Source organism: Dufourea novaeangliae, unplaced genomic scaffold (assembly GCF_001272555.1).
Source record: "Dufourea novaeangliae isolate 0120121106 unplaced genomic scaffold, ASM127255v1 scaffold7, whole genome shotgun sequence".
NCBI classification, from domain to species: Eukaryota; Metazoa; Arthropoda; class Insecta; order Hymenoptera; family Halictidae; genus Dufourea; species Dufourea novaeangliae.
Genome location: NW_015373896.1, coordinates 4,929,399 through 5,001,487, shown reverse-complemented (window position 1 = coordinate 5,001,487; position 72,089 = coordinate 4,929,399). Strand labels below are relative to the sequence as shown.

Below are 72,089 nucleotides of genomic sequence, written 5' to 3'. Positions count from 1 at the left end.
ATGAAACTACCAGCGCTTAAATGGTAGCAATATAATATATTTCACTAAATCTCCCTTCTTATCTTCGGTAAAATTGTTCGTGAATCAAGCAAAATCGACGAATCTGGTCATACATATGTAACCAGGACTATTACGTTTGGTGAATACTTCCAACATGGCTGCCTACGTCGGGAGTTATGTAATTCTTCTTACACAAGGTTCATCCTCATTTTGAACCAACGCGGATAACGGTACGGAATTGAATCGTTCGAAATTATTAAAAAAAAAAAAAAAAAAAAAAAAAAAAAAAAAAAAAACTCGCGCCTGTTCCGCCAATCGTTTTTACCTGTTCGAAAAAGGTAACCGCGATAAATCATTGATCCCAAGACAGCGTTTTTTTGTTTCTCTAGTTTTTTTTTTCAATTTTTTTTTTTGTTCCTTTCGGGTTTTCTCGTCCGATGTGGCCGCGTCGTCCCAGCGTTTCTACAAAACTATATACGACTTTATCGGGTAAATATTTATACGTTCCGAAATTTTTACCGTTAAACTTAGCACGCTAACTCACTAATCAAATATATCATACAATCACTAAATTATTGCTTTGTCGTACCTTGTATCACACTAATCTAAACCCTATTTTCTTTTCTTCTTATCTTTTTTTTTGTGTGTTTTCTTTTAACTCGCGTTTTCTCGTTTTCTCCGTGTTACCTCTCTCTCTCGGTCTTCTTCATCGTTTTCTCTTTTCCTTTTTGTCTACCGTACGCTCCTCTGGGAGCCAGGTCTCTGTGCGATGATCGTGTGGCCTGCTACTTTCTCGCGGACTTAACGTTCTGCTCCTGACGGATGCGGACAGGGCGGTCGAAACCGAAATTGAGACGTTTTAAAAGCCGTTTCTACGTGTAAATATTTTCTAGGTATATAGAGTTTATTGGATATATCGAGCAGTAACGCAAAACGCGACTGATTTGTTCTACATCGATATCCAGATGGCACATGACGTATAATGACGTCTTGAAGACGGCTTAAAGACGTCTTAGACCTAAAATAGCTGTAAAATAGGCGTCTTAAAGGCGTCATGTGCTATCTGGGTATCTGTGATACTTCGAGACAATACAAGTACTTGTAATATTCAAAAAACTAATGGCGATGTACAATGTCGATACATTGACTAGAATTAGGAATAAAAAAAAAAAAATGATTATATTATATACATATGATTGTACCACTTTTTAAACACGTGCATAAAGTCGAAGAATAACCAAAAATGTACTGATTTTCTAGTATCACAAAAGTATTGATATAAAATAGTCAACGTGTTTCCTCATTACAACTCGATAAGTTAATAAACAATATACACTCGAGAGTACTATTACTCATTTCCTTGCGTCAAATGACTACACTTCTTTACTATAACTTCAGCCTATTATCATCGAATAATAACTAGACTTGCATCGATTAAGACCACTAAAGTGATAAATGAATTAATACCAACAATATCGATATATTAACAAGTACTCACGAAAATTTTCCTACTTTCCGTGCAATTATTCGACGTATTTGTATATCGTTCCAATGGTCTAATTAATGTATTTCAAGAGTGTGAATAGTAACGATTTCGGTTTCGATTGCCTGCTGTTCTTCCATGTGTGTCTTTACCTCCTTCCACTCTGTTTTTCACTTCGGTCGGTTGACACGCTCGATCGTTCTCACGCGGCCGTGTAATACCTTGGGCGTGCACCTGTGTGTTGTGTATACAGGGTGTCCCAAAATAGTTGTAAGTCCTTGAAAGGGATGATTCTTGGGATGATTTGAAACAACTTTTTTCTTAGCGAAAATCTTATCCGAGGATTTCTTAACGAGATATTAACGAAAAACCCCGACCAATCAGAGCTCGGATGGCAGACTCGCGTTCTGATTGGTCGGGATTTTTGTTAGTATCTCGTTAACAAAGCCTCAAATAACATTTTTGCTAAGGAAAAACTTGTTTCACGTCACCTCACGAGTGACCAATTTCAGGGACGTCCAACACTTTTGTTACACCCTGTATATGTACCTGTGTGTGTGAAACGAGTCACGACGGGCCGGTAATGTAAGTTAAGCGTGGTCTCCGTATTTATCGACTCCTGCGTGGTGACTCGAGGAGCCCGGGGATCCAAATTATCGCGCCGTTGCCGAGCCCGTGGACCGCGCTCTAATTAATTTCGTAATTGGATTCATTAATGGATAACCTATTTCTTATCCTGACGCCTACGAGCCCATCCCCTACCACCCAGTCAGCTTAATTATGCGACGGATAATTCATTTTTCACGCCCCGTTTCGCTGTCCGTGAATAATTCCGTCGCGGGCCCAAGTATTTGGATAACCTTGAAAAAATTCTGCACATGATCGAACGACGACCATTGCAAAACTGTATATACAAAAAACCAAAAGCTATTGATCAGAATGATTTCAAATTATTTTGAAATAATATATTGACAGAAAGCTTCGGCAGAAAATTGACTTAACTTTGTTTCGACGAGTATACTCGTCACACGTAAAAGGCAATTTTGTTTCGTACGACGAGTATACTTGTATCTCATTTGCTTGTTTTTCAAAAGTGAAATATTTTTTCATATTTGTATCTTTCTGTTTTGCTTCGAAAACAGGATGAACTTCGTTCCGTTTTCTCTTAAATCTACCGTAAGAATATTCAGAGAAGCGTGCATTCGGTTACGAGACGAAACACGATATTCGACGGAAATGAACAATTTTGAAATTAATCAGAGGCGGTCACACCGTCGGTTTAAAGTGTCTCCTGTATGTGTGTGTGTGTGTGTGTGTGTGTGCACATTCGACTAAAACATACACGTACATATACATATATAATATCTCGGGTGTCTGTCCTAAATAATTAAACTAATTACATTTACGCGAACAAAATTCTTTGTCGCGTTGTTTTCGTTGTTCTTTTTTACCGTGTTTTCTCAAATCTACAGTTCCATTCTCACGCCTTAACCTCACTTTCTCTCTCTCTCCTCGTTCCTTCATCAACCCCCTTATTGACAATGTGTTATCACCAATGAAAGCGATAATTAATCATTACGTTATATTTACCGTTGCTTCGGCGTTAGTAACGTTTAAGTACTTTTGGTCCTCTTTAGAGTCTTTTCTTTCTTTTGTTTAATACTTAATTACGCGGACGCGCGCGTCTCGAAAATGGCGATCGGTCCCCAGCGTTTGGGGACGCGGAGAACCACGGTAGCGCCTCTCTAGATGTCGTGGGTGAATTGCTTTGGAACGACACGAATTCGAACAATGAAATAACGATAACAAACGTTAAAATTATTTTGGTTCTCGATTAAATGTCAAATAATATATAACTCGTCTGAATATTGATTAAATTTGGCAGTCATTGTATTAAATGTGCTCTGTTCCACTTTTTTCCATTATTCGAACCGACCAGACGACAAACCGATCATTTTCTTTACTCCTCAGCCCCTAACCATGTCTGACGCATCTATATTCGTGTATTTTACATCTTTCATTATGGAACGTGTATTGTAAATAATTGACTACGTGACCGTTATTCTTGTTATACATTTAAATCTACATTCTAGACAATGTTTAACAAACGTTATCTAATTTTCTTCACTTTTCATTTCAAACGATCGATCAGTTTGCCGCCTGAGGGGTTTGATTTTTCATTCTAAAATCTTGGTGTAAGGAAATGCTAGTCGATTCCAGATGAATAATAAGACATTCGTGGAACAGCTTACCACCCTCTCTACTTGTCGCTTCGCGGTCCCGATCCAGCGTCATCTAGAGAGGCAACACCACGCTCCTCGTTGCGCACTCTGTCTTACGGTGTGTGGCTTCGGTCACGCTTATCCTTTAGTATAACTATACAGCTAGGGGAAATGTCTTTCCGTCGACGTTTAGTTTAATCGTGCTCGTGCATCGGTGAGGGGTCGATTTTATCTAATAGAAACAGAAAAAAAAAAGAAAAAGAAAGAAAGAATTTCGTTCAAGCAGCGGCGTTACGTGACGGTCTAACCGAGTACGACGCGAATCCGAGCGATCAGCCTGCGAAAATACGATGTTATTCTGGTGGCCAGGTTACAATTAACACGGACGATAACATAATTGCAATTACAAACTTCTCCTCCGTTAATCACACGAAGCTTTCGTCCGGATTACACGACAGAACAGATTCAGATAATGCACTTATCGCCGCGAAACGGAATGCACTTCGTGACCTCTAGTCGGCGTTCTTCAGATATACAGGGTGTCTGCATACTTTTCGAAACATCGTGTATATAAAACTTCATGTGTTACGTTAAGTTTATCGTAAGAATTTCATCTTTTTGATTCTCTTTAGTTTTTTTTTTTCGGTATCTCTGATTAACACACTTTGACTGCCACGTCACCTAAATATGGATGACACGCTGTACGTAAGGGGGCTAGATTATTTAAGTATTGTTAATATCGCAGTATAATTTGAAACAAAATTATTTGTCTTTATGAATTAAACGAATATATTTTCGACGATTCTTGACGGAAAAAACGAAATAAACTGTGTCTGGATAGGTATGGCTGTTTTCACTGTGGCAGTCAACGTGTTAACCCTCTAATGGTAAGGTCCGGGTCGTATCCGACCCAAGTTATAATTCCTCTTGCGCTGTCCACAGTCTATGTCTTTAATTATTATATGAAATTATCTATACGTTTTATCCCAACGAACAATTGAAATGTTCCGTTTCGTAAAAATTATTCCGTTCTGGACTATATGGCGATCCACACTTCGAGAATCGATATCGTTTCGAAAGATTTCTAATTGACAGAGTTCCAGAGTATCGCTTGTCAGACTGGCGTCGTACCCGTCAAGTTACATCTACGCTCGACTCGAAAATTCGAGCACACGACCAATTCGAATGATCCAAGAACATCATTGGAATGATCCAAGGACATCATTGGAACGATCCTCCGGGGCGTGTCTGGCTTTCGATCTTTTTGCGTATCTAAAAAATAGTGCGTCGACTGCCCAGTTCGTCGTTAATACTAAAAGTACCATTTTTTTTTCTCCATCATTTTCCCTCTTTTCCCTCAAGTACACTACGGCGAACCTATTATAAATTAGTATTTACGGGTACTCAGTTCTGCGGCTTGGCGTTACCTACACGTCTCCTCGTCGAATCGATTCCAACGCTGCTCGTTTCGACTTCGTTTCGCGCGTTTCTTCTGTCCCGCCCCGTTTGGGGACAGAAAGCACCGAGGGAATCGCGCCGTCGAGCCCCGAAGCTGCGACACAATTCCAGGAGTTGTTTAAATTCCGCGGTGAAACGTTCTTCGGCAAGATGGCGGCCGGAAGTCGACCCGGTGTGTTTTCGCGAAAATGGGCCCGAGTCGACTTCCTGCGATTTGAAAGAAAACCAAGTGTCGACATAAATTTATCGAACTTTTCTCGTTACGATTATTGTACTATCAAGTTTAATTATTTAAATGATTCCGGTCTTCGACGACTGTTAATAAAAACAGTCTCGAGTGACTCGTATTAAATGTTCTTCCAACTTCGATATTGACTTCAGTTTCTTTTTCCGATAAATTATTCACTATAATCGGTTCTTTTCAATTGTTAATAGTAGCACTATCGTTAATGTATATGTACTTTTCTAACGGATTGAAAAATATAACAAACTTTTGAAAATATACTAATTCATACAGGTAACGCATTTCTTCATTTAGATATTGCAATTAAAGTTGTGAAAGATCTGAAGAAATGCATTGTTGCAACGTTTTAATTATTATTATGAGGGTGTACTAACCATTTTGACTGTTTTGGTAGTTCTGGCATTAATGTATTGGGTCAGAAGCGGAATCTTTGAGGTTAAGATCGACAGCGTCGAAGAACGATTCATCGGGCCTAGACTCTTCTTTCGTTTGTTCTGCGTTATATTGACTACCGTTACGAGGTTGAACTCTATTTTTGTAATTATAATTTCGATTGACTGTCGAGTATTGGTAATACAGCACGAGACTGATAGCTAAATTTTCGTATCGTTCGAACGTGCGCGATGAAAACTTGCGCGTAAATGACCGTTACGAAGTACTCGCGGTGGCGGCCATCTTTGACGACATAGGCTTCCGGTGGTTCTTCCCCTTTTGTCACGTGACGGAACCAAGCAGAATTTCTTCGCCCCCTTAAAGGGAAACGGAACGCGTGAAACGATTATCCAGGTTAACGTTGGTTCCCGTTCACGGTCAGAATCAGACTCGCTTAACGAATTGAACGAACGAAGAACGATTTACCGCCTAGGGACCGCTACTTACAATCACAAAACATCTTATTGCTCGCTTAATCGCTCCGCGGTGAAAAACCATGGAAAAATAATCGAATTTATTTACACGTCATCAATCCTCTTTCTTCTTCTTCTTTTTTTTTTTAATCTAGCTTCCGAAGCGAACGCAGGGGCGTGTTAGGCAAGTCTACTTCTGACGTTTGCATCCCGCATTCGATTACGTTATCGACGTGTCAAACAAACGCGTGCGAACGTCGAAATTTTCCGATCTACAAACACGTTGCTCGAAGCAATTAGAGAATCACACATTTTACCGTTTCTGGAATGTTTGTTTTCACGGAAAATAGGTTGTAAGTGCGTTCAACGAGTCGAGTAAACAGATGCACACGTGGTCACTAAACAATGGGTCGTGTAATCTACGATCGTAGTCTTTAAATACGATCATTCAGCGTACAGCGACTCGCGTATTCGTTCACAGACTTTCTGAACTAACAATTACGTGTAAAAGCTTTTACATAATTTCTATTTATATATTCTTATAGTCATGTTTATCATCTTCTCGTGATACATTTTTCGTAGTCTCGAAACGAAATTCCGTATTTTGCTGAATAATTTGGTCGACTAGAAGTGACAGTCCTTTGTTGACCAAACATGCGAGTCACTGTAACTGTTACACATTAATTGCACTAATTTTCACAATTCGGAGCGTTTCCTCGTGTCTCGAACCACTGGATTTTATCGATTGTCCAATCACTAAAGTCTCCGTATCCGTTATCGAACCACGTGGTCATCTTATCTCAACCAACTCGACTCGTTGACTGAACTGTAGAATCGCTGTTGGTATCGGTTTGTATCAGGCGTCGATTTGCCCAGCCAATAGAATTTCTTCTTTGTCGCCATGACAGGGACCGCCCACCAACAGCGATCCTCTAATTGCTATCGAGCAACCGGCCAGGTAAACAACGAAGCGAGGAGAAGGACAGACGTTTGTCTTTTGTACAACAGAAGAGGTCACTTAAAGCTAAAAAGGACACCGTAGACTCGGCCCCGTCGACTACGGATTCAACTAACCGATTTAACAACCGCGCAGAATTCGCCCCACTGTCCGTACATACAATAGCCATGAAAATTTCTCGTACCAAAATATCTTCTACGTGTCGTGTATAAAAAAACCTATATAGTCGCGGGTGGTTCCCCGCGCGAAAGCAAGAGGAACGGACAGGACGACGAGAAAAACTTAAGATCGCCTGATCTACGCGTGCAACCCCCGTGGCACGGGGTAACCTAAAGATAAAGAGGTTAAGAATTTCGAGTATACATATATATAGCCCTCAATTGGCATTCCTTTCATCGCTTCTACTCGGGGCGTGCTTTTCCGTCGTTTTATAGTTGGGATTCTAAATTAATATCACATTGGCCAATTTGGTGCAGTCTGAACGTCATAAGCGTTTCAAGTTCCTTCTGGATAATCCTGTGTACACCGGTGTGTCACGAACGATTGGTGTAAGTCCAATTTTCTTTTTATCTCGGGACAAAACGTTCAACAGCGTTCAGAAGAACCTTATAATGTCTTGACTTCGATATTACTACAAATAATAATAAAAAGACATCGATCCGTAGATGAATCGAGTTTAAACTGCATTTCCATTCGAAACTGGACTTACACAACCTCAACTTTGACTGGTCACGTGCCTGAGAATCACATGATCGACCATGTGGGGTTTGTCAGACCCCATACGAAGAACTTCTACAATCTACACTACTATTATTATTGCGAACGTCCGTTATGTACAAAGTAATGTTTTTCAAATTAAAACTAAAACATAATATATTATTTTTATTCGTAAATTCTGAAAACACAACAGAACATAAAAGACTACTTCCTAATTAACAAAAAATAAAATCATCTCAATTCTTATGATTGAATAACAAACTCATATGAAAGGAAAAAAAAATCGTACAATTGATTAGGAATATTATGAACGTTTAAAGCTGGTTGGAGTCTATTAAACCCCACATGCTCAGTCAAAGGTTAAGAAATACTGTCTTAGTTGTCATTTGTATCTTCATTTGCTGACTACAGTAAAGTCACGTTTTTTGCGCGCAGTTAACGCGACTTCACTAAATCCAGCATTTCCGTGGATTATTGCATTCAAGTTCTCGTTTCTGCATCAAGAAACATGATCTACCGATCGATTAAACGTCATGTCACCCAGTCAGTTCGTATAATCGAGGCTCCACTACACGATAAATGCTCGAATATCGTTTTTTCGATACCATGTGTACACAGACTCAGACGCCTCTTCGCGGGAAGGCGTCAAAATTATTCAAATCAAATCACCTGTCAGCGACTATGCGGACGAAACAAGTATACAACGATCTAAGCGTGCCTAAAAATATATGTATATATACGCATCTATCTTACTAGCTAATGATAAATTAAGAGAATATAACCTCTACGACTAGATGATCGAAACCCGTGTATCGTTTCTTCGACAAATGGTTAATCGACGCGATCGAAAGAACGCGGCAACTTTTATGCAGGTGCGTGCGAATTCCTAGCGCGGATCGCGTTTAACAACGAGGAAATTACAAGAGGATGTTCTATAATTCAGGGGGACGCAGAACGAGCGACCCTTTCGCCACCGAATGGTCATTCCGGCGTTCAACAGGTGGTCCGGTTTACGTGAAATGTTGATGAAAACCCTTGAACGTGTGCCCGCGGTGTCTCGGATTGTATCGCGAACGTCGGTGGGAGAAAAAAGGACGCACATGCGGAACGTCGTCTAGGAAATTCGTGCGTGATCGGTAAAATTTTTCCTCAAGGTGGATGAAGAAAGATCTGGGGAACGAATCCTCTTTTGTTTTTCTCCATTACTCTCTTCGTAATGAATTTGAATGGTAAGTTGATGGTCCCTCGATAGTATGTGTATGTATCGATCCGATCGAGGCTCGCCCGTCGCTAATCACGATCGTCATCTGACGCCCTTAAAAGCGGGTAATATCGATTTTGCCCCAGCGACATCGAGGCGTAGAGGGATGAAAAGAATGTGGGATGAAAAGAATGCCGAGCGATCGATACGAAGGAACACTGTGTGTGTATATTCGTGACGTTCGGACACGATTTCGAAGCCGACCGCTAGATCCTACCCTCGTACGCGCCCGATACTAAAGGTACGTTTCCACGTGACAGTAAAAGTCATGGTTTTTGTCGTTGTCGTGGACAGTGTATGTGAATCAATGTCACGACGGGGCACATCTAGTTTTCACGATGACAAAAGTCATAACATTTAGTGTTACGACAGTAAAAGTCACGCTTTACCGTTATGTGAACACGTACCTTAACGTCCGCTCGTGAACGTTCGCGAACATTGGATTTCGACGTTGTGCTCTAACGTGTCTAGAATCGATAACGGAGAAAATCTCACGGAGACTGTAAAAGCAGCCGAAACTGAATAATTTTAAAGGGAATTGGTCTGTTGGTTGGTACACGGTGTGAAATCGTGACTCGTTCAGAAGTTCGATGGAAACTTGTGAACTTGACCTAATGTCGTTGCGAGTCGTTGTTGGTATCGTGGCTTCGAGGGATTGTTTGAGCCAGAGTATGTATTGCGAAAGCACTAAATATGAATTTTCAGATGAACTGGTCTATTGGTTTTTTTAATGTGCAATTGTTTATAATTATTCAAATACAGAGGAAATATTTTATTTAGGAAATCACAGGGATTCGTGACATAAAAATGCTGTCAAATCGATGTTGCGACTGAGTTACGGTTCCCCAAATTACTGTTGGTAGTAATTGAAATGAGAAACAAGTACACTGTTCAGAAAAAAGGTGATCGAAGTAACCTTGGGTGTGTTCATTCGTGTAATTCTTTTGTCTCTTGGTGCTTTTACAGTCTCCAGTAGTTTCTCCGTTAAAAGCACAAAACCCGTGTTCGATAGCAATCGCCCAAGCACCGATATCTCTTCGTAAACTTTATTGCGGTTCATAAACAGTCGATAGAGGAACCACGAAATTGTTCGCTTACCCCATAAACCGGTTGTCGAGGTAAAATGGCGGACGTTGATAGTCTTCGTTCGCGTACGGTTACACCGACGACGCCATCTTCGATGTGTGTCCCTTACCCTTCAGACTATTCCCGATTCTTCCTTTACGATTATTCCCTGATCCAATTTCAACTAACAGGAACTCTGTTGCGTTTAGATTACATTTAAGCACGGTGTCGTCGATGGTATTTCGCGTGTGTCTGAAAGAACGAAAAGAAAGAAGGGAAAAAGGGAAACGAACACACACGACGTTCACCGTTTTGAAGCTGTCGAAGTTCCAACCGAATCGATTCGGGGTTCGAATCGATCCATTCCCGTCGACACGGATCCAACATCCCCGAACACGTTCGCTTTCCACTCCCTGGCCGATGAGAACGTGGAATTGCTCACCTAACCGTGAACTTGCACGGTGCCTTTTCTCCTCTTTCGTGAAATGCGACATGGTCTCAGGTTCGATTGGTTGCTAGCTAGAAAGCAGAATTTTTGCAAGACTGGTTAAAAGTAATTGTTTTAATCCTTAGGTGGTACAATAGGGTCAGAGAGGGAAATCCTGTATGGGATGTCTGCAGTATTTAACAAGTAGTAATCTACAGTAACCGAGCACAGCTGATGGCTGAAGGAGACACCAGCCAGACCCATTCAGCTCTATCCTAATGGTTAAAGTTTAGTTAACCCCTTGCCCTATAACATCGAGTCAGACTCGTGTTGATGATTTAAAAATCGATTCAACAAAGAAGAATATTACTCTAAATCCATCGGCTCTGCTCGAACAGAGATTAAATCTTCTCCACGAAACGCTTCTAATTTCTAACCTCCAAATCTAAAAAGTACCGCGAAAATTTAAACCAACGTAGAGGGCGGTAGAGGTAGAGCACCAGAAAGACGAGTATGTTCATCCGCCATTTTGGATCCAGTGGATGGATAAGTCTACAGAGAGTCCAGGTTAAGGCATTTAGAGGTGAGTCTGTCCATCCGCTATTTTAGGTCCTCTGTAGACAGAAAGGAATGGAAAGCCTTAACCTAGACCCTCTGTACACTCACCCATCCACAGGACCCAAAATGGCGGATGAACATACTCATCTGTCTAGCGCTCTACTAGAGGGCGGCAGCCATCTTTGTTTGGGTTATACAAATCGATAAAAAAATCATCGATAAAAAAATCATCGACAACCCTTGAAAAAAAAAAAAAAAAGAAGAGTTAGACTTCCGGTCCCAGCGCAATATTTCGCCTTTTTCACTACACGTGTAACATTTTTACCTGTCTCACGTGATCCTTAAACCGGCGTGTCGACGTCATTGCTGCTGTCGTCGTTCTCCCTCTGGCAGGCGGACTCCAGGTGTTTGTTAAGGTAGGACTTGAGCGCGAACGATTTGTGACACTTGTGGCACTCATAGTTCTTGTCCGCGGAATGGGTCTGCATGTGGGCGCGAAGGTTCGACCTGTCGGCGAACGCTTTGCCGCAGTGCGCGCAACCGTAAGGTTTCTCACCGGTGTGACTTCTCAGATGGCCTTGGAGCAGCCACGGTCTGGAGAACATTTTCCCGCACACGCCGCAGCTGTGGGTCAACTTGTGCGTCAGCACGTGCATCGCCAGAGCGGGCATGCTCACGTACGCTTTCCCACAATGGATGCACTTTTTCGCCGATTGGGAATCGATGCTGCGGTGTGTCTGCTTGTGCCGCGACAGGTTCGACGATGTCGCGTACTGCTTACCTGGAGAACGTACAAGGGTTCCCTTCAGTAGTGTCATAGTAGTTTGGTTTAGTTTGGGAATTTCGATATCCTCCTTTAAGGCCCAGCTCTGCGTCGTTAGCTTAGTCTTATAGTAATAAAAATGTTGGAGGACCCGGAAATGGGAGAATCGTGAAGTGACGTGAAACAAGTTTTTCCTTAGCAAAAATGTTATCCGAGGCTTTGTTAACGAGATATTAATGAAAAACCCCGACCCAATCAGAGCGCGAGTCTGCCGGACGAGTTCCCGCGGTAACGTTGACTACGCGCTGCGATTGGTAGCCAACTTTACCGCGGGAACTCTGGCATAATTAAACTTTTTCAGAACTTGGTTTACTATTATGCTGGGGTGAGCATCGAGGTCGTCTTTGAGGCGTACAGGTGGGGCACGATCCAAAAACGTTTGGGAAGCACTGATCTAACGTATCATAGTGGGGGTTTGAGACGTCCAAAAACGTACCGCACTCGCAGCACACATATCGTCCGATCTTCGAAGTCTCAGGCGCCTCGACTGGTTCAGCCTCTGGTGGGGTCTTCTGGTTAGTTGTCGTCTTTTTATTCTTCGATCTTCCATCGGCTACCAATAATGTATCGTAAGTATAGCTCGCGGGTTTTGCTTCCGTCTGTTCGATCACGGTCTGCACCTCCTTGTCCTTCTGGCTGGGCTGCGAGTTCGGATTATTGTTCTCTATGTCGCTGCTACACTCGGACGTGGGCGGGGTTAGCGGGGGCGCTGACTCGATCGCTTGGTGGTGTTGTTGTTGCTGTTGCTGGGGCGGCGGTTGCAGTGGTTGCTGAGCGACGATAGGCGTGCACGGGATGGACGGCGTGCTGTAGGTCAGGAGGATCTCCTGGACAGGCGAGAGTGGAATGAAAACGCTACCCGTTTGCTGGACTATCGCCGCGCTTGGCTCGTAGATGATGCTGGCTGTGGATGGCTGTTGTTGCTGGTGGTGCGCGTAAACGGTCGAGCTCGCCAGATCGATGGTGTTCACTTGGTAGACGGGCTGGTCCGGCTGATAGACCGTCATCTCTTGGATGTCGGTCGCTGGCGTCTCTATGACGCTTTGTGGGCCAATCGCGACGCTGGGAGGCGGTAACGGCGGCAGAGACCTTGAGAGCTCGAGGAGATCGTGTGCTGCTTCCGTTTCCGCGGGTGAACGATCCTTGAACATCGAGGACACGTGACCGGTGATCACGTTGCAATTGGACCCTCCTATCCTCGAGTCTGATGTTGTACGGCTGCTGGTGTCCTCCAGGTGATACGGTGTGGCCGTGCTCGACGGTGGAGAAGGTTCACCGGGTGGGGGATGATGAAGAGTGGACGTCGCGTGGTGGTCCACGGTGGTTCGGGACGGTGACCTGGGAATCGTGAAGGGGATGATCGCGGTGGTAGTCGTTGTTGCGTTCTCGACGATCGACACGATCGACTCTGATGGCAGTGGAACTGTCGTGACGGGTGTTGTTTCCATCCGCGCGGCTGGTGGAAACTCTGTCGCGGTGGTTGGCGCGATGCTGATGGGGGATGAGGTCGCGTCGACATCGCTTGGATCGGTCGTTCGCTCTTTGGACACCTCCTGCTCGGGCGTTTTTGTTCCCGTTGGCGTTGTCTCCTGGGACTGGGTGCTCAGGTATTCTGCGGCAGAGGAAAGACACTTCAAGTTGGGTTAGGATAGTTCGGAAATTCTTTGGATGGTAGTACCACGATGTATCCACGAAACATTAATCTATTTATACATAAAAGAAGATGATCTCTGATTGACCGACTGACTAATCAACGGTCAGCTCTTAACGTAGGAACATGATATTTTAGGGATAGCTTCCCCTTGGGACTGACGCATCCACTAAATAGGATTCTTCGAAATTCAATCCATTAAGAAGTGAAAAAGGGGAAATGTATTTTCTGGGAATCTTTACTATCTCTTGGTACCGATGAGATATCCCACTGGGGTTTTTAGTTTAAAATGCTACTTATTCAAATGCATGGGAAGTAATTTCAGGATTTCCGGAAATTCCATCGACAGGGGGTGGAAAGGGGTAAACTGTGTTTCAAATCACACGAAAACTTCATCGAACTTTTTCCCATACTGAACTGCGATTAGGTATTCTGTAACTCTGGCCGCTCTCTGGTCCCCGATCGATCAACTTCGATCATTCCGGAACACCAATTACAAGTCACCTGTCGTTGAAAGTTTTCCCTCGCGAGCACAAACATGCAGCAGCGAGCCGAACGCTGTTAACTTCGAGTTCCCCGTCGAAAGAAGAAGAAGAAAAAGCGGTACATCGATCCCGGTTCACTTTATGCGTAGCAATTAAACTTTCCCGCGGAGAGTGCGGTCTCCGGAAGGAAAACGAGAAGCCTCGTGAAATTTAATAAACCCATTGGGGAGGGGATTGGAATTCCGTTTGTAATAGAAAAACTTTATCCCCCAGCAGATGCATGTCTGTTTGCATCCAATCGCGGCGAACGGAATGGGAAAAGCTTGGAACCGAAATGAAAGGAAGCGAGACAACAGGGATGAAAAGGAAAAAAATATGTTAGACCCAGGAAAGAGCATTATCATCCTAGATTTTTCGCTTCTGGGAGACATTCACAGATATACGGTCATTGATGTGACATTAAGTCTTTTGATGTACTATAGTTAGATATAAATGACGTTATAAAAAATAGGTTCTAATAAATACATAACCTAAAAAATCGGTCATTCCGTTACAAAGAATCAAGGTGACCTTGAAATGCTACTTGATGCCATTTAAGTTCCACGCTTACAAATTTTCATAAACTGTACCGTCAAGTCATTATTATTCGAGGTGATCAAGTTAGCTGAGAGACCCTATATACAGTGAGACTCAAAACTAAGTGTACACGTCACAATACGTGGGTTCGTGGTAATACTTCAAATTACTCTCAATCAGAAAAAGTGCTTGCCGGAAAACACTTTCAATCAGTCAGGTCCTACCTTCACAATCACCAGATCCGAATGTAATAGAGCATCTATGTGATATGTTAGATTCTAAAGTGGGACAAAAAAATATGAACGAATCCCATACTTTCAAAATGTATGCAGTAATGTCTCGATGAGTGCGACGTACTCGAGCCCACTTCGGAGGATTCGAGGCAAGGCGGAAAGATTTTCAGCCTCTCATAAATTTCTTTTTTACTCGAAGCCGAGCCTTTGCTTAGCTTCTGTTTATTCTGTTCTGTTCGGTTCTACAGAGGGACACACCTCCAGTGGTGGGAATAAAGCCGTTGCTGTTGTCGCATTCATCGAAGAATCACTGCTCACTTTTGACGCTCTCATTGCATGTAGGTACACAGTGCGTAACTCGGGGGGTATCTTGATTTGACATTTTAATCGCGATTTAACGGGGACCACGATGAGAACCGGGTTGTTGGAGGATCTAGAGGCGTTTCGTGTTGTCGGCGTGCCAGCGGAAGAGTGTCGAACCTCGTCCGTGAAGTGGCGGTTGTGGTGTTCGGGTGGGACGTTGGGGCTGCTCGGAGAGGGGGGATTATGACGGCAAGTATGTTGAAAACGGGGTCAAAGGGGATGAGTGGATGGCTAAGGAAAGTGTACGAGAGCCCGAGCGGATATAAAATTTCACGATAACTCGGTTATGAAACTGCGCGCGGCGCGGTTTCATTTCAACGCCCCGGCCCGCCGTCTTTTCGAATCGTTCCTGGCTGCTGTTGTTTTCCCTTCATTTCCACGACGATCATCCCCGCCCCTAGGGTGGTGAGGAAAACCTCGATTAGCGCGAAGCGGTTACCAATGACCCTCTGGCCCCTCTGATTCCGTTATTACGGCTGCTTCGAGAGTCGATTTGGTGTTCTTTGCTTCGCGGGGAAATGGAGGTAATCCGACCTAGAGGAACAATTTCACAGTAGTTTCTTTTACACTGCGTCCATTGTAAGGAGCACTGTTCCTTGATAGGAGAGACAGTTGAGCCTTTCCGACCGTAGGATTAGAATTTAGAATTATTTAATTTAGTTATTATTTGTAAGTGATATTAAAAGGTTTTTAACCACTCATTACTTTGTTTTTCACCCGAAGCTGAGCGTATACTTGACTTCTGTTTACTCTGTTTTATTTTAAGAATATAGGGAACTCCTTTCTACCTAGGAGACTCTTCCTTCCTAAATATTTTACACCCTAACTGATTAAACCCACCGAAACATTCAATTTGAACAAAAATTCACATCAATATCTGCCGTGGTTTCGGAGAAAACAACTTGTAACACCTCACGCGATACACCCCTGTATAAACAGACAAATTTCGTGGCCTATATAGATGAACATTACACACAGACCATAAATAAAAGAACATTTCACGTTATAAAACCTTATTTTTATCGGATAATAGCTTCCGAGAGTAATCTGTCATAGATATCAGATTGAAATGCCTGAACCGAATTTGAGGTTAGTCGAGTCAGCGAATTACAGTAAATGTTTTTCTCCAGAAGGAATCGGAATATTTGTATGACGTATAAATCGATGCAATTAGCTACAGTTTTTACACTAATAAAAATTCTTCAACCAAACTCACATCAAATAAACATTTCACAGAATTAATATACTCTGAAAAAGATTTACAAGTTCTTTCGGTCCGCCATCTTGGCACGACCCCTCCTAAACGTCAAAGGCCCCGATAATCGTTCTCGTAATTCTTAAAAATAACAGAAAAATGCAAATTAATAACGTGCACAGCGGATCCAGTTCCCGTCCACAAGCCACGAAATTCGACGTCTAGATATACAGAGTCTCGTATATGATTGTCCCGGTTTCGCGGGCGGCGATAGAAGCGTGCCTCGGCATTGTAACGAGACTTAAGTGCGCGGCCGTTGCAGCTCCATTAACGTCTCCGGCAAGTTTCGCATGACACTTTCTCATTCACTCGATTATGAACACGAACCGTAAACCGAGGCCCTCGCGCGAAACGGGGCCGTTCGTTGAAATGCTGCCTGACGTTGGATATACACGACAATTCAGAGACAATTAATGCAGCTTTCTTACCGAGGAGCAACACATTATATCGCGAATTATACGAAACCGCCTCTTGGAATTACCACCTCGACGAATATCACGAATGTTTCGTGTTTTTATCCTTTCTTTTTTTTTTTTTTCGCAAACGTTGTTCCATGGAAACACCAGGTCGTTTCTGACATCTGCCTTTTTTTGGCACGAGCGAAGTTTGTTCGTAAGTATCTATAAATGTCAGGACACTTCGGATGGGAAGTACGTATGTATGTATAGTACTGCTCATAAGTAGACTGCGGATTTTATGCATTTATAGTTGGTTTTAGGAGATATTAAGGGTGTATAGATTTTTTTATGGTAATAGCAGATGATAAAAGTGAGAATTCCTTAAAGTATTAAGGACCATTTTTGTTCGGGCAATATTAAAGCACTATAGTAGCTTGTGGTAATACAGGTTGATAAATGTGGCGCAGAATCTGTGACATGTATGAAAGATCGTTTTCCCTTCCGGTCAGAATAATATCAGATCGTTATTAGATAATGTCCTGATATTATATCGTTCTACATATTTATGAGGTAAATTGCGAATGGTAATTAAATTGTAAAATGTAAATCTGTAATTCCTCGGTATCTCTAAAGAATTTTGTCTTTTCGTAATATTTAAGAAGATGACCATCAACAAAATGAAATAGGGGCACAAAACCATATTATATCTATAACCATTGTTCCTTTGTTCACCTAATAAACCGAATAACACAAACAATAAATGAAAATAAAAACGTATTCTCCAGAACTTTCCTCCAATCAAAGTAAGAGGAACATAGAATCAATTCTTCTGACATAATATAAGAGTTCCTACCGAAATTTTTTAAAAACTGGAGGTATTCGAATACTTTTCTGTTATTCACACTGAAGAATTTTGCTCTTCGATCGTCAGCACAACCACAAAAAATAACTGTGTACAATAACATTCGACAGAACGACAATGGACAAACATAAGTAAAGTGACAAGACTACTTTAAACCTGTAACCACTGTTCCTCTATTGACCTAATACACCGAATAAAACGAACAATTCACGAAAATAAGAACAGATTGTCCTAAAGCTTCCTCCAATCGAAGACAATATCAACATTCCCGACATAATCCAACGATTCGTAAGGGAATTTTTCTGTTATCCTCGGTATATGTTCGCCACTATACGAGACAATTCGAACGTTTGTATTCGACGGGAACGTTTCGATGTTCTTTCGTTCGTGGGGCACATATTCGTATGCAGAAGATTTTTCTTGGCTGCGACGGAAACACGCGGCCCGTGGTGGCCGACGCGAATATACGAGCGGAGGAGGGTGGAATCAATACCCGCGGCGGGCCTTCGGAACAAACAGCAACATTCACATTAATTGGACGTAATAGCCGCGGCCGGAATATTGATTACCATTCTCCTTTTCGCGTTCTCGGTGACGGATGTACCCGGGGGCGCCCTATGTTCCCCGATTTCCCTCTGTGTGTGTGTGTGTGTTTCACTCGAGATTCTCTGTCGATTATTCCGTGCGAGGAATGGCGTTCTGTTTCGCCTTCGCCAAAGCACGCCCGTCAATACACGCGTTTCGCTCTGTCAGCGAGACAAATGGCACAGCTTTTCGGAAATGGTATCCGTAGGAATGTCGTGTGGAACGAGGGAAACGGTTGCTCCACTGGCGAGAAAATGTCCCATATGTTTCGTTTATCGAACTCGTCGATACGAAAATAATTTCAATTGTTGACGATATCGTAATGGTAATTGTTGTGAAATTTTTGTGAATGTTCGCTGAATTTGTTTCTGAATCTTTATTCAATTTTTTGTTTTTTTTGTACTGCGTAATTGACCTCATTGATTCCAGCTCAGATAGAAACATGGCGTCCAATGACGCCTTGAAGACGGATTAACCCTTTATAGGCAATCGGGTACACGGGTATCCAGGTACTAATTTCTAAATTTTCTTTCACAATTTTTTTATGTTCTTGTGTAAAATAGCACTTAGTATATTATAGGGAGGGAATAGTAAGAGTTTTGGAAAACTATGAAAGTAAAATAATTATCTATCTTTATCTAATTTGTTAGAATGGAGTATTTCGATTGTTCAGTAACCGTGAATATTTCGGTTGCCTACATAAGAATTATCGAATTATGTATTTGTAAACATTTGTGGATGTTAAATTGGATTATCACCCCTTGCAAACTTTCCTTTCCTAGCGCGCCATTTCTCTGTATAAGGTTAGAAGCCCTTACTATGGCTCGGATGAACAACTACATGATCAAAATAAAACAACGAAAACCTAGATATTCTCAACTTTTATAAATATTCTTTTCTGTTTAAAAGATTGAAAAACTCACCAATTTAGTTGTGAATTTACATAATATATATGGGTTTCAGTGGGTATTGAGTAACATGGGGAAAAAGACGTAGAAACAGAATAAAGTTGTGGAACCGTGTGTACACAACTGCGTCATCTGCGAGGAAATTAATACCAGCAAAAAACCAATAATATCTCTGAGAATTCACGCTCATGTTGGAAATTGTGGGTCTGCGATACGAGCAATCCCAAACATTTTCATGAGTCGATAGGAAATACGCAGTACGTACGATCGAAGGCAAGGGGACTTTGAATATTAGATAATGTTGCGCCATCCGTAGAAATATCGAACTTGCAACGATCGAATCGTTGTTACGATGTCGTTCGAACTTGTTTCGTGTTCTTTGCACTTTATTTATACCCTTTTGGATCCCAAAAGTGAAACTTTTAAATTTCACTGGTAAGAGAAAAAATGATCAAAACGTGATTCTTAACAATGTAAAATTTTACAGTACAGTGATTTTTCGAGATTGTTCAGTTATACTAGTCTTGGCCATGTTCTAGAACCTTCTATTTTATTATATGATAGACTGCGGGGCATTACTATAAAACCACCCCAAAATTTTCAATCCTTATGCAGTGTGGTTAAAATAAAAACGAACCACTTTTTTTTGCGGAATATAAGCCGTATATACTACTGCAGAACATTATTCTTCAACACGATTTCAGATATGGCATACATGGTTTGTTTTTCTTTTAACCACAATACACAAGAACTAAAAATTAAAGGGTGGTTTTATAGTTATGACACGAAGTGTATTTGAAAACCGACAGGACTGTTAAATCTTTTTCTAAATACTGTCCACTTGCATCAAATTTCCCCAGACGTTCAACAAGTTACCAGGCCCAAAACATTCCACGACAAGCACGTTATCGACTCTACATTCGCTTCAACAATCCGTCCGAATAAAATAATTCCACATTCCACTAAATTCCCTAAAACCCAGAAATTCTCCAGAAAAAAATTCGCCCATCCACAATCGAGAAAGGAATCACGCGGTTACAAAGGGATAAAATCAAAGCCAATAACCACGAGCCACTTCAAAGCTCCTCGGTTAATCCGTGAGGAGCCCCCTGCGATCATCATTTCGAGGGTCTCAATCGCTGGTAGCTAAGCCCGGGTAGTAATGCGCTCGTAAGTCAGAGACTCGTGATCATCAAAGGGAGAGACTGGGCTAATAGTTTGACCTGGGTCATACCTTGAGCAACAGGGGGTGCAACGCTCCCTTCGATGGGCGAGACCGGTATCTGCATGGTGGTCGGCGATGGCGTGCTCCTGCTGCGACCCCAGCTCTCGAATCCTCTGGCAACGCTGCTCACGTACTTGTTGCACAACGCCTTCTTCACCATGTAACACCGCGGCATCTTGGCTGTCTTCGACTGTCCCACGAGTAAAAATCCACCGACTACTACCCCCCAAATGGCGTGACTCCTCCCTCAGCGTCTTCGAGTCACTTGGACCATCAGTTTAGCTCCTGGACACGAAGCTTGATTGCTTTCCCAATTTTCGAAGGAACAGAACCTTCGTCCTCCTTACTCGAGGGACACCAAGTATTTATCTTCAGAGAATTTTCTTCGTTCACCTCGTTCGAGGAACACTAGGTATCTATCTTTAGAGGAACAGAATCTTCAGAGCCTTGGTCCCCTTTACTCGAGGGACACTTGGTACCTATCTTCAGAGGACCAGAATCTTCAAAACCTCTTCTTGGTCCTCTTTACTCGAGGTACACTAGGTGTATATTTTCAGAGGACCAGAATCTCCAGACCCTCTTCTCGGTCCTCCTCACTCAAGGGACACCAGGTATGCACACGGTGGACAGCTTCAGGACGATCGTTTTTTCTTTCGGTTCGCAAAACTGTTCAGCGAGGAAAAATGTCGTCCTGGTGGTCTCCGTGGAGGCCACCAGGATCGCGACTACTTTCTCGATCCTTCCTCGATCGCCTCAACCGATCCTCTCCACGTGGCGCTGCATCCCTTTCGTTGGTCCTCTTCGAGGCTAATCCAGTACTTTCGACGGGTATTTCCCTCGATTCACCGAATTCTGTAGCTTCGTCGGTGAAATTAGATCCTCCCTGGAATTGTTCGAAGTGGTTGCCTGTCACGGAAAGATCTCGAGATGAATAACCGTGGTCAGAGGTCCCAGCATCGATGCTTTTTCTGGCGGTGTGTCGCGTGGCCGTAAACGTCGAATTTCGGAGGTTATCTCGACCCGCGTTCCCCCTTGGTGCTTTTTAATTCTAGATGTCGTTGCACGATCGCTTCTAGTGTGCGGCTAACCGCCTACATACGTTCCTCCGTGGTCACGCGCGCGTCCTTCGTGTGTGTATAGATAGACTTCTCTCTATGTAACGCGTGTATACAGTATATATGTATACACACATGTATATCGAGAATTTGGTGGTGTATACGTTTCGTATTAAAATATCTTTCGGCGAAGCGAGTCAGTCCGTTATTATTATTTTTTTTTTTTTTTGGAGAGATTCGTGTTTTAGCGTGTCCCAAACAAATCGGTAGCTTTGATAATACTTGCGAACGAGAGATACAGAGAGAGCTGTAGGATTTAGGGTGCGAAGGGTTCAGCTTGCCTTTTTTATTATTTTCTTTTGCTTTCTTCTTCTTCTTCTTTAAGCTTCTTTTACCTTGTCTGTAGTATTGCTTTCGTTGTATTCACGGGTGGAAGGATTACGTCATAACGATCCTACGAGTGCTGGCTACACCTAACCAGAGGGCTACACGCTTCTTCGCTGGTGTTAAAAACCCTCTGTGTTAAGAGTTACTTAGTCATTTACTTCTGCCCTGTTCACCGTTCCCTGTGCGTCATTTCACGATCGATCAGGCGGACTTTCGTTCGGCAGAAGCACACTTATCATCTACCGGTGTCTTACCCTAAACCTTCGATGCTTCCATCTAAACGCCTCTGTTTACATCGTCATTGCTCAAACATCCTGATTCTTTTTTTATACGTGTATCTATATATATATGTACAAATATCATTCAGTTGTGGTTTTGCGATTATTTACACGCGTTCATCAGCCTTACAGGGTCGCCGCCTTTCGATATCCCAGGGTGATAGATGAGTTTTTGGTTACAGAGTCCCTCTGGTTCTCCGCGTCGAGTCTACTCGCCTGGCTTTATTCCACCGGCTACGCCGTCCTCCGGTACCGTGGTGGTCGGGCGTGTCCGTTTTCGTGTTACCCTCATCTCGGCGATTCTCCGAGCTGGATCGTTCGAAAATGCTACCCAACTGATCCCACACACTTGCTACCACCTGGGACGCAGGTGGCTCTTCAAACGAACCCTCTGAAACACGTTCACCAAATCTGACGTAAATCCTGATATGGGAACTGATTAGACACTTGTCAGAACTGTAGCTAAGCCTTGTAGCTAATAATCGTCGTTCCGAAGATTCCCCCGAAATTCAACCGAATATCCCAGCCAAGAATCTCGGTTCGACTCGATGAACCGGGTTTCGATGATAGAATTGCCAGTGTTTGCGCGCGTATCGTCTCATCGAATCCTTCCCCAGCTTTCACACAGGCACGATCGCATGGTTCACCCAGGAAAAATCGAAGAAATCCACTCGACACAACACGCTTCTTCCACGTCAGGGGTCCGATGACCTCTCCAAGTCGCTTTGTACCTGAGACCTATCGGTTGCTCGTTTCGCGGCTTCTGGCACGTCCTTCCAGCTTCTTTTTTTTCGAAAACCTTGTGTTATCTATAGTCGAGGGATGGGCAGGTGTGTGTGGTATGTGTGTGTGTGTGCCTTTTGCAGGGACGAGCAACAAGTTGGACAACAGGTCCCGCGATGTTTGTGTGTACCCCTGGTGTACGTGTGCGCTGTCGCCTTACGCGTGTAGTCGATAACTCCCTCCGCTAGGTTCCCTCCTGGCAACCACCCCTCTCGCCGTTCTGTCTTCCGGCGTTCGCCAGTTTTTCCCCAGGTTTTCCAACGGGCTAGGAGGGAAACCGGGGAGAGCGGGTGGTGGCGTGAAGGATCGCGGATACCGCGTGAAGCTACAACTCTGCCCTCGTGCGGCTGTTCGACGGTCTCTCGGACACAGAGTTTCTCGGGGTTGGCCACGTACTGTACGCAATTTCACTTCCCACACCCCTCTGTGCGTATGTCCCTCTCTATATTTCGATCGTTGTTTCACTGGATCTTACCGTGGACCACTGAATTCGTTTTATCCGTTTCACTGAATCCTTCGGGAAGCAACACACCGTCGAGATCGGAACGTCGAGAAATTAAAACCACTTGTACAACACAGGAACACGTAACCACGGACAACGACGATTCCAAACCACCGTGATGACGTCGAGTAGTATATCCAGGAGAAGAAGAGCGTACGCGAGAGAGCACCAGCGCGACCGGCTACCGTTAGCCAGTTCTCGTCGACGGTCACTGGTGTGTTAACGGACCGAGGGGACAGGACACGTCTAACCAGGACGAAGATCGAAGATGAAGATGTACCACCTGTGGGCGCAGAAGCAACAATTGTCCGCCGTGTATCGCGGTGGAGGGTAGCCCGACTACATGGCTCGTACCGGGTGTGGCTGGGGTGCAACTGCCAATGCAGCGTCGTCGCGACCAGCGTCGCCCAGCGTCCTGGGCGCCTGCGTCCTTTCCTCCCTCGGTTCGTGCAGAGAGCTCCTTCCCTATTTTCCCTCCCCAACACCACTCCTCATCGCTGGTATACACTGGTAGTGGTGTGTTGCCCTCTCTGTTTCTCTATCCTCCCGCTAGATCCTCTTCCACCCTCGACCCCTACCGTCTAGTTCCTCTGACTCTGTCCAACTAGTATGTCTCTGTATACTCCTTCTAGGTTCCCTCCACAACCCCCTTCGTCGTATCGTTTCTCCTTTTCTCTTTTGCTCCGTGGTTCTGCATCCCTTCTATGCCAGGCCTTTCACCCCTACCTCTCTCCCACCCGCCCCTGTGATCCGAGGGGTTGAAACGAGCGTAGGAACGAGGAAGCCGAGCAAGAGGGTGAATCGCCAGGGGAAAACCCTCGCCGCGACGCCGATGTGGCTCTTGCCCATCGATTTTGTACGAGTTCGGGGCCGGAGCAACACCTGTTACCGCGTCGGATGGAGTCAGATATACAGGTTGGTGGGGGAGGGGGAGGGGGGGTTGGCAAGAGGGTGAACGAAGGAGAGAGGTATGAACGACCAGGGGGAAAAGGTGGATGGAGAAAGAGACCTGTGTTATCCGAGGGTGGTTGAGAGGTTTCTCTGGGTGGAACAGAGACACCTGCCGGAGGGAAGAGAACTTTGTGGATGAAGGACGACGATATACCTGGACAGAGATACACTTACGTGCGCGTAACGAGAGGGTACGAGACACACCGTTCAGGAAAAAGGAGACAGAGGGTTGTGAGGTTGAGTGGTGGTCGAGGGTGGCGAAGCAGGATGAACGAAACGGAGGTGAGAACGCGCGAGTGAAAGAGAGGGAGAAAGTAGAAGAGTGGTGATAGAGGGGGATGGGGATATATATATATAGAGAGAGAAAGGAGAGACGGCGGCGGGCAAATAGCGACGTCGAGGAAACGCCGACGCCAATCGATAGCGCCGACCCCGGCGTCGTGCCGTGTTCGCTGGCAGGGCTCTGCGATAGCGCATCGCTCACGTTACCTTTTCCCTCTCTCTCTCTCTCTCTCTCTCTCTGGTACCACAATCTGTCTTTCTCCTACGATTCTGTTGCAAGTATACTGACTCTTTCTCAACCAGATCTTCTCTTCTTTCTCAGCCAGCTCAATTCCTCTTTCCTAGCCAGCTCTTTTCCTCTATCCTAGCCAGTTCAGTTCCTCTTCCTCCTTCACCTCTTCTCTTCTTCCTCAGTCTCTTTTCCCCTTTCTGAATCAGCTCAGTTCCTCTTTCTGATCCTCAATCAGGGCTTCTTCCTTTCTGCCTTCGAATTCAACCCTCTTTCCCGCTGCTTCTCGCTCTGTTCGCTTCCCTTAACTCTCTGGTTATCTTTCTCTATCCTACTCACACATGCATACATTGTTTTTGTCTCAGTTTCCCCTCGTCTAGGTGTCCATCCCTTTTACTCATCCTTAATGTCGTTTTTGTTCCATCCCCGCCGTTCTAGATCCCTACGTCGTCGATCTTTCTCTCTCTGTTTCTCTTTTCTCGTGTCCACGTGCTCGCTCTCGTACGAGCGCGAACAATCCGCCTGGACGGTCACCCTTCGCGAACGACGACGGTATGTATGCGTACCTTATAATCTCGACGCTTATTCTCGGACGTCGTCTAACCGCCCTCGGTTTCGTCTGCGTCGTTCGTCGCGGCGCATCGTTCAATCTTTTTCCCCTTTTTACGTTTTTTTCCCCCTTTCTCCTGAGAACTCTCCCGCCACCATCGTCCAACCTCCCCCCCCCCTTTTTTTTTTCTCCCTCTCTTTCTACTTCGTCTCCTCCCTTGCGTTTTCGCCGCTGCTCGGAGGATGACCGTAAGGCAGCTTTTTGTCGACGATTTAACGAGGAGGTTGGAAATCGTTCTTGAAATCCTCGCGGAGGGGTCTTAACGGTGTTATTCGTTTTAAGGATTTTTCGGATTATACTCGAGAGATCCGTGATTATGGGTTTTACAGATTTTCTCGTTGGGTCCTTCTTTGATCGTGTTTTCTATTAGAATTGTGTAATTTTATGTTCTTTATCGGAATCGTGTCGTATAGATAAAGTATTAACATTAGAACTACGAGCGTTGACACTAAATTAAATTGTACAATGCAATAATATGTGTAAAATATAGTACAATATAGTATGGTAAATTAACGTAATTAAAATACGCAATCTGCAATCTGTCCTTATGACGTATCTCGTAGTTTTAGTGTTCATACATAATATTAGATGAAATCTCCCAAGGTAATATTATTCTTCAAATTAATTTTGGGGTTCGAAGAATCCCATGAATATTTTTAGAATATTTTCGTTTTATTCAATAGCTACTGAAAGAGAGACGCTTGTTCATTTGGATATTTTCTTTTACGAGAATGCGGAAGAACTAGTTCTATTTTAAGTACGAGGGTACATCAAATAATTCCCGGAGAACTTTTGTATAAACAAAACTACTGTATTATCATAGGTTATGTTTTGTATTTCTCTCTAGTATATCAAAGAATTCAAAACTACTGTATTATTATAGGTTACGTTTTGTATTTCTCTCCACTATATCAAATAATTCAAACTTTTGTGAAGTCAGAACTATTGTATTATTATAGGTTACATTTTCTATTTCTCTCCAGTGGCGTAGTAAAAAGATCTTTTCAGAAGCTATTTGACACACCCTCGTAATAAGGTTTGTGCATAGTGATGTTTATGTAATAAATAAAATAATAATACAATTTCCCCCTCACCAGTTAAGGGTTAATTTTCCCTGTAGAAAAGTGACTATTTATGGCAACCTTCAATTATCAATTCTTCGTTAATACTTCCTGTAGCCATATTTTATGACTTCGATAATTCTGACGCTTTTCCGTCAAAAAAGTGAAAAAGAATGTTCTTTTATTAACAGACAAATGTAAATCGAGTATTAGTATAAATAGTTCATTGAAGAACGATTTTGATTGACAATTCACAGACACTGCAGTTATTCTTGACGGTCCATCACCGTGGAATTAATACGCTGGCAGTACGAGAATGTTCTCGGGGTCGTCGTAACAGACAAGGAAATTTAAAGTCCCAGCCCGTAAAAGGTTAACGCGATCGAACCCTTCGCGGTCCGATATATTTTCCAGGCCATCCCCCTCCCGTGGTTCGGTCAACTTAATTGCGCGAACGTAGTTACGTGGCGGAAGAGAAACGACGTTACAAATCTGGTTGCTTTATTCTTTTTTTTTTTTATTTTTCTACACTCGCGACAATCGGTACAAATGCTCTTATTAATATTTATCGAGCGCGCGAAACGTTCGACGAAATGATTTAAACGGTTAATCGCGACACGTCGCGAATAAGCTGATAGGATTAAAACACGTCTGATCAGCGAATCGTATTTAATATTGTGTGTCTCTTATACATTCTCCGTTTAATATGTTTTCACGTCGACGATATAAATCGTATCACTGTTTGCGTCGAATTTCAGACCGAATTTTCATGAAAAATAATAACTGCGTGTTTTTACATCGAGAATGTTTGTACGACGGAAACCCGATGAGGCTGTGGAAATATTTGACCGAAAACAGGTTCGAAAATTGCCCCGCAAACGCTTTTCTAACAAGTTGCTGGTATGTGTACTATATATAGGGAGGAACGACACGAAGTGGCCTCCTTTCTTGGTCCTACGGATCTCAACTTCTCGGATGTTTTCGTTCGGGGACATCTCGGAGGGCTTGTTTATGGAAGACCACTTGCTGGTCTACCGGATACCCATGTTGAGGGTGGTCGTGTCATTCCGCACGAGTCGCGAAAACTTTGAAATTTGATTCAGCTTTCGTTCGCAGGAACCGATTTTCTATCGTTTTTTATATAACACAGTATTCAATGGAAATTTAAACTGTGATAATATCAAAATAGTGAGAGGCAGAAACCCAATATAAAAGGACGGAAATACCAAAAACAGTTAACTTTTACCATTTTAGGTATAAAAAGCTAGAAGCAGGTCATTTTTGAAGAAATAATTTTTGAAATTCTAAGATTACTGCAAGATTACCTAAAATTACCCCCCAAAGCTGCGTCTACACTACACAGTAAAACACATTACACAGCAAAGTCATAAAACTAGTTAGACAAACAGAAAGAAAAATGTTATATGTGATAAAATGTTGTTACGAGATGCCAAATCTTATACAAATTTCTTACAAACTTGTCCAAGAAGTATAACCTTGTAACAAGTTACGAAAACATGTTCTGCAACAAGGTTACACAACAATATGTTATACAACGCTCTTCTGCTATACAATGTATACGCAGCTTAAGACTTAACACATACAGGTACATCGAGATCTAATCACAACTGACCCAGTTAGACCATAAGACCATGCTAGCACTCAGACCCTTCTGTCAGAAATCTTTACAAATAGCGTCATCCAGAGGTGTCGGACAACCCCTATGCAATCAATTCAAAGCAATTCCACGACTAATCACAACTGGCCCAGTTAGACCCTAAGACCATGCCAGCACCCAGACCCTTCTGTCAGAAATCTTTACAAATACCGTGATCCAAAGGTGTCGACAACCCCTATGCAATCAATTCAAAGGAAATTCCACGACTTCTCTACACCCCTATGTACCAGCAACTCTGCGAACGGCACGTCCGCTAAACGGCGATGCAATCGACCCTGAACGGTGTTAACACCTCCATCAGCGGACAAGTTGTCGTCACCATCCAAGAATCCCTCTCCGTACTCGATCGCATTAGCCCGGGGTAATTGGAGGATACACACATTCTATTTTGGAATCTCCTCGGGTGACTCCCGGTTCGTCGTACGTTCGCTCGTTCTCGCCCGGTCCGGGGCACGGTAATTGCGCATATTCACCGGTTGCTCGGCAACCTCGGACGCACGGGCGCCGGGTGGTCTCGACTGGTGTGTATCCCGGGACCAGAATGACGCTGCGAGCCCCGGACCACGCAAGGGGATACATGGCCTGCCAAGGCCGAAGACTAATTAAACAGGTCGAATCCCGTTGCTCGATCTGCATACGAACGAGCCGAGGAAGTGATAGATAGGGAGGTGATCGTCTACGTGAAATAAGCGATTCGATTCGGATCGAGACTTAGGGGACAAACGAATCCAGCTTTGTGTATCCTTGATGGATTCCCTAAATTTGAATGGTTATAACGTTTCATGTCCTTTCACCTGTTTCCATATAGCAGGACTTAATTAACTTTTCGCTGTCATAGTAAATCATCGATGAGTGTTCCAAGACTCCTCGGCACTGAACATTAAATATTTCATAAATTAATGGTTATATGAAGCTGAAAGTAATATCATTGGCTTCGGAATTTCAAGGTTTATCACTGTGCTGACCGTTATTAAAAAGTCCGTGTTACACCTGAGGACCTCTTCTTGTCAGTGTCTAGGAGCCTTTGGACACTCATCGGTGATTTACTGTATACATATTACTAAGTTTCGCTTTACACCGTTTCGACACAACAGGAAACAAATTCACCGTGTTATAGGAGGGTTCAGTGTATCCCCTATAGCAGAAGAAAATTTCAGATCGATCCCGAAAAGAAGCCTGATAACCCGTCAAACCAGAGAATCCTCGTGCGTGTGGAGAGAGATCAATTACAACTTTCACTGGGCAACAGGGTTCGATCAACGGAAACGGCTGTCTGGGGTCGACGAAACTAAAATTGCTGATCGATTAAGGTTACACGACTGATTCACTGGCTTTACCAGCGGATGATAATGGCGGAGGGGTGTGGTAGAAGTGAAACGTGGGTCTTCATAAATCAAAGGATTACTCCGGGATTACTTGTGAAGGAGACACACGCGTGCCCAGACGGAGGCCATGATATCGTGTCTGTTATAACAGGAACTGTTGAATCGGATTCTTGATCTCGGGAATCTTTTCCCGGGCTGGTGTAACGTCGACGCACCGTGGAACTGGTAAAATTGCTTACGTAAGTCGCGAAACGGCCAATAAGTTTCTAGGGGGCCGTTTTGGAAGTCACACCGATATGCAGCCGTGTGTTGCCATAGAGATAGGATTCTCTTTGAAATCGGAGCACGTTTGAGCGCACCTTTACGCGGATACCGAGAGAGACAGAGAAAAAGTCCCTTCTACGTGATTTAATCTGCATGGGAAAAATTGCGACCAGGGGGATGTGTATGAATAACGCGATGTCTGTTTTCTAAGGGAGCACGCTTTGTACTGGCTGGCATTCGGTCTCGGTGAATATTATATGACGTACACTCCCGCTTGGAAGTATCACGACACTTATCGAATATATTTTGTAAATGTCAGAAGACATTACGAAACCAATGAAAGTCTGAAGTAACGGTTAAAGGGGATATTAAAGCTCGATGGATGATATTTATGCTGGTATGAAGTAATAAACGTGACTAAAAATATGTATGTTTTGGAATTGAAATTTGGACCATCGCCTAGGTTGGCCTACTATCGCAACTTGTCATGTGTAAGGAATTTCAGATACCGATGTCATCACCAGATTATCAAATTTACCTAATAAATTCTCTAACACCATCAATTTCTTTGACAACTCTACATCATCTTTTAAATCAAATGTACAGATATCTCTCCGAGACGGTTCAGACATTTAAGCAACTTGCAACAATTATAGAACATATATATTTGTAAACAATTTATAGAAAAAACGAGGTCAACCCGTTTATAAATAAATAAATAAATAATATTAATCGGCAAGTGATCCCAAAAATATTAGTCAATATTCTAGATCTCATCCCCTTTCGTGGCCACTGGACAGCACTTGTTGGTCATCCCTTTTACGCGATTAGGGGCCGTATTCGTATTCCACTCGTGCCCCCTCCCCAATATTAATTCCGGTTTCCATTACGGCGACTAATTTCGGCTGGTCGACGCTTATCAGTCGTGCGTTCCCCACATTGCCTCCATGGGCCACAGGATCGGGACCGATAATCGAGCGTTCGAATCAAAGGAATCGTGCGCGCACGGCGAATGCCCGATGAGCTTACGTGATCGCACAGGAGCTGGTACTAGGATAATGGAACGATATTCGTGGGACCAGGGCGAACGTCCATTTCGGTGATCCCACAGGACGTCCCGCCGTTGAACGTATGGGAGAGATTACCGGTCGCTTCTGCGCCATTTGTCTTACGTGTGTCATCCGTTCTGGCCCGGTGACTACAATTTTGCGCTATAAATTATTCCAGGTAATGCGCCGCCGCGACACTTTGCGTTCACGTGGCGGCGTACGTGCTGTTTGTTCCGTGGAAATCGCGAATTTACTGCTTCTGCGACGTCATGGCAACCGTTTTTTTTTTCTCTCGCGGTTGGTACAGACGCTTAGGAGAATTCTATTCAATTCTTCTGTACGACCTGGTCGATAGCGGTTTGTTACGGTGAATTCTATGATCATCGGTGGTTGCTGTAACACGAACGGCACTAATGGGATTATGGAGCCGTTAGACTAAATGGGGAAGGGATTAAATTGGGTCCAATGGAACAGACTCTGGATTTATCGTGTAAAAGATTTCGAAAGTGTGTGAGTATCGAGGCAAACTAACCAGATAGTTTGGGAGTGGATCGTATGAGTCTAGGTTGGAGTTGTTAGGCCCTTTTTACTTGGTCTAATAAATTCGGGGTCTTTTCTACTTCGTCTGATAAATTCAGAGCCTTTTTCACTTGGCCTGATAGAGTAGTGGCTTTTTCTACTTCGTCTGACACATTCAGAACCTTTTCTAAGTAGAACCAAGTGGTCTGATAAATTTAAGACATTTTCTACTTGGTCTGACAGATTAGGGACCTTTTCCACTTGGTCTGATATATTCAGGACCATTTCTACTTGGTCTGATATATTTGGGGCCTTTTCTACTTGGTTTAACAGATTCGGGCCAGGTTCCACTTTGGTCTGACAGATTACGGACCTTTTCCACTTGGTCTGATATATTCAGGGCTTTTTCTACTTGGTGGGATAGATTCGGTGCCTTTTCTACTCCGCCTGATCGATTTTATATTTTCTCCGTTTGACCTCATGGACCTCAGTTCGTCTCTAACGTGCTTCTATGGGTCCATGATATTTTCTAGGTATCATCACGCATTATCCAGAGCTGATATCTTGTGTCTAAAGAATCCAAAGACTTCCTTACTAAATCTTGCGAATCAAAACTGTTTGCCCACTATTTCTTTTTTGTCTTTTCCTCCAGTACTCACCACTAGAGGGCTTCCGAAACAATGCCTTTCTCGCAGTCAGTCGGTTCCCCACTCATTTCCAACACATCTCTATGTCCGAAGTCTGCCAGGTAGCCTTTCCTCTTTTTTCCCTCCGCAATCTACCTCTCACTTTATTTTCCCCACCGAAACACGCCTTCCAAACCCTACAGTCTATAAGACCATCTCTGCCAGTTTTATGTCTTTCTATCAATCTTCACCAATCCTAAATCCCTCTTATCCAGTTACACGGTTCCGCCACAATTCTTCACCTAATTCTACGTTACTCTTTCAACGTCCAACATCACGGCAACTCAGCCAAAACAAGTCTTTCATCACTGGGCTCGATCCAGGTCGTCCAAGTCAGGAAGCTGAACGATCGTTATGTCCAGACGGGCTCGTTCGAAACGATCCTCCCTGTTATCGATTCCCACGGGTCCTCACCACCCCTACTTCTCTCCTTGACACTAGTGAAAACCATCCTCGCCGCGTATTAACGGGATCCTACGTTTTAATTTGCCGGAACACACCGAATGTACATTGCGCGAATTGTTTTCGACGTTGTCCGGGTAACTATATGCCGCGAGTGGCATCCTTGTTAGACCAGCTTGACATTTCTATCTCGTCTCCTCTGCGCGTTCAGTAATGTTGCTGACACCGGAGTTGCCGCAGCAACACGTCCAATTGATAGAGGGAGAAACGGAGACGGATCGAACCGGGAGAAAGGGGACGAGAGAGAGAATCGATTCTCTCGTTTGAGGCTGTAAAGTGCCTACGTTACCGTGTCGGCTCGAGTGTCAATGCACGAGGGGATGACTCATCCTGTGCCCGCGGAGCTCTGCTGAATCAGGAATGACTGCGCATACATTAAATACATCGAAGAAGAAAAGTACCGCACACAATCGAGGAGAATATACAGGGTGTCTCATCTAACGGGAGAACCTCCGATATCTCAATTGTTTTTGAAGATAGAAAATCATGCGAGAGGTAAGTATTATATCTGTTTAGAAGGAGCAAACAGTACGATAAGAAAAAAATATTTCTCAACCTTATCCCAATGGTAAAAAAAATTAATATAATGAAGAGATGAAAAGTTAAAATTTGCAAATTGTACAAAATAACAGTCACCGGAGCCTCAGCTAAATTTACCTACACAGGACTGAAGTAACATCATTTTTTAGGAAAATAATATGTTAAATTGACACAAGGAACGGATGAGGGTTAATAAATGTTTCTTATTGTTATACAGAGTGGCTCAACTAACGTGAGCACCTTCAATATTTCACTTGTTTTTGAAGGCACAAAATATGCGAGGGGGAAGTATTATTCGGTCAGAAGAGGCACATACTATGAAAAGAAAATTTTTTTCTCAAAGTCATAGTTTTTTAAAATTTCAAGGTCATCATTCAAGTACTGAATTAATATAATAATTGGTAAGAAACGTAAAACGAATGTTAAAACTGCGTTAAATAAAAAGAAAACTGATGTACTAAAGGTGTTCACGTTAGGTGGGACACCCTGTACATGTGCCTGCGTTCGCCCTTGTGAACCAGACACATCGAGCACCTCTGGTCCCCGATTATTTCGTCGAGTCATTCTATAATTAATCACACGGGCCACTTTCGTCGTTATGGAATCCATTTGCGGGATGAAATTCTGATCCGTCCGCCACGAATTTATCATATCGTGAATTTTTGCTTCCTGCATTTTGTACCACGTTTTTTTCTGCAATTACACGGAGCGTTGCGCGGCTGTTGTGCAAGGTTGACGTGAAAGGTTCGGTGTGTGATTGAAAAGGTAGTGAAAAGTAAAGTTTGTTGCGTGGGATAATATTCAGCCTGTGAATGCGTGGTACTTGAAAATTGAACGATCGACCTTTTTATTTTTGACGATCGGTGGGGGGTTACGATTATCGGGGTAGCGATTATCTGTATAACAAATAGTCACATGAATTCATGTGCTATAGATTGATTTATTTAACGTTTATGGATATATAATATCATTCGATGGTGATTCATAGCATTGAAACGATTAATCGAGGTTATCGTCAGTGGATTGTATACGCATTTTTTAAAAAGAAATTTCGAAATTGAACCACTCGGTTACGACACTACTACAAATTTTCCCGAGCTTGTACGCAAAAACGATCTGTTACATTAAGTCGCAAAAAATTTTCGAGCACTCATCGAGGATTCACCGTACATGTCGCCAATAGTACCATTTTCAATAATGCCTCAAAGATATTTCACTCCAAATTGTGGGCCAATTTGACCCAGCACGACAACCAAGGGTTAAGTAGAAGTTTCGTGGACCTTCAGGAAAAGGAATAGTTACAAATTCTTATTCAATTACGTGCATTCAACAAATTACTCCGAGAACAATCATGAATCAGTATAAACATCCAGAGGTCTATTTATAACGTTTTCACTCGACCTCGATACGTTTCCCGTATCACGAATCAGCCCCTCCCCTCGCCTCCCAGCCATCGATCGTTTCTTTCTTTCACGAAGTTTCTTGCTTAAGCACGTTCTCCTAACCCCGCGTACATACACGTAGATCTCGCGGTCAATTAGCAGAGAAAGGGACACGTCGTCTCCAACCCGGTCCTTTCGGTCCGTGGCGAAGAGCTTTACGTTACCATGGCGCCTCTCGAGTGGTTTCGCGTACAGGGGATAATTCAACCGCGGAAACCCAGGTATATCGCGTCTGTAAGACACTGGAAAACGGTTCCTACGTCACCACCGTTCCATCACGTTTTACAACCTTCTTCTTATTACCGTCAGGTAGAGAAATCACCTCGGTACAAATTGAGCAATAACGTCCATACTCGGCGGGATGTTAAAGGGGAAACGGATATTTTTCACGATTCTCCCGATTCGACGAAAGGACATTTTGCGTGCTCGATTGTGGAAATTGTGAACGGCTAGAGGAACGGAGATATTTTTAACGTATTGTTCTCGGTCGACAGTGGTACTGGTGTTCCTGGAATTATCGACGAATTGTTGCCTGTTTTGTTGTTTCTGTATATGTATATACGTGTGTGGGCAGAGATCGATGCGTGATTTTTCGCTTTGCAACCACCGGTGGAACGTTGTATTGTCCCTTTTTTGCGGACGGTAGTGCTGGGCGGAGTTTGCCACTTTCTATGCTTTTGTCGCGCAACGTAGTTTTGGTTTTTCTGTTTCGACGATTTTATAGATATTGTATGATTTTCGTACGTTTTTTGCAGTTTAATCGAGTGATACGCAGTGTTTTGTATTTATTTAGTGATTGCAGAGTTGGAAGCAAATGTACTATGTGTTGGTGACGTCTGTATTGAATTGCAATGAAATTGATTTTTGAACCTTTGCCTCGATGTAGGACCCCAGAAGGTTAATATTGACGACAATATGGAAGTTAAAGAAAGTATAAAAATATTAATTCTGATAAAGACAGTAATCGAATGTGATGTGAACTTGGAAGTGCGTAAAAATGATTGAAGATCTTGAGTATTGTTATTATTAGATTGTGGATTTTATGGATTTATAGTCTACAGGGCTCTGTGAAATGCAATAAACGACAAAAGTCTTCATCACAACTATCGATTCGCTTAAATGTCGTAATGACTGCAGCAATTAATTCTTAAAAAGAATGAACACGGAAATCTGGACCGCGTATTGTCGCACGCATTCAACAGAGAAACGGGGCAAGCAAACTTTAACTAAAGTTCCGATTCCTCGACCGGAATAAATTCTGTGCTTCCGCCCCTATTGTCATTTTTCGTCGTCTTGAAACATCTTTACGTTCCGTTGTCTGGGAGTTTCATCCCTTCGCGCAACTTCCCGACCTTTTCTTTATAAATACGTCTACGCCGTGTTACGGGTCAACCCGGCCGCAGCGGCACACCGAGGACAACCCTTTCGGTGTAAGGCCTGCAAGTATTTATGTTGCTTTGTGGGGAAACGATTTACCATGAAAAGATCCACGGAGCGAGAAACGGCGAGACCGTCTTCTAAGATTAGCATAACGGGACACAGAGCGGGTTTAGTGTTCCAGTCGTTACGTGTGACTTGCTTGGGGAACCGAGCAAGTCATGATATGTCCCAGCAACCAAAGTGGAGTTATAGAGAGGGTGGCTGGAGGAAATGAAAGCAGTTTCTTACGGAAAACAGAGTTACCCTTTTGAGCATCTGATTTGGAACAGTAATCGAATGTGAGAAACTAAACCATTAAATTTTATAAAATTATTTTAGACCTTTCTCTTTATTACATTAAATCGTACTCAGGGTCCCTTTCTGACTTAAAGTTCCAAGACACGTTACATTTCATTGTTAGTCTCACTGGCAATCATTGAATGGGGGCGTGTCGTATTATACTGGTCCGACGATTACGTTCCCGCGGAGAAATAAAATGGTGTTACGTTTATTAAGAGACGAGATTCATAGGCACCATACCTTTGTATTATCGGCCTGTTCTTTAATCCAATTCTCCCGGTTAAACGATCGAAAATTATCTCGGCTTAAATGTTCGCCTTAACCAGGGGCTCGATTAACGGGTGATTTAAATTAACAGGCATTACGGTTTAAAAGGGGAAAATCCACGGAGTCGCTTGCTTCTCGGTGGATATCGAAACTGTAATATCCCTCACGTGAAACGAAGGAAATCCTATGAATCATCGAATAATTATAATCCAATCGATATGGCTTGGAACAACTGAAAACGTAATTCTACGTTCAAATGTAGACTAAAACTCTATTATATGAAGCTTGATTTCGAGAGAAAAATCAAGTTTGAGAACTACTTTGCAACGTGTCTGCTTGGGATTCACTTTCCTGTTGTCTGACCATTACTGGTTACTTCTACTCGCAGTAGTGTAGATCATTAAAAAAAAAAACCCTTTTAACATTCAACATTAAAAACTATTCGATCACGTAGTAGAGACCCTAGGAAGTATCTCTGAATATTCTCAGATTTTCTGGAAGTCGATACAATAAAGAAAGAATTAGGTCTGGACATAAAATCACAGAGGGCTAATATCAAATAGTTCAATCTGCCTTACACAAATATTATAACCTTACTACTTCAAAAAAAAAAAAAAAAACTACCGAAATCTTCCGGAAATTAATTTTTCATAATGACATTTTAATCTTCAATCATTTCGAAGCACGTCCCATTTCCATGGACCAACACTTTCTCGCAGAGCTACGGATAAAGCACTCGTTGGGCTAGAAGAACGTTCTTTTCAGCAGAATTCTTTAATAAATGATAATCAGAACGGGACACGGCGTGGAAGAGGATCGCCACGAGTGGCGAACACTCGGCTAAATTGCAGGCTCGTTTCGCCAATCATTAGATTGCATCGTTGATACAAGAGGATACAAATGGATGCGCGTCGAAGCATCGCGACGACGCGGCGGACCGCTCACGTGGTCGGCACACGGACGGCTCGATTCTATCGCGGTGATGATTCACCGTGGAATTGCGGCAGGGTGCAGCACGAGCACCCTTCTCTCCACCGATTAGATCTCGCCGGATACATCCCCGACGCACGGCCTGTGCTGCCCTCGGATCCGGGGACTTTCGACTTGGAGACACTTCGAGTATTTCGAGAATGTCCTAGAATAGATGTCCCAATTATTGTCATCTTAATCCCTTGCCTTATAACATCGAGTCAGACACCTGATGACGATTTCAAAGTGGATTTAATAAACATGTATACTATTCATTTTCTTCGAGTCGAAGTGAAATTCTGTTACATTGGTATTAATATTTAAGATTTAGAGTAAATGTTACACTTGCGCTAAAGATAAAATTTACTTTTGTATCTGGGAAATTATTAACGATACAATCGTCAAGAAAATCGTAAGGGGTTATGGTATTTCGTACCTGACTCTCTAGTCAATAAGGCATTATATTAATAATTGGTATTAACACTAAAACTACCAAGCAAATCAAAACGACTTGTCAATACACTCTTACAACGACGATTAAAATGTTATGACAATACATTTCCTCAGATCTTTTGCACCTTTTATTACGATATGAAAGTGGAGATATTAGTCAATTTTTAAATTTCTAAAGTTCGTAGGTTACACCAAAGAAACTCGATTAACAGAAACATTGTCCTCCCAGAATCCACCCCGTTGAATTGTCGCAGGTTCCTCAGACCATCATCCAATTTAAAAAGAAAAACAGAGAAACAATCTTCCGGTAGCCGGCTCTCGAGGACTGCGCTCGATTTAAAAGGAGAAAAACCAAATCTCCTCTACGGGACGGTACTCGTTTTAATAAAATCTCCTCTCCGCGGGGTGCATTCGATTAAACCGGGAGAAGAAGAAGGGGGAAAGGGGCTGGGATGGGGAAGAAGTGAGAGGGAGAGGGAAAATCAGCACTTTGGGGGTGACACGGTAAGCTTGCTTAGCCCCACTCGACCGACGTTATCCACGTTCCAGCGTTGAGTCGCGTTCCTTTTCCTCGCCAGCGAGCGGATTCCGAGGGTTGGCCAGTGGGAATCGGTTTCGAGACGAGGACCAATGGGGTGTAAGTTTTCGTAGCAAGGGACGGAGAAAGAGAGAGAAGATGGTGAACCTCTTAGCCTGTGAATGACGAGTATACTCGTCACGAAGAAATGGCAATCTTTTATGTAACAACAAGTATACTCGACACGCGAGAAAAGTAATTACCATTTGTTATTTAAATTAAAATTTTTGTGAAAACCAAAACGTACTTGTAAATTATAGACATTTTAGAATATTTTGAGACTACCTGACTAGACTAATTACATCATTTTTCTAAATAATTTTTTTTTTTAACAAGAAAATTATGAATGTTTAACCACTTGCACTGGCAGCCAGGTCACAAATGCGTGTAACTTCGACGTGTGTGGCACGTCTTTCCAGTGCAAGAGGTTAACACTACACTTACCAAATCCTTTAAAGAGGTAGGAATTAGTACAGCAAAATCGGTCATTCAACTGGTCGTGGTGGGTTTAGTGTTAAGTTTTGTAAATAATATAAATAAATTTCAACAATAAAATTATCGATTTAAAAGAAAAACAAGTACTGTTCCCTTATAATTTAATTCAATGCTACAGCAGTTGCATGTATTCTATGTTTGACGAGTATACTCGTCATCGCGACAGAATGTAGATACACACTATTAAAAAGTAGCACACCATTGCTAAGAGGTTAAGGGAGAGGGAACCACGGCACGCTTCGATGTCGAGGACGGAGAAATTGAGCCTTTCAAGCCGGACCCGTGTCGTATACGCCCGCAATTTTCTTTTTTTCCAGCCCCTGGTGGTTCTCTGTGTCGCTCTGAGGGGGATAGAGTTTGAAGCGAGCCAGTGGACGGACATATTCGACTGTGACGTCGAGCACGGTGAAAATATCGACCTGACACACGGAATTTACTGCTTCGGCCTGGAATTTCGTGTACATCGAACCCCACCCCTTCTGCTCGTTTTAGTTTTTCATCCCCTTTCCCTTCGACAGGCTGCTGCCAACCGATTCCCAGTTTGACGAATTATGGGTGGCGCAATCCTGGCTTGAAGTCTTTTGTTATACGTCTTTCTTTTGCCTCGTGTCGTGGAGAGGAAGATCGGTGGCGGGTACGTGGGTACGATAGAGTGATGATACATCGATTTATCGTGACGAAGGTACATATCGTGGAGCTTGGAATTTTTATCCCTTGCTTGGGGGCGCGTCTAGGGGGATGAATGAAGGGAAAATCGGGTTATCGGAATCGTTGGCACTTCTCGAAGGGGGTTTTGCGTTCAAAGGTAGTGATGGGACGTTCTGGTACGAGGAATATCCTGGTTTAGTCGAAAAATTAGAAAATGCTAGAGTACTACTCCACATTAAACCACTGATTCTCGCTGACAAAAATTAGATACTAACCAGCAATAGAATCTGACTGGTACTGTAAAATGAGTATTGCACCGAAGCAACTTTCGGAATTAAAGGGTCACGTGGAGAAACCCGTGCTAATCTTTCATCTCCATTCCTGTAAAAAAAGCTCCGTAATAATCAAAATTTACACAAAAATGTTCACTGATAAATGACCATCGAGAATCCGGGTACCCCGCAACTTAATTACACAACCGATGGAGCTCGACGGTGTTCGCGATCGATGAATAAGGTAAAAGAAACTTTCCAAGAGGAGTTCGATTAATTGGCCTGGGTAACAGTCGAGGCCGCGGCGGGAATGAAATTTCGCGTTATTGAAAGTTTATCGCGCATAATTGCCAACGGTGGGTGTGGTAGTCGGTGGTGGTTGGTGGCGACCGGTGGCGCGGAGTCACTTAAGTGGCATCCACAGGTAGTTGATTTCGCTGGTGGCCGCGTTTCGCAGGCTCCGGGGGCCGTCGCCGCCTGCACAGATGGCAACTAGTGGCTGAATACGACACCACGCCGCGAAGAGATCTCAAAAAATTTCAGCTCTCGACTTCTGTGCGCGCGCGCAGAGCTCCCGTCCGCCTGGGTAGCTGAGCGAGCGCTTTAATTAAATTCTTAGGGGGGAATGGGGGTACTCCTTTTCCCTGGATTTAAAAAAAAAAAAAAAAAGAAAAACATTCGGTCCCGTTCGTCGAGCACCGTACAAATACTGGGGACCCTCGTTGTCGTGCGATTGCATCTCACGCCAGACGTTGCGCGACCCGACGTTTCGCTGGATCCCAGAGGAAAGTTTTTTTTTTTTTTTTTGTCTAAAGCCCGGGCTGCTCTCTCAATTATTCGCATCGAGGGGTTCATTCTCTCTGTTCGATCCCTCGCCCGGTCCGACGATTCGGAATAAGTGCTCGAATTTATGCTTGGTTCGTTATCCTCGGGGAACGTTTTTCTTTGGGGTTCCTCTTATAATGTTATTGGACACTGGACGATTGACTTTTAACGGATTACAGACTCCTTTCGACTATAGTCTAGTTTGTCCTACACGATTATTGTCCAGGCGTTATCCCCACCACTAGGAAGGGAGGAGGCTTGGAACCTGTCAGGCACATATTTTGTTGTTCCTCCGCTTTTGTTGCAGAGGCTCGGGCAAAAAACGAATTTATGAGGGTCTGAAGCATTTCTCCCTATAAGATTATTGTCCCGGCGTCGGGACGATAATCGAGAAGAGTCTGTACATACCTACTGGCCGCTATTTAATAGGTTTAGTAGATCGAACGATCGATAGTTAAGGAACTTCAGTGATTCCTCGATAAATGCCACATTAGCAACGACGTTATATAATAATTTTATGTATTTATCGTGAACGTGAGTATACGAGAAATAGTACGGTAAAAACTTTCGTGACAATTAGTATGAAATTTACTCTACTTTGGACCCAATGAACCTTTTATAAAGGAACGAAATCATTGACAATTTCAATTTCGAAAATTGATCTAGAAAAAGTTGAATTTCTCAAGTCAATCGGTCATTAAAGTGTTAATAACATTTCGTAATATTTCTATTGCGCTATTATAACTGTGTTTGTGCATTCATATCGCGGGGTTGGGGGAACTAGGACTCTGTAATATCGTTCCCCTGATGCCAGAACCATGAATTCGCAAATTTTCACTTTTTTAGTAAAAAAACTGGACTGGAATATCTTTCTTTTGGTCGTAGCTTTATGCCAAAACGATGAATTAGTATACGTGGTATAAAAACGGTGGTTCCGAGCTTGATTCATGAATGGGGGTTAGGTTAGATTACATTTTATATTCAGCTGTGAATTTCCACGATTTATCGATTCGCACATTCATAGTATTGGCATAAGGGGGATGATATACAAATTCTTACTAACTCTTCTGTTAAAACACATTCAGTAATGGAAACGAATTTCTGTATAATTTTTGTCTTCATTTATGTTTCCATAAATGTCGAATGTTATCTATCCAATTTTGAAAATGTTTCAACATTTGCAATCTAATGGTAACATGTTAAGAGGAAAGCATACAGAGCACATCTTTGAAGTTAAGAAGATACACATAGTGTCCCGATTCCTATAACTCTGTATGGCTACACAAGATGGCCGCTCACGATAGCCATTTTCGACAACATCGTCATTACCCTTTCACCCTAATTTACACACATTCTGATTAGTTGAAAACGGTAATGACCTTTCTTACCTTCAACAGCAATCCAAATTACACAAATAAATTCTGATTATTTACAAAATGGTAACTTTTCCTATTTCTTTTACTACAGAACATGTTCATAGTACCAACAATACATTTAACTATCTATGTATATATTGTGCGAATCAATAAAAAAAAGTCTACAATAATTATATCAATCTACCCGCAATACCTACACACGCAAGATCAATAAAAAGTCTAGGATTAGAAAAGCTCATCGTGCTTCGATCGTGGAAGGGGATTCTCAGCAGGGGCACAAAACGGAACGTATTAAATCGACGAGACCCCGCGAAATTTATTAATCTCGGATACGTTATTCTTGCATTGACCTTTCTCCACGGAAGGGTACTGGGGGATCCCGTTTGAATCGCTGCAAGCGATAAATCTAACCGGGAAATCCGTTTAAGCGTGGACACATTAGTTGCGCTCAAACGACATATTTATGTTTCGGTTTACTTGAATTATTTTCACGAACGCCTGCACCCGTTCATATCGTAACGCTAGAACGTTTACATGCTGGGCTTCCGTCTGTTTTTATTGTCAAATTGTCGAATGATACCTCAACCACATTATGTTTAACGTTAATTTCCTCTTTAATGATGTTATACAGGGTGTAACAAAAGTGTTGTAGGTCCCTGAAATGAGTCAGTTATCAGGTGATTTGGATCAGGTTTTTCCTTGACCAAAAAACCCCGACCAATCAGAGCGCGAGTCTACCAGTCGTTATAATTGTTATCTGGCAATCCAGTCAAATTTTCAAGATCTATGAGCCTTTTTTTACCCTTTGAAAAGCTAATAGAATATTCGTAGGAATCTACGATTACCTAATTAATTAACAAAGAATAGGTATACACTTCTCAAATAATTTATCAAATAATTTACAGACGTTCAAGTACTTCACAGAAAAACTTCAACAACAAAAGATTGAACAATTTTCGTAAATCGAACAACTGTCTGTTGTTTATACAACAGAAAAAAAACCACAGGTTTATTTACGAGTTAATAAATATTTCCCATCAACCTGCAGTGACTCTATCGCGTTTTATGTTCTCTTATTGTTGCAATTTTTCCATACGGTAGTATATTACCAGCAGAAATGAGTCGACATTCGCGCACAGAATTTTCCACTAACCTCTTTTCCATAATGAAATCCGAATCGGAAATCTCCGTGCGGATTTCGAGCCAAAGCGCAATCTCCAGGCTCCCTTTGAGCATCCGGTTCTTTCGCGGGAACGCAGCAATACCGACCACCGACGACCGATGAAAGAACGGGCTGCTCGAGTTCAGAAACTTGCGGCGTAGAAGGGGAAGGAAAAACGGAGAACAGGGCGGGGAAATTCAGTGTTTTCTATCCTCGACAACCGCAAGCCAAGATACGCGGAGCCAGCAACAAGGAACGCGCGGTGGTTCTCCTGGAACAAAAAGGCGTAAACCAAGTTTCAGAAGTTCAATTTCGAACATGGTATTTGAGGTGCAGAGGGATTGTTGGGGTGTCGAGAATTTGCATTAACAGTCACACTGTGATTATCGATAATAAAATAATAAAGAGGCCTTTGTTCCCGCCATAAAAAAAATAATTATGCAGGTGCACCTGAAAAATAATCGAGATAAAAAAATATATATCTGGATCTCAGAGCCAAAGTGTATTAACACTAGAACTACCAAGCAAGTTGAAATAACTTGTCAATACACTCTTACAACGACGATTAAAATGTTATGACAATACATTTTCTCAAATTTTTTGCACTTTTTATGACGATGTGAAAGTGAAAAAATTAGTCAATTTATAAATTTTGAAAAGTTTTTCACGTTTATCCACCGATCGAAGCAAATATGCGTATATCGTCAGTAGTTCTAGTATTAAGTCCACTTTTTAACAAAAATGGCGGTGTATATGTTTCCTGTATCAAATACAGGGTGGCCACTGAAAGACTGAAGAATTTGAAAAAGTCATAGCTTGTTTGTTTTTTTTTACAGGTTATAAAGCATCCCTAAAAAATCCATTAATTATATTGCCAAATAAAATAATAAAAAATTAAAAAAACATATTGCTAAATTATTATCAGTGGGAGTAACTATTGTAACGAGTGAAGGTTTCTTTGAATTTTGGAGGAGGGAGCGGGAAAAAAAACCGGAAAATCGTTCGTCTTGCTGTTTCACACGGCACAAAGGTTCCATTTCAATAGCAAATCCCGACGTCTCTTTGGGCGACGAGAGAAGGATCAAAGGGGAACGCGATGGAAAGCACGTGGCTCTCTCGTAATTGACTCTCACCCGGTTCGTGGCCCGATCCCCCCCCCCCCCCCTAAAAACGAAAACTCTTCAACGAGTGCTTTCGAACCCATTCCTTTGTAGTGTACTTTTATCCATCGAAAAGGCGGCTTCTTGCTGTTTTTATCCGGTCCCATTGCTGCGCGTCATTGCGACGCCCGACGAGTTACGGTTCGTATGAAACGTGAGTGGAGATTAAATGAAAAACTGTACTTTCATCTCCATTGTTACTCCATAATTACGAACACAGAAATGTGTAAATACGTATAATTTATTGGAAGATAATGTGGTGAATTGGATAGACTGCATATTTTATAAGTATTGTCTAATGAGCTCAATGAGGTTGCCTAATGATGTAGGGAAATTTCATGTTATATAATTACTTACACGTATGGACATATATGTATTATGTAATTACTATAAGAATTAATAAATACTGCAGCAATTAATTGGTAAGGTAATTAACACTAGAAAGATCGAACAGGTGAAACTGGCTCATTAGAATTCGGTAAGCATTCCATTCTTTTTACTGTATTCAAGGATTTAAAAATTTAGAATTTATACGGAGACAAATTATAGTGACAGACAATAGAAAGTTTTTGAAGGTTCTAAAAGAAAGCTACCAAAATAAGTACAAATCATCGGGGCAGTCCTTTAATTGTTGTCCCTTATTAACAATTAATATGTATTTACTAACAAATTGTCCTATACTTCTCGGATACATCTCTATAGATTTCTAAATGTTCCATGAAATTCAGAGAAGACGTTATAGATGTAGCAATAGTAGTACACTTTATATGTGCCATCGTAAACTGTTGTTAGAGGAGGAACGAGATCCAAAAATTTAATCCACTTTTCGATAATTTTAATGTCTGTCTTGCGAAAGTTTTCGCTAGGGAGAGACTCCGATGGGGAAAGAAAATGCAAGCGAAGAGGGAAACGTGGGAGGATGGGAGGCGGTGGAAGGAAGGAAATAACCCAGAAGTACTTTCGACGTACGATAGAAGCACTTTGATCTCCCTTTTTGATGCAAGTAAATTGTGTGTCCGTAAAAGGGCTCGTGATTGAAGTCACACGAACCGTGCAACGATCCTCCCCCCCACAATTTGCCTTGTTTTATTTCTTTATTTAAGGAGTTGCCTTCGGGAGAGTCTCCTCTGTAAATAATTGTTTGCTCGTACCACAGTCGATTCGAATATTATCGATCATCAAACATCGTTCTCGAGTGTTTGTTCTACACTTTTCACTTAACGTTTGTTCAACATTATATCATTATATAACGCATATACAGAGTGTCCCATTTAAATCGATCCCCTCGAATATCTCTGAAATTACTTGTGATAACGCAAAGTATTTTATATCAATAGTTTTTTGGCATGTGGTGGCGTAGAGAACATATGAAGGTGAATCTTATTTTTTTTAACGGAAGCATATATTTTTTAATATCGGGAGACCATTAGTTTAGGAAATATTTTAATTCAAAAATTGGCGCAGTGGTAACAATAGTTTGATGACTTCAATGAAATCATAAAGCAAAGGGTTAATTTCTTTCGCCATATCTCAAGTACGTAATTTGAAAAGGGAAAGTTCCATCCCCCAAAATCATTATTAATATTGATTACGAACTTTTATGGTCATTCTCAAATATAACAGTAGTGGTGCTGATTTCACAATAATTTCGTACGATCCCAGGGAAAAAAAAGGGCAGAACAGTTGCAACCAAAAACGATTTAAAAAATAAAGGAAGTCGAAAATGGGCTTACGACACGGATGTATTCGCAACGGCGGTATTTTCCCGTTTGTTTCCTTCCGCCTCGTTCCGTTTCGGGTCTCCTGATTGCTTTTGTTCCAAATTCAATTACCCGCCAGCCGACAAAGGAACGAGGTCCCGAGGTTCCGCGAACGATCGATTAGGAGGGGTTATGCAATTTTCAGAACGAGATCACGGAGTTCCTCGAGCGAGCCGAAACGAGGCGACAGCCGAACGCCAGGGGTCACACATTCTCCCCTCTAGTTTCCTTTTCTTTCGCCACCATTTCGCGATTCTCCTTTTCCTTCCTTAACCCTAGAGTTCCTACGGCCGGGTCACTGGTGACCCGTGGGAAAACAATCTCTGAATTCAACGACGAATCGAATATCGCGTCTGAGTTCTTGTCACGGGTCACTGTTGACCCTGGCATAATATTCTGTAACGTAATTTTTGCTCGACTATTATAATATTAACACTAGAATTACAAAACAAGTTAAAATTACTTGTCAATATATTCTTATAAACGACGAAAAAAATATTTCTTTCTTCAATTTTTTTTCTCGAAGCGTTCAAGGTTATCGACGTTTGTTTTTCCAAATACAATACATCATCGATGAGTGTTCGAAGGCTCCTCGGCGCTCAATATTAAATATTTCATAAACTAATGACCGTATGCGGCTGAGAAATGTTATTGGATTCAGAATTCCAAGTTCTATTATTGTGCTCAACTTTATTAAAAAGTCAACGTTACACTTGGGCACTTGCCCTTGTCAGGAGCCTTCGAACACTCTTCGAGGATTTACTATAACTACATATTTTTTCTTATTGCATCCCGTAGCTCGTGAAAATATACTTGTTATTCGAAGAGAAGAACATCGTAAAGTATTTTTTGAGTTTCCACAATTAAAAAAGATATTCGAGGGAGGTTGGTCACATTTAAATGCGACACCCTGTATGTACATATATTTTTGGCCAAACAAATCATCCTTTTTTAATGAAAAAATGCCGGCAATCTGAAAGTTAATCTCATTAACTATTTAAAGGTAACAATGACGTTCTTAGATATCTAGTACTGTTTTTCACTATGATAGATAACATTTTATTCCCAGCTATCAACGCCAGTTTCATCTACACTTTAGACTCCAACCAAAGCTTCTTTCGTACACCACTTTACCATAAATATTAATCTTTAAGCAACGCGTCATGTACGGATCACTACCAAAAATGGCACGTCGACTTTAAGCAAAACTTCCCCGAACAATCCATCCTATCAAAGTTCCATCAAATATATATATTCACAATACCTGTCGCAGCGAAGTGGAAGCTCAGTGAGGAACACACGAGACGCCATCACACGGTTCTTCAAAACTCGGCCATTAAAGCGTTAATTCCGCTCGATCGTCCATCATTTCCTCGACTTTCCGCGGATGGTAACAACACTCGCCCACCGAAACGACTTTTCTTTCTCTCTCTATCTTGCTCTCCGTTCCGTCCTTCACTGTGTGTCCTCCCATCCCGGCGGTTCGAAAACTTTTAGCGAACGATCGATCGGGACAGGGCATAAATTAATGGCTTCCTCCTTCCTTTTGCCGTTGCGAAAATCAAGGACGACAGGGAATGGGGGAGGGGGCAAAGAGAGAGAGAGAGGTTCCGGATACGCCGACCTTTGTGAGCGAGCCTGAAACCCCAGGGCCCACTCCCATCAACGGGTAGAAAGAAATAGAAAGGGAAAGGAAGAAGGAAAGGGGATGAGTCATTACGGGGTGACCTGATGCGGCTGAATCTACCATTAACTTTTCTTTTAGCCGGGGCCATTGTGAGCCTCGTGATGTTGGGCAAACGAGAGAATTCCGCCCGGAGGAATAAATGGATGATACTCCGCGAGGAGGGAGCCTTTCGATGGACACTGACACACAGATCGGATCGATTACGAATACCCCATTTTATTTCTTCATGTTCGTTCACTTATTCCGGTAAAACATTTGTTCAACGGAGACACGTAATTTTCATTCTTGTGTTAATAATTTTGAAATTACATTTTTAAATCAATCATTCTCGAAACTTTCTTATGACACCTCGTTTATTAGATTTCATTTTTACACGAACGAACTGGTACACTGTATGTACTACACTAATGTTGAGGTTCTCTCCTTATTAGTACAACTATACTGAATACAACAAAAAATGTTAAATAGAAAGGTGTACCTACTATTCTTACACTTTTAATATAGTGCAAAAGTAATTTTTTTTGGATTTCCTCTGAAGTATCACATTTATTGGAAAAAGTTTAAACATTCGACTCGACGAGCAATCTGTAGAATATATTACAGGCCTTCAAAAGTAACCCAGGAATTTTTCAGATTTTTTCAGAGCCTTAAAACAGTAAAAATATCATGCTCGGATGCAAACGACCCAGTTTGCCAACGGAGTGTGAAAAAATATGTGACGCCTACGGAAGGTTAACACGAAATGCCTCCTAAAGTATCGATTTCTCGATGATCTCACCTGACACCTTTTGCACCGTGGAACGACCCGTGGAATCGGTTCGAGCGAAAGAAATCACGCAGATAGTATTCCCAGAAAAATAACAACACAAATGTGTCGAGGCTGTGTATCGTTTCACTTAAATATCTCCACTTCCTAATCTTTTTATCGGAAAAAAAAAGGGATGAAGCTTTCTACCCTCTTATTTCAAAAATTTCTCAATGGCCCTGTCGTCGAGGGAGCAAGTGGTTCTGGGATAGCTCCCTTTCGATGATTTACGCGCGGCGTTACAGATTATCGTCGGGCTCGAAATCATCTTCGGAAACGTGGGGTACCTCCGTCACGAAACGTCCCCTATTGGGAACACAGGGTGTTCTCACCCCTACTGTAAGTGCGTGCCAACTGTTGTCGGGGATGGGTCGGTTCTAAAACAATACGAACACGCCGCTGACGTAGTATCCACGGTACTTTATCGTGGTACGGGACAGATTTACGATTTTCGAGGCAGCCCGGAATCGGGATCGAGATTTCATTCTCTGCACACGTTGTATTGAGAGAAAAAAAGAACGCAATCGATGTCTGGTTTCTGTCACAGACTCCTGAAATGTACTGGGTTGCTAACTTCCTTATGTAAAATGTTCGCAAAAAGCTGTACAAAGTATCTCATTCTGCACATGTGCAGAAGCATTGTGATAGATATTGTTAATACATTCTTTATAATACAGTGATTCTACCCTATAATTATAAATAAATGTTATTTCTGAGAGAATAAAACGATGAAAATATTTATGTCAAATTAATATAATCCTAGATTACTAGACATACTACACAGTTTAGAATAAAGTTTTACTTCCACCTGATCGTGTTATATATCATTATGAAGCGGTAAGGTCACTACCCTCGACTATATTGGTTGCAACAATTCCGCCACGGAGACTAGAACCTTGAAGATGAGGGCCATTGACGTGTTCAATCCTTTAAATGCAAAAAAGGCAATACGTATACGCAATAGATCAGGTAGATGTAAGTTGAAAAAATTATGTTTCTTCATTTCCGTGTGGATTATTCAAGGAATTTGCATTTCAATGCAACTAATATTAAGCCTTTTCAGTCGTCGGGGAAATATTGCCGGGAGCGCGCACGGTTCGACCAGTTGCGCTTTCCGTGTACCTTTACGTTTTAACCCCTTGAGGTCGAAGAGGCCCGGGATATTCTCCCTGCAGCATATTACTTTCAGCCGGTCCCCTTTTCGGCGGAGATTTAAATATTAGTTCGTGACGTCTTTGCTAAATATATTCCTTCCCTGACGTTTTCATTAACCTCCTCTCTCTACCGGAAGGACGACTCAAGAAAGGGTACTAAGTGATCTCAAAAGAAGCTGTTAATTCGGGTTAATGAATCCGAATTAATTAAACGGCGAGCAATAAATAACAGTCGACTCTGAGAAAGTAATTTAAAATTCTCTGTTCCACGGTTTTTCTGCACATTTTACGGAAACTGTCCCGAAGGTGTAAGAAGGAAATGCATTTTATACCGATTCCCTTCAAATATTTCAATAAATATTGTTCTATATATGTAATATTGATTACCCACAAATTAGTCATATTTATTATATTAAAGAAAAAAACACAATGTTACCAAATATAGAAAATCAAAATGTCGAACCTCTTCCAGTACATTGTCTTTTTCCATTAATAAATAAAAACACCTAGAACACCCTGGTTATCAGTTCTGTATCTTGGAAGATGTTGTATCTGACCCTGGTGGCTATATGGCCCCAAGTTGAGAACCCCTGCTCGAGTCCCAAATTTGGGTAATTATCGCGAGTCTACTGTATTTGCGTTATCAGTTCTATTTCTTAGACACACTTTGCTTCCATATAACAGTTAATATATATATACGTACCATCCTGTATTTCCATTCCCACTCCACCAATCTCGAAAATAACGCAAACGTCCGCCCGGTCGAGGTCGGTCGATCTGCGACTTCTCCCGAGGTCTAAAGTGAATTTTCCAGTTATACGTATATGTATACATATAGTCGATGCCAGTGGCGTCCCTGGTATCTCGAGCCCTATCCGATCCTTCTTACGCGGATCTCTTGGCATTCTGCCCCCTTGGCTCGCGGGCGCCTGCATTGAGTGGTAAAACGCCGGAATAGAGTCTGCACCCGGCGAGATTACTCAATGACGCGTTCGCGCCCTGTTGTAGGTGGGGGTGAAGGGGGGTGGTTCAATCCGGCCCGCCTCGAAGGATTCCACCCTCTTTGCACTGCAAGAATCCTCCAGGCGAGAGGCCACCCTCTGCCTTGCACTGTATTCGACTGATCCTTGGGGTGGGTTTGAAGGAAATCGTCTTCTTCCGTTGGCGAAACGGGAAACGATGAACTCTGGGAAACAGGCCGCGGTTCCCATTCGCCAGCCGTGTCCTTGGAGCTCCTTCCAAGTTCACGAAAATTGATACCCGGGGTTTTCGAGCCGGGCCACGTGATCCTGGCACGCGTAACCGATGGCCAGACCGTGGACGAATCTTGTGGCACAAGGTGACCCCGGGGCGATTGGTGATGGATGATCGAATCGATACCTCGAGAAGGGGTCTGAAGTACATTTTGGGGAAAAAAATGGGTTTCTAGTCACGGTAAAAAGGGGAGTTGTCACGAGTTCCTTCGGTGACTTAGACCACTGTTAACCCCTTGCCCTGTAATATCAAGACAGACTCGTGTTGATTTTAAAATCGATTCAATAGAAAGAAGAATATTATTCGATTTTCTTTGAGTCGAAGTGAAATGCCACGTTGCTGGCATTAATATTTAACTTTTACAGTAAAAAACCAACGACAACAATGTAATCCTGGAGTCTGCAGACGTCAAGGGGTTAAGATAAACATGATTTAAACATCTTTGAGACAAGAGTCAATGATCAGTTATGAGTTCCAAATGTTCATCACCTTTGTACAAGAAAGAAACCAGTTCATCTCGAAAACTAAACAGATGTTTGAACAAGACGAAACGAATGTGTGTTTCGCGTCAACCGAAAGTTCCTAACGCAATTCCTCCCTCTCACAGGACGAATCCCCCAATGAAACATACTCGCGGAGAGGACCGTGGTTCTCCCCCTCGGGCTACCCGTGAATCCACGTCGCATGGAGAGCAAGAATTCAGATTACGAAAGCAGTTTTCGTCGAAGTCACGAGAGGTCTGTGGCCCGATCGATTCTTGCCACCGCGATTGACGTTACGCAATCCTCGCCCCAAGGGTGGAAGGGGGTTGAAATGGAAGCGAAACGAAGCGATTGTCTTCGCGATCGCGGGGATTACGGTTCCCGAAAAGGCGCAGCCAACGGAAACAGAAGTCTTCCCCTGGGGGTTGTTGTTCGTGTGATGGTTTCGCGGTAATGAAATTCCCTGGCGTCTCCCCCAGCCCCCTCGCTCGAAAATATGGCGCCAACTACGTCCAGGAGACTGGGAATTCCAATATTTTCGTCACTTGTTGACTCGCCGAGCGCAGTTTGAATGTAAACCGCGAGAGAAACTCCGAGGGTCGTGATTCTTGATTAAATAGAAGTCACGTTCCAGCTCGGTGGTACCTTGTTGCGTATGCATTTCCGTTTTTAGTTGACGAGTGGTCTTCGTCCGATGGCTTCAAGCTACCATCTTCCACACCCCTGTTCACGTCTGGCGGGACAAACTTGTTATACTCGAGGAAAGTGTGATGTTTCGTAAAATTTTCACGTTTCGTGGATGATTCTTTGTTTCGTAGTGCTATTCTGGTCTGATAGTCTCTGGAGGATATCTGTTCAAGGGCTGCGGTAATTTTGAGAAATTTCTTGTGAAGCTTGTTTCGTGTTCAGCAAGTGTCCTAATATCAAAGGGCGAAGTTCAGGGTGCAATAAGACTGGTTTTGTTTGATCTAATCTCGATCTTAATCAGAGTCCTTGATATATGCTGCCGTTCGTAAGTATTTTCCCTAAATATTACAAAATTTGGGCCACGTTATCATCGAATGGGGGGGGGGGGGGGGGGGGTTTGCCGTGAAAATACAAATGAGGTGCACGTATTCGAACCATTTTTAAGTTAATGTTTTCCTCCCAAAAGAGGCGTTTTGGCGTTAAACTAAATAAAAAAAAATGTTTAACACAAAGTGGATAATCAAGTAAAATCGACTTTATGTGCGTTTAAGTAATTCTCTAAATGTTTAAAGGCCCAGGGGTTTCCTTTTCCCTCATCGAATCGTGCTGGAACTTCGCACAGATTATTTTTTTATTACTTAAAATTATTTTGGGGCGTGTCGGGAAAAAGTTCGTAAGTTAAAAATATTAAAAAATATTAAAAATTAATATAATAAATTCGCCTCGAGATCCCCATCCATCGTCTCCTTTCGTAACAAAGTCCATAAGTCTCCCGCACGCAATGAACCCCGTCGAGTCCGTTAATAGCACCCGATTAATTGGCCCTTGGTAAGAGTAGGCTCTGTTTCATTTACAAACCTGCTATAACCGCGTGAATAACCCGATCGCGATTATACACGCCCGCGTTTAGCTTCGAGACAGTGCTGTGTAGGTGTATCACGTGCCGCATAGATCTTTCCGGCCTATCTAATCAATCGCTAATTAAACGGTGGCGCGGGAGCCAAGTCTTATTACAACGTTCCCCCGGGGTTTGTGTTCGGCCGTGATTTAACTGACCTCCGCGCGTATGCATCCTTGGCACTGCGCCTCGAACGTGTATGTCACGCCTACTACTACGAAATCCCCGACGACCTAATCTCGTTTATTGACCCGACAGACCGGCCGGTATTTTTCCCTGATTCCCACCTGCCCGCCAGCGCGCACGTGCCGCCCCTCCCCCCCTTTACCGCCCCTCGTGAGCCGGATAATAAATTCTACGAAAGGTGCACACAGCGTCGTTGGACCATGCGACCTCTCCCCTTAGGCTCGTTACGTGCGTGGATTTTGATCTTGGGCGTGCAACCTTAAGTTTCCGTTCGTAAGTACTACGGCAGTTATCGAACAGGCGCAGTTATCGAATATGCAGTGAACGGTTACGGGGCGTTAGGAGATTGATGAATGTCGGGAAGTGAATATTGTTTAGGGGATGTTTAAACTCGGTGGATAATGATAGTTATGACTATGAAGTTATATAGGGAGCCTGAAATATTTGTATGAACATGGTACGATTCACTGGTGGAGAGATATTTATATACCGCATTATATGTATAGAGATATTTGTATTTTAATACCGCTGTATTTGGGACACTGCCAGTAATTGGAACATTCACCCTATATCAGTCCAATAATTTTCAAATAACGATTTCAAGGTCTGGACGTTAAAGGGTCAAAGAATATATCACTTCGCTGAAACATCACACCAACGAGAACCGCGGATTATTCCCACCGTTTACGGTCGATCTTCCGCCCGAACTTCCACCAATAACGTGGTGAAGATTGTCAGTGGGACGCGCGGTGCCGATGAACGGCGGCCGTCGATCGATCCTCCAAATTGAGAGGGCGCACAGCCACGGCGGAGAGGAGAGAGGGGACGGACGCATCAGCTGTTGCGGGCCGGTTTTGTCATATGGCACGGTTATTACCGGGCTGCGCGACGCTTAGAAAGTTTACACGCCTCTGGAAGAACGACAATGGCCCGTAAATGGGACACACCGAGCTAAGAGAGAGAGGCGAGACGAAGGCAGAACGACGAAACACCGCGACGGAACCATCTGTTCCTCGAAATAGGGCTCGAACCAATCTCGATATTGTCGACCAGCTATCGGTACCTAGAAACCGTACCTACAACCTTCCCAGTGCGGCAGAGAAATTGCGGTTGATCGTTCGCGGTCACAAATGCACGTACCTAAGAGCGAACAACGACGGGCTCTGCTTTGCGGTCGTGCGAACGTGTCTGCGCGGGTGGTGTACAAGTTAGGCGCCTTCCTATACAGGGTGTTCTAAAAAGTTGGGACAATCCGCAACATGCATATTCCTTGTGGAAATACGAATCGAAAAGTCCTTTACCGTTTTGTAATCTGAAGCTTCGTTTCCGAGATATCAGCAGTTAAACGAATCCCAATCAGCTAGGCCAGAAACAGAGGCGAGTGATTTGGGTTGTGCGCTTTTTTACTGTTTCTGCGTGTACGTGTGAGTTCGTTTCATTGGTAATATCTTGGAAATGGAGCTTTAGGTTATAGAACGGTAAAGGACTTTTGGATTTGTACTTGCATGAGGAATATCCAGGTTGCGGATTGTTCTATCTTTTCGGGACACTCTGTATAGGGTGATACAAAGAAAGGGTTCGAAACTTGCAGGGTAGATAGTACTCGTCAAATGATGAAAAGAAGTCCTAATGGACATGGGTCGAAAGATTAATATTTTCGAAGTTATAAACAATTCTTTGTTTCGGTTAAAGGGATGGACTTCTTCGCTTCCAATGGATTACTTTATCATTGTTTCCTTCTCTGGTTATATAAGGTTTTTTCAATCAGTTTGATTAGTTTCAAAAAGGTTTAAATCAACAAATAAAACAGAAGGAACTACACTACCTGCCGAAAGTGTGGGACCAGTTCTGATAATTAAAAACATAGAAAAACTCTAATTCAACAAAGATAACTCTTCACAAAGATATGATAAAATTAACACGAAACTGATTTGTACATGTACCGATTACGTAACTCTTATTATATCGTAACAGAATCATCAGTTACTGTTCCATCAATCACCCTGTGTTCATACTTTCGGCCGACAGTGTAAAAAGAAATACACAAGAAACCCCTAGTCCCAAAGAAGGTGTAACAGGGTATAAAAAGAAGCGTTCCAAACCCGTCCGACAGTGATACATATCCACCACCCTGGGGGGGGGGGGGGGGGGGGGGAGGCCGTGGGTTGGCCATTACAGAAATCGGCGACCGGACAAGTCCAGGGATTCGTCTATCCCATTAGGAGTTTCTCCGCCGGCGAAACGATGAAAGACATGGTTGGCGTGGGTCAGTAGACAGTAGACAGGAAGGCCAGTAGCGGCAGCAGCGTGATATTCGATACGAAGGGGATCGCGTGCGCGGGGTGGCTGGTGCCACCCTAACGTGGCACGTGGGGCGCTACCAGGTGTTGCCTAGACGTCGAATCGATGCCGATCATACGCGCACGCGCGAGACTTCCCCTCTCACCTCCTCCACATCATACACACATACATATACTCTAACCCCTCGCACGGTGGACCTTTACTTCCCTCCTAGCTAGCCGACATTCTCGTTTCTGGCTCCTCCACCCTCGACCTTCCCCCTTTTTGCAGAAGGGGAGATAGAGAGCTAAACCCCTCGGTGTTCACCCCAACGTGTGCGCCACCCCTCTACCCTTGCACCAACACCGACAGCACGTAACCAACAAGTTCGTCGCGTCTCGTATCCGGCGACACACAGCATCACCACTATGCAGCCAATCTTCCATAGGAATTACCATCGTTCCAACCCCCATCCCCTTCCTCACACACGGGAGAGTTTACGCACTCGTCGCAGAAACAAGGCCGGTGCCCGTGGCACCCCAACCAGCTGTTCTGCTCTTCCGTTCCCTGGCGACGTTCACATTCGACACGGCGCGGCATCGAAACCACGAGGAGCATATCGCGGCGTCCTCGATGAAACTTGGGCGGTGGAAGGGGCCAAGGGTTCACTAGCCTCCGATATCCAGGGATTTAAATCGGGCTAGGCCGTAATTTACGGCCCGCTTAGCGTATACCCCCGCGAATTTGAATAAATGTTCAGATCCTCGGCTGAACTCCGGGGGAAAAAAAAAGGGAATTAGTACGGTTCTTGGCGATCCAGAGGGGTAGTTAACGTCTAGACACATCGAACGCGACAGTTAGACCATTTACAATACCTACAGACTCGAATCCAGGCTCGAAGTAAGAGAGAAAGAAAGAGGTTATGTGTCTGTGGGGATACGGACTCGTTTTACTGGCGTACACCCCCGACGTCGGGTCGCAGTGGTGTCGCCAAACGATGGTCATGGTATTTCCCTGTCGAAAAACTTTCTTCGTTCGCCCTCGAAATCTCAGTGTACCTCGTAAGACACATGACCAACGAAATCTGAACCTTCGATGTGTCCTCTAGAAACTGGGATCGAAAACAGCCCGTGCAACCGCGACATCGTGGGGTCAGGAGAACAAAGTTTGATACCGAGCCAGAGAAACTCCCTCGTTACGCCAATGGCGATGCACATACATGTATACACGTTTGGTCCCGTGGAAACGCTGGGAGCACGCGCGCGCACACAATCAAAAGGCCTGCAGGAATCGAGAACTACCATCGGCACCCTCGAGGGGTTGCGCAGCCATCCCTCGCTCCAGCATAAACCATCAGCAGCGGCGGCGGCGGCGATGGCGGCAACAGCAGCGCCACCCCGACAATGCTGACTCGAGGGGAGCCGCAGCGGAGGGACGACGGGGGTTCCTGGTCCCGTGGTAACTAGACTGGGACAGAATACCCTGTAGCTAGTGATCGAAGAGGATAGAAGGTGACGTAAGGTGGGGGGATAAGCAGCGGACCGACAGCGCCACCGACTAAACAGTCGCACCCCGTCGTCGTGATCGTATTCGAGGGCACCCCCTGTCACTGGCGAGAGCCGCGACAGGGAGCGACCGATAGAGTATTATCCGCACAGACGGACGGACGGACGGACGGACGGACGGACAAGCAGTGTCAGTCAGTCAGTCAGTCAGTCATTCCAGTCGGTCGTTCCGCTCAGCCAGCCAGTAATATTACCCGTAAATAGACGAATCAAAAGAGGACACGGGAGGATTGAACTCGGGCCAAAATAAAAAGGACACCACGCAAGAATACCGACCAGCGAGCAAGAGACAGATAGAGGATATTAAAACAGGAAAACGCGAATCGTTAGTAATCCCAGTAGTAGTAATACAGTAGTTCTCTTAGTGGTAGCCATCCAAATATTCGAAGTAAGTCCTCCAACGGATAGCGACAAAACGAAAAAGTGTTCAGACCAGGAAAACGTCCGGGGAGGGTATACTCGTGTGCGAGTCAGCCAGGGCTGGCATGGTGGCGGTGCATCCAACGAAGGAGCTGCCCTCGCTGTGCCGATGACGAGGCTGCAGATCACGCCCGAACGCGAGCAAGGAAGGACGAAGAGGAATCCCCCGTGGCAGACACCGTTTACGGATACCTCGATCGTCGTCCGTGAGGTGAACAGGCCACAGAACCGGACGGGCCTGGGCGACGACGGACGACGACGACGGAGACGGCGACGTCGCTGTATCGACGACGTGGACGACGTCGTCGACGGCTGGGGGAACGAGGAACGACCCGACGACATCGGCGATAGTGGTGCTGCTGCCGGTGGCGGCGGCGGGCTAGGCGTCGCGGTAGTCGACGTCCTCGGGACCGTCGATCGGTACGGTGGTGCGTTTGGTGCGGTTGGTGAGGGTGTAGTACGTCGTAGTAGTGGTGTAGCTAAGCGGGCGGCGTTTCGCGACAGGGATACTGCTGTCACGTCGTCGACTCGATCGCCTGTGGTCGAACGGATCCCCGTGACAGTAACGCGGCACGGTGCGCGAACCAGCCAGGCCCGTGGCGGTGGCGACAATAGCTACGACAAGGAAGAATTGCGCCGCCAGCAGCATGCCGCGGTGCCTCATGGCCAAGAAATGGAAGGCCTATCCATGGCCGGATCGCGTGGACGACGCAACGACCACGCAAGAGGACGAGAACGATCATACGGGTATGATGCACGAGCACACGCCCGGTATCCAACAGACCACTGTCTGTTTAGAGAAACGTCAGCACAGGCATGAACCGGAGGACGAGGAAATCGACGTGGTCGGGGACACCGATACCAGACAGGTCAATCATCAGCAGACCTGTTGGAGTCCCCACAGTCCTACCGCTGGTGCCACTGCGCCCAGTCCGCCGCCGCTTAACGCCTCCGGAGCTCTATACTATCATGGTGAGTGTATACCCATTTGAATTCTTATCATTGACCGCTTTACTAGATTTATCGAATCACGAACTTTCAACCAGTATCCTGATACAGAACTAGTATGCAATTCCACGTGGTTACAGAGAACGTTCCCGAATGCTAAACGTTCTTCATTTCTACACGCGATCCTCCTATCGCAATCACTTCGAAGCTTCTACACGCGAATCCTAGATTCTTCGCCACAAAAAAAAAAAAAAAAAAAAAAAAAAAAGGAAAAGAAGAAATTACGACGAAACGAACCCCAGTTGTATTTTTACCCCAGGGAGATACGACCTTCGACCTCTCTCTCTCTCTCTCTCCCTATCGGAGTCTGGCCATGCGTCGAGCCACGGGGGTGACACACCCGCCGATTGGCCGATCGGTTGTGCTATAGAGAAATTGCGGTAGTCACCCGTGACGATAACACTGGCCACCCCACGAGACCGTCCTACCATCGGGGATATCGCCCTGGATAATGTCTCATTTTCTCTAACCTTAATGATTTTCCATGTTTCGGGTCCAACGATGACTTCTCTTCTCGGCCATGAGTCGCACGCAGATACAACTCGCTTTCGGGCGACACACCCGCGCCAGCAAAGGCCCGATCGTTGATTTTACTGCGGATCTTTGGGCGGATCGAAACGGGGGAGGAATGAGCCCTTCTCTTTCTCTTTCAACCAGCGTCACCCATTTGGGTCACCCTGCCCCACTCTCGCTCCACGAACCGTCTGCCAAGCTATTTTTTTTTTCTCCCTTTCGGATTTCGCGACCGCTTTCCACACCCGTTTCTCGCGATCTCGACGCGTCTCTTCGCGAGAAATTCAGGCTCTGTCCACGCTCCGAGCGGTTTTTCTGCTTTGCATCCGCGGGGCCGACTGTTGCGCCCAGCCTTGCTGTCTTATTACAGCTTCTCGAAGGATTCCGACGCTTTTTTGACCACTCGTTGCTCCTAATTTCAGGATATCCGAATCAATTTATCCTGAAGCACTTGAACGATACTGCATTCGTATTTCGAAGGTCCAAGATGAAAATTTCAGGATTTCTGAATCGAAAAAGGATTCTGGTTGCGTATTTCAAAGATGCAAGATGAAGCTTCTGTCTATTGGGAAACACATTTTTTTCTCTCATTTAGGTCAAGTTCCATCCCGAGAGTAGTATATTCATGATTCGTCTAAAAAGGCTCTCGGTGGAGAACGAAATCTCGCAGAATTTCGGCGACAGTTTTATCGTACATACTGTCCCGAATGTGCCTCAAGGTGGACACCGAGGTTATAACTTTCATTCAATACTAGAGGAAGCTATCAAGCCCAGTGCATAAGAACTGAATTCGATTTCTCAACCGTTCCCATGATTAATCGTTAAGTAGCCACTAGTTGAGTCGGTGTGTGCACTTACGTGGCTTGAAAAATAACAGACAACTACCCCCGGTTCCTAACTCGGACACACGACTTGATTGCCTCTCCGACTGTGGTGGTACGTGTTGAATACGTTCCACAAGTTGATTTATGTCCCCGTACACGGAAGTCGTGTGTCTCGTTTACACTTATCCGCTCGAATAAATTCAATAAATTCTGTGAGCGTTTCCTTTCTCCTCTCTGTATTATACTCGCTCGTTTTATTAATATTTTTTTTTAAATTTTCCTCGCTAGTTTACCCCATCGTGCATCGACGCATCGTACCGTACAGCTGATAATTACAGTGTCCGACACACGTTACGTAAACTGTCCCGCACGCGACAGCTAATCGCGTAAGCGAGCGAATTATCGTGAAAACCGCGCGGGAGCAGCTGTTAATTGAATTTCGTTATCGATTGTAACGCCTGACACTCCGGTCTTTAACATGGCGCGAACTGTTATGTAACACGTGCGCGCCTCTGCGACAACGTGTGGCTTGGATCGAACTGTTCGGTGAATTGCGGCAACTTGTTCGCTGTCGTTCTCTCTCGTGTTGTTTTAATTATCGTCAATTATCGAATCGTTTAATTATCAAATGTCAATTTTTAATGATTTTTCTACTAATTGTATTACCTTTTGGTCACAGCGCTAAGGGGCCTGTAGCTTTGGGCCCCACTTTCTAGGGGGCCCTTCTGAGCCTTCCATTTCGTTATGATTAAATCTTATTTAATTTTATTTAGAAGAAATTTAAATTTTTTTAAATTTATTTCCCACGTCCCCTGCTTCTAAATCTAGGGGCTTTAAAAATCACAATCTGGGCCTGTTTGGTCATACGTATCCTATAGACATTTGTAACAATATACTATGTATTTTCAGAATAACTTTCTTCATTTTAATCTTGTTCTTTAAGTGGAAAATACTTTAGCTTGTTTCGATTCTGTAACAGTGGTTAGTTAATATTTTCTAACGTGTTTTTTTATTGTTCATTTTGTCCTGTTTTTCTGATTTAGTTTTTATTCGAAATGGCCTTCTGCAAAGGAGTCCGCGTTGGACGAGCAGAATCCAGGTCGAAAATATGTAACACCAGGGGGAGGGGGGGGCATCGATTAAACGGCTTCCTTTTGCTGTAATTCCATCATGAATAACGAATTGCATTTTCCCCGCGGTCACGTAACGTTTTTATTGCTCCGACTGCTTTCTGCGTGGGTTGATCCATCGTGGATATTTTCGTTCCAACATTAATCTAATTGACAAATCTACCTTCACAGCTGAATTTTTATACCCAACGAAACAGCAGTTCAAAGCATTCTTTTCATAATTCGTCTCTCGAATGTCAAATTGACACAGTGGTGAAAAATGAATATGATAAATTAATTTTCGAAGTTCCTTAAAATAAAAATCACGGAACCTCAGCTAAATTTTGCCTACACATGACACAATAACATCCGTTCTTAGGAGAAAAATATGTCAAATTGACGCAAGGGACGGACAATGGTTAACCTTCAGGCTGCCGAAGGTATTCGTTTTGGGAAACTGACAAAACTTGAAATTCAGCGTAGTGCGTACGTTATATCTATACATAAATTTTTTACCAAAAAAGGCCACCGTTTTTATCCAAAAAATAACGGCAATTTAAACAGTAAAGAAAAATTAAATTTCCTTCTCCACGTTCAAATGAACAATTGCTTCTTGTCAAAATTAGAAAGAAACGACAACCAGGCTACGTAATCACGATCAGCCAATTACCAGTTGCGTTACTGTGCCGCGTAGAAAACGCACGCGCCAGCAGCTCGACGGCGGCGGCGTTCCGTCTCGCTGCGCAAACTCGCCTCCACTTCGGCATTGTCTCTTCCAGAGCACGGTTCGCCGATTTCGCTCGCTACAGATCCTCGAGACATACTGAACACAATCGTACTCGTCCATGGTCACTCGTCCACCCCCACCCCCCCTGAATCCCACGCATCCCCGATAACCAGCGAGTATTCTTGGTATACAGGTTGACCCACCTGACGTGAACACCTTAAGTATTTCGTTTGTTTTTGTTTTGCAGAAAATTTATTTCAACAAATTCTCAAAGTAACATTCATCAACTTCGATTCATTGTTGCACTAATCGCTCTATCCTAGTTATTTTATTATTTAAATCTACTCTCATACATTTGTGGATTTTTTATACTCAAGTTTACATGAATGTCATTGGATTGGTCTTGATCTCAACTATTACGCCACGATGATAAAAATATGTCGTTTCATTTCAAGAAAACATCGATGACCTTAAAATTTGGAAAAAATATCACCTTCGGAAAAGTTTTTTGTTCATCGCTGTTTTGACCCCCTTTCAACGAAAGAACATTTTCCGTTCGAATTTTTTTCTTTCTATCTTCGAAGACAAGTGGGATATTAAAGATGTTCACGTCAGGTGGGACACTCTGTATGTGTACACCGAGATCACGATTCGATCGTGGTCGGCGAACGATCGACGGAGACTAACAATGGCAAAAAGGGAACCTTACGTATCGGGCGTTCTAAAGGCTAGAATCAACAGACTCGTGGGAGCGTGCAGAGCGTTCATTCGACATTATTGATTCTCACCCTCTCCCCTGGCCCGTCTCCCTTTGTCTACCCCTACCACCCCCGGCCACCAAACCCTCTCTCATCGTGTCTCTCTGTCCCTCTCGGGCGTTGATGAAATGCACTTCCAGACACGGCCACTGTCTCTCTTTCTCGTTCCTTTTCCCTCTGTGTGTGTCGACTCCCTTTTATCTCAGCCAATAATAGATGCGCGCTGGTTGATCGATCGGGCCGAGTACAGTTTTCTGATTTATTGCTGTCACGGGCCCCTCCTATCTCGATCGGTCCAAGGAGCTGTAACCCCCACTTCGAACGCCCACGATTCATCAGACTGGGGCTCTTTTTATTCCCCTGGATCTGATTTATCTGGAAGGATGGAGGGGGAGTCGGTTACTCTGGATGTCTATCTTCTAGATTCGGAAGGGTCTTATCTCCAGACTCATCAGGCTTGATGGCTCCACCGGACGAGAAGAGGTTTTTCTTTTTTTCTCTCTCCCTCTCACCCTCTTGTAGAAGATCGAGAGAAGGTATTTCGTGGATGGGGGATGATGGTTGAGAATCTGGTTCAGTAGAGTGGGGATTCGAGATTAACGGGCTGCGATACGAGCGATTAGCCGCGGACGCCGAGCGATTAATCGCGAGACGCGTTTTGTGGACGATATGGTCCGGTCAGCGTTTGACAATGGTGGGGGGCAGATCCGGCGCTTGCGTTCTTCGAATGATTCGGTGATACTGGGCGCCGCTCTGTTGCTTGGTAGCGAATGTACACCACTCCCCTACTCCCTTGGAATTGGACGTAATGTTCCTATGAATATGGAACGGCACGGTGGTAATCGTGTAATACTGTTGTTGCTTTTGTTTGAGGTTTGTCGTCGATCACCGTTATGAATTATGTATGAATTTTGGTTGTTTCGATGGCTCTGGACCTCACGGGTTCTTCCGTGCTCGTATCAACGTTCGTGAGTGACTTGTTGCCCCCTGCGGTTCGGACAAGCTTATCTCGGTCCCGTAACGATTATAAATTCCGCGATTTATGGTCCGTGTATTATGGAATACCGAGGCTAGTTTGTTACGATTTTTAATGATAATGTTGCTTGTCTTCGTGGAGTATGATCTATGGCAGTTTATTTCTTTTTAGATTGACGAGGAAACGATTCTATTTCAGAAACGTAACACACTAAGTTATGACCAGCATACAGGTCGGAACACATCCGATGTCTAGATAACGTCTGGCTTGAATTGTAGTGAATTATTACCTGTGTTGTCGTAACAAATCCGTTCAAGTTGATTCTAGCTGATAATTTCGATATCGTATTAACGTGTAGCGTTATGGCCCGTTTTAGTGTCTTTCTGTTTTATTCGTATACTGATACGTCGATAAAACTGTAGCAATTCGTCTTTGGTAGTTACATTGAATTCTCCATAGATTGTAAAACGTGCACAGTACACCATCGATGAGTATTCGGAGGATCAAAGTTACCATTTACTACGTTAAAACATAATAAAAATAAAACAAATCGAACAAGTGGTAACTTTTCTGTCTACAGTATATACGATTTAATATTGAAAAAGGATTACCGTATTCCATAAAATCTACTTTAATACAAACTATTCATCAATATTTCCAAAATGGTAACATATCTGTCCAGTATAAACGATTACCATTGAAAAAGGTTTACCATATTCCATAAAGTCTACTTTAATACAAACTATTCGACCATATTTCCAAAATGGTAACTTTTTTGTCCACTACAGTATATACGATTTAAAAAAGGTTTACCATATTCCATAAAATCTACTTTGATACAAACTATTCGTCCATATCTCGAATATATTCCATCTTCAGTCGTCGAGGTTCCCTTTTCTTTAAGCGATCGTAGCCCGAAAGAAAAAGAGGGTATATCGGTCTCGCATCATTGAGCCGTCTTGTTAGGTCGCATAATAGAAATTCTCCAATGCCTCTAACAAGTTGTATCGATTGGAGCCTCCTCTCGGTCGAAGGCACAAAAGCAACAAGGACTTCCGGCTCCGCTGTTTCGCGGGTGTTCCCTCACCCTTCACCGCCCAACCCGTCCACCCTTTCACGGAGGGCTACACAGCTGACAGATAATTTCTGCGCTCCCGTGTGTTTCCAAGCACGGTTCTCGCAACAATACGACTAGTGTCGCGTTATACTGTCGCAGCGGGCGGGTATCGATCGTGCCATACATGTATCCGGTGGAAAGCAAACGAGGCATCGAAGGCTGACTGTCGCGTGTCCTGTCGCGTGGTCAAGAGCAATAAAAAGAAGGCTCGCCCTCCCACTCGGTTAAACAATTTAAGGAACTGGGAGTTGCATCACGCGAGACGAATCGAATCGAAAACGCTCGATGCCGATTTCCGCTGAGTTTGTCCGAAATATACGAATGGTTCTTCCTTTTGTACGCCGCTTTTCGAGAAAGTTCGGGGGGCCGAACTAGTCGAACGATTCGTGCCCGTTAACGTCGAACAATTATGACAGTTCTCTGTGTTGTCTGTCATGCGAATCGTACCCGATTTTAATGCGACAGGAGGATCCATAGGTGGAAAAATATCTCCAGATATCCGTAGATCTATAGGTGAACGGTAATGAAATAAACGTGGGTGGATATTTGCGTGGAGTTCTTTTTCGTTGGTGATATGTCAGCAGTTTCGTGATAATGCTCTGTTCAGAGTACGATGCATAGTTTGTTTTTGGGTGACTGGATCTGATTCAGCATTTCGTTGCTTTCGAGTCTGTTGTTACTACAATGCATTTATAACATATGAGACTATGTGAAATATAAATAGTTAGCATTGTCTGTCGTATTCTTGGGATAATAAAATCCTTGAGGAACGAATGCAATCGTTACATCTGGCTTTACAAATCACTTCGAAACATGTGATTTTGCATATAGCTCTGCAGTCTAGGTATTACCAAATTGCTATTTTACTATTGTATTATTTCGAATAGTTCCTTCGAAGAGAAAGAAACTCCGTAGGATCAGTACTATAGAACTCATCTTGGAGTCAGAGATACCTTGTAGAATATTGAAGAACCCTATTAAGGAAGAACCCTGTTAAGTAAGGGAACCTATGTTGGAATCACCAAATCCAAGAATCTTAATTTTCTATAGAGAATTTGGACTGAACCGAGCTCTTCTCGAGGAAGACGTGGATGACCATATCTGGTCCATTCTCCTATCACCACCTTTGGATACCTTTCACTTCATCATTAGCCATTTTCAGTCGTTCTTCCTCAATCCTGTTATCTATCTTCGACCATACTTTTCTTATCCAGTTCAACCACCTGCAATTGTTCCACACTTCTTACTATCTTATTTTCAACTCTTGGTGATACTTAGAAATTGTCTTCTGTACGAATCGAGTGACACTCGCTGATTCTCGAAGTTCCCCAAGTGACCTTGTAAGTTATCGGAAGGGCTTCGGTGCTTCGCGACGATGGCCTTGAGCTACTCCAGTGGTTCTTGAACACCACCCAAAGCGTCTTATTGGTTCTCGGAAGATTTGGATACCACTCAAAGACGCCGATCATGTCTGGATGGATCTTGGTAGACCCTCCAAGGTCTTCCAATCGTCTCTGAACGCATCGTGGGCTGAAAGTTTCATTGTGTTTTGCTGTCTTCTATATTCAAAATATAGGATTCAATATCCTCTAATGTAGCAGAAAGAAAGAAAAACTGAGATCAGGAAGAAATGTGACTAGAAAGCTGATCCAGAGGGATCGAAGGGACGCCAGGAACAGTTCAAAAGCCGTGCAACAGTTACCCCACGCGATATATTACAGAGAAACCTTTTTACCCTCTCACTTTTTCGAGCCCCCCATCGGTTGGTTTCTCGTTAACAGTAGCACATGGTGGAAGCAGCTGACGTGTGTGTGTCGACACCAGGAAATGAAAACGGCGCACCGGTTCCGTCTGATTCACGAATTCAAATATTCATGGCAAGACCCGTGATCGAGGGAACCGGCTGCCGAGTGAACAGAGAAAGTAATGGGCAAGAAATGTTATGTTATTGGTGCCCTTTAATTTTCGTCGCCGGAACGTTTCGTTCCACACGAGAAAATCCTCGGGGATAATTAAAGGCTGTCGTTCTACGGCTCAGCTGGCAATTGTTTTCGCCGTTCCCATTGACGATCATATATATGTGATGTTAATGTTATTTTAATTTAATCTACTGTACGGTATTATGCTTTGAATATACATGAAAGATGGAGTAATTACGTATGTTTTTTTAACGAAACTGAGGAGGAATCCAAGGAATATTCAGACTTCCTACAATTAGAACTCCCTAATAAGTCAAAATGACTTGCCAGTACACTCTTATAACGATGATTAAAATGTTATAACAGTGTATTTTCTCAAACCTTTTGTAACTTTTATTACGATACGAAAGTAAAGAAGTTGGTTAAGTTATAAATTTGTAAATTTTTCAAAGTTTGTCATGGTTATCCACCAGTCGGAATAGACATGCAAGTAAACGTCTCAGCATATAAGACGAACCATTTCGTCGAACAAGCGACATTAGTAAAAAGTCACTGAATAATTTGTAGGACAGTAATACTTTTAAATATGCCTCTGGACTTCGAGCCCCAGTTTGGGATATTGGAATCAGGAATCACTTATCCCGTATCACTAGGTCTAAGGTTCCTCGACTTTCGACTAGATCGTCGGTCCTAGGTAAATGTATTAGATGCAAGTCTCTTGATCCCAAAGTGATTCTCAATCGTCAAATACTTCCCTTGAATTTCTCCGATTCTCGATTGAAACAATTTAAACCCCTTTGTTTCAAAGTGATCCGATTCCAGTTCCTAATATATCTGACACGAGTCTCTAGAGTCTAGACCCTGTCTTCCTATCTTTCCTCTGCACTCCTAGAAACCAATTCAATTCATCTTTCTAATCACACTCTCCCAGAGTCCACGTGTCTCATCCTTATATAGTCCTACTATATCCCCAGATAGCACATGACGCCTTGAACACAACCATTCTACGGTTATATTAGGTCTCAGGCGCCTTGAAGCCGACTTCAAGGCGTTATTAGGCGTCATGTGTTATCTGGGATCTGCCTTGAGTCTCTAGACCTGATGTCCTATCTTCCCTCTGTACTTCTACAAGTCAATCAAGATCGTTTTTTCAAGCGCTTCTGGTACAATCATCCTACCCTGAACAATGAAATTAAACTGAAAAAAAAAAAAAAAAAACATCCACCGATATCTCTCGATTCCAGGTTACACGCACGAGTCGTGGATCAACCACGAGGAGCCGCCTAAATACGCGACCCTCCGTTCGGCGGCGGAGCTGGCCAGACCGGTGGTCCCGTCTCCTCCGCCACCCAGCGCGCCTCAGGAGCTTCCGGTGGCGGTGAACGGTTCCAGTTTGCACCAACCACACCCATCCCCGACAACGCCGCCGTCGTCGTCCGCGTCGTTGAGTCTGCCGCCCAGAAAAAGCCTGTCCATGTGTTTCACCAGCACCGGAACAGCATTATCCCTACCACCCAAGAAGAAGGACATCTATCGTCCTTACAGCCTCCAACCCACCTCAGAGATCCGCACGTCCGCGGAAGAGGATCTCTCAGCCGCGCAGGCGATCCTCGATCTAAGCGCGTCCCCAGCTGCGCCCACGCATTCCGTCTTCATTCACACGTTATCACCGCCACCTCCGCCACCTCCGCCTCCTCCTCCGCCTCCTCCGCAGCAGCCAGGCGTCGCGGCGAACGGGCAGCTGCAGCCGGCGCAGCTCCAATCGGCGTCCACCGCGCAGCCGATACCGGTCTCGGTGCTGGTCCCGGTTCCCAGCTCGCAGACCAACCAGCTGCGACAACAAGAACAGTCGGGACAGCCTCATTCGCCGGCCACCGCCGAAGCGAACGCTGCCAACTGCTCAGCGGGCAGGGATGGGTGAGTATCCTGGAGTGTGAATCATTGATCGCCGACGAATGCGATTACCCTCCACCTATTCAGCCCCCCCACCCCTCTTCACCCTCTGGTCCTTGTTGTTTGCACACCGATATGCGACCATAGAGAGGGGGAGGATGGGAGGAACGTGTATGGAAAGGTGTTCGAAAGAACGACTCTGTCTCGATGTCGCAGTGTTGCTTCTTGTGTACGATTGCTTGTTGGGTGTTTGGTTTTTGAGTCTATGGGTTTGATGCTAATCGTGGAACCCTTAACTATAGTACGACTCTTCTCAGAGATGAATGAGTAATTTGTAAACACTTTCAATAATCAATTGAATGGGTATTTCTTGTTATCGTTTGTGGTGGCTCCTCTTGCACTCGCCACCGAAGGGCTTCGAAGTTGATATCACTTTTCCTGGTACTACTCAAATCTATCACCTGTTTCTGTATATACCGCCATCAACTCGGCTATCAAACAACCCTGCGTTTATTAGCAGGCCTAAGATGAAATGCTCCCCTCCTTCTCTTCCTTTCTCATATCTTCCATTAAACGAGCTACACGTTTCGGAAGTAGCTCGCCGCTCTACTGTCAACTGAGTGTACTTGAACGCCTACAGCTTCGAAAAATTCTCCGTTGGATGGCGATAGCCAAAGCAAAAATTCGAATTCATCTCTGAAGAGGTCTAAAAGTTAAGGGTTAATATATTGTATGGTTCGATATGTTTGGATAGATGTTCGTTACTTCATTCCGTGGATTTGTTGCATGTACCTAGCCTCTTGTTACGTTCCATCCTGATTGCTTCTTGATCTCCGCTGCATAATAACTGGATCACACACGACTGTTCCTACATGTAAAGCGCCAGAGCCTGAAAACAGTTCCAATCATCAATTTACCCATTCTCCCTGTACGACAGCGCCAGCACCAAGACGGTCGCCTATACCTACGAGGCGTTCTTCGTCTCTGACGGTAGATCCAAACGTCGCAGCAGCAGCACCAACGGCACGGTAGTCCCTGACAAGGAGGTGACCACAACGGACCGGCCCAAGTTCACCTGTACCGAGTGCGGGAAACAGTACGCCACCTCATCGAACCTGTCCCGGCACAAGCAGACCCATCGTAGCCTGGACTCCCAATCGGCGAAAAAGTGCATCCATTGCGGCAAAGCGTACGTGAGCATGCCCGCCCTGGCGATGCACGTGTTGACCCACAAGCTGGCCCACAGCTGCGGCGTATGTGGGAAAATGTTCTCCAGACCGTGGTTGCTCCAGGGCCATCTGAGGAGCCACACGGGCGAGAAACCATACGGTTGCGCGCACTGCGGCAAAGCGTTCGCAGACCGATCGAACCTGCGCGCCCATATGCAGACCCATTCAGCGGACAAGAATTACGAGTGCTCCCGATGTCACAAAACCTTCGCGTTGAAGTCCTATCTGAACAAACATCTGGAGTCCGCCTGTCTACGGGACGACGAGATGCCGCCAGCGCAGCAGACAGTCGCCAGCAATAATAATAACAACAACAACGCAACCACGCAACACCAGCAGACCACGAATCGTGGTTTGTAGCAGCGCTACGACCATCGAACTACGTCTGGGTATCCAGACGAGGACGTGGACGACGTGGACGACGTTCTGGAGAGCTAGCGGTCGTCCCCGGCGGCGGTGCCCGGCTGATGATCGAGATGAACGATCGGGAAGAGTAGCAAAGAGAGAAAGAGAGAGAAAACACAAAAGGTTTGCCCGTAGGTTTTAAGTAGAAAAGTGCCAGTAGAAAATGGGGAGACGTAATAGAGGAGGGTAAGAACACACACACGAAGTAGGAATGCGATGACGCGAAAGAGATACGAGGCGGTGTCGGTTTCTTAAATAATGTCTAACATTAATAAAAACGTCCAGTAATGTTTAAGTCTTAAAAACGAAACAAGGGAAACGAGAGAGAGAGAGAGAGAGAGAGAGAGAGAGAGAGAGAGAGAGAGAGAGAATAACGAGGGAAGAATAGAAATGAGAGAAGAGAGAAACACGTCGAACGGTGACGTCCACACTGCAGTCTAGTCACTCTAGTCGGTTATACCTATTACATTATGATATTATATTATTATATTATATATTATATTATTATATATATAGTATATATATATTTACTAGCGCGTACGGTTCTAGTCGCGAGCTCGTTACGGAGACACTATTTATTAATTACTTAGCTGCCTAAAAGTGAACGAAGAAGCGAGCCTCTCTCCAAGGGATATTTATTGAGCGAAAGGGGGATTCACCGTGATGATGGATTTCGAGAAATGCAATAAATCGACACCGTGGATGCACCACCCAGTTAAGGGGGGGGCCTGACGAGAACTTCCGGCCCGATTTTCGATTCCTCGAACACGTGGTTCGCGATTCTACGAACTTTGCTGTCTAGGAGAGATTCGAATTTCGTTTCTGAAGTGGATCGTAGGTCTCGTTGGATCGCACAGAAGTGATCGTCGATCTCGTGACTTCCGAACGTAAACGTAGATTGTCCACGAAGTCACAGCGATCTTTTTGCATGTTCCTTTTCGATGGCTCCGAAATTGAGCCGAATTATTGTCGATCGAGGGTCGACGCGATCGATGGACGATCGACGTTATCGACAGGGACAATGATACTGGTCTGTGCGATTCGACGATGAGACCTCGCATATAATCGAAACGTGTTTGGATTGGTGAACGATGGACGAGGGAACGTTTCGGTAGGGGCAAAATGGGTGAACTTGTTCCTTAAAGGAAACGTTTACCAATTGAAATTTTGTTTAGCGAAGCAAATTCGTAATATTAGACGAAAGTTCGTGAAACAATATTCCGAGTCGTTTCGATGTGAGTAGATTTAATAAATTAGTACACAGTTCTGGAAGCGAAATGAAAGGAAGAATCATCCATTTTGGGAAATTTTACTCTCTGCAGAAACGAAAATTTATTTCCTGTAGAGTGAACAAAATTATTGTAGATATTAGAGTTCTTTTTTTTTTTACGTTCCTTCGCCCATCATAGTATTTAAATATCTCGTGGAAGAATATTGTAGTTTTTGTAAAAAAAAAATATTCCTTCCGGGTAGATATCGTGCATCGTCGATGACGTGGGATATTTAATTCGTTCATTTTTAATATTTATACAGTTCTGGTTTCGTTTTCGTTCGCAGACATGACACGTTCGGATATATGCGAGTTCAAACGTAAAACAGAAAACCCATGACGCGTACACACAAAAACATATACATAGGACACAAACCAGAACACGTAGAACGAAAATCAGTCATTACACAGGCGTGTACACACGTAATATGTAGAGCAGATTCGACTAATAGATGCGTAAAATATTGTTATACACATATTTTATAGAAGCAATATAACAAGTAAGGGAAAAAAAAAGTCTTAATAACAACGGCCC

The 72,089-nt window shown here is 43.7% G+C and overlaps 2 protein-coding genes across 2 annotated transcripts; one reads left to right on the top strand and one right to left on the bottom strand.

Moving 5' to 3' along the window:
• Nucleotides 1–10,750: 10,750 nt before the first annotated feature.
• On the bottom strand, nucleotides 10,751–20,777 carry LOC107193244 (putative zinc finger and SCAN domain-containing protein 5D). Its single transcript, XM_015582647.1, has 4 exons — nucleotides 20,612–20,777; nucleotides 12,498–13,673; nucleotides 11,564–12,019; nucleotides 10,751–10,772 (listed from the first exon to the last, which is right to left on the bottom strand). The coding sequence occupies exons 1-3, from the start codon at nucleotides 20,775–20,777 to the stop codon at nucleotides 11,580–11,582; spliced, it is 1,782 nt and encodes a 593-aa protein (XP_015438133.1). The 3' UTR covers nucleotides 10,751–10,772; nucleotides 11,564–11,579.
• Nucleotides 20,778–58,436: 37,659 nt separating this feature from the next.
• Nucleotides 58,437–70,639, top strand: LOC107192262 (oocyte zinc finger protein XlCOF7.1). The gene is made up of 3 exons (XM_015581481.1): nucleotides 58,437–58,778; nucleotides 68,002–68,674; nucleotides 69,588–70,639. Exons 1-3 carry the CDS (start codon nucleotides 58,454–58,456, stop codon nucleotides 70,237–70,239), a joined length of 1,650 nt encoding a protein of 549 aa, XP_015436967.1. The 5' UTR covers nucleotides 58,437–58,453; the 3' UTR covers nucleotides 70,240–70,639.
• Nucleotides 70,640–72,089: the final 1,450 nt, after the last annotated feature.

Excerpts from the sequence above, each read along its gene's own strand:
- LOC107193244 (XM_015582647.1), bottom strand. The coding sequence starts at position 20,777 with ATGCCGCGGTGTTACATGGTGAAGAAGGCGTTGTGCAACAAGTACGTG. Across the intron at positions 13,674-20,611 it reads TGCACCCCCTGTTGCTCAAG|AATACCTGAGCACCCAGTCC; the intron begins GTATGACCCAGG and ends CCTCTGCCGCAG. Across the intron at positions 12,020-12,497 it reads ATATGTGTGCTGCGAGTGCG|GTAAGCAGTACGCGACATCG; the intron begins GTACGTTTTTGG and ends TACGTTCTCCAG.
- LOC107192262 (XM_015581481.1), top strand. The coding sequence starts at position 58,454 with ATGCCGCGGTGCCTCATGGCCAAGAAATGGAAGGCCTATCCATGGCCG. Across the intron at positions 58,779-68,001 it reads CGGAGCTCTATACTATCATG|GTTACACGCACGAGTCGTGG; the intron begins GTGAGTGTATAC and ends TCTCGATTCCAG. Across the intron at positions 68,675-69,587 it reads TGCTCAGCGGGCAGGGATGG|CGCCAGCACCAAGACGGTCG; the intron begins GTGAGTATCCTG and ends CCTGTACGACAG.